The sequence below is a fragment of the Pelobates fuscus genome, chromosome 7 (genome assembly GCF_036172605.1).
Source record: "Pelobates fuscus isolate aPelFus1 chromosome 7, aPelFus1.pri, whole genome shotgun sequence".
Taxonomy (NCBI): Eukaryota; Metazoa; Chordata; class Amphibia; order Anura; family Pelobatidae; genus Pelobates; species Pelobates fuscus.
This window is the reverse complement of record NC_086323.1, coordinates 188,099,508-188,171,596: the sequence shown is the minus strand read 5'-3', so window position 1 is coordinate 188,171,596 and position 72,089 is coordinate 188,099,508. Positions and strand designations below refer to the sequence as shown.

Sequence of the window (72,089 nt, the reverse complement as noted above, 5' to 3'; positions counted from 1 at the left end):
TTAACCCCTGTGTCTGCTGTTCCAGCTTGCAGGGGATAAAACGGGGAAAAGTCCTTGCCTGGGAGCGCATAGAGCTAATTCCCTAACTATGAAGAGTAACTAACAGGAGGTAACCGGTTGGGTTACCTGGAAGAGGTCCCGTTACAAATACAAAGCAAAAACCTGCATGCAGACTGTGCTATAGCTCAGCCATTTTTAAGCATAATTAGGAACTTGAGCTATCAATTTTAAGCTATCATCAGTAAGCATCAACATATGCAGACTAGAATATCATGTGTATAGGCATTATTTATAGCTCAGCTGTTCTGGAGATCTTGGTCAGTCTGTGAGTCTTCCACTCTGGGCTCTGTCTTGGGCTCTTCTCTGGTTGGGCTTGGCGGTATCCTCATTGGCGCAGAAGTCACATACCCTTTGCAGGTTCTGTTGCTTGGTGTATCTTCCCCTCCTTCTGTATGAGCAGCTTGGCTGGAAAGTCACATTGGTATGCAACATGATGGCGTCAGAAATGCTCTCTGAATGTCCTTCTGCGCAGGGTTTCCGCAGACAAGCCAGTGTAGAGCTAGCTCTCTTTATATTTTTAAGAGGTAAGTTTCTTATTTCCGCACGCCCTCAGTATTATCTCTTTGATGTAGAAGTAGTGCATTTTTGCCAATACGTTCCTTGGTGCGGTTGCTGGGAGGTGTTTTGGTTTAGTAACTCTGTGCGCCCGCTCTATGAGAAACATATTTGCGGGCACATTTGGAGCCAGCTTCCTAAACAAGCCATGCAGGTAAGTTAGAATATCCTAGGTTTGCACTACCTCCAAAATACCTCTGTGGCGAAACTAACTTCGCCACTTGTGCCTGGAGAGGACTAATTGCCGGCCTTTTGCCATGTGACTATGGCCCCTGGGAGACTTTGCCAGTTAAAAACACAATTTGGACTTATTGGTGTTTTAAAAGACTGTTCTGGCCCTCTAAATGAAACTGGCTGCTTTGTCCCTCCTCAACCTCTCATCAGCCCGTGCTAAACTTTAACCCCATGGCGATTTATTCTGTTCATGGGATCTGAGCGCTGTTCGGATATATTGAGCGCTCAGATCCAAGCTATCTGGGGATAGGGGGTTCTGTTCGGTATGATAGGAATTATGTATTTTTGTGTATTTTTACTGTTGTTGTGAATAGAGATATTTTCTGTACCTGGAGATAGTTGGCTTGCCACACCCAGTTAAGCCAATCATCTCCAGGATAGAGGAGAAGATTGACTGGCTGCACAGCCTAACTCTGTGGAACTGGTTTGCTGGAAAGCCATGCTTGCAGTAGGTCACAAAGGACTTCGACCTAACCTATAAACCCCTGGATGGAATTGCCTGATTTTTTTTAGTATGTTTGTATTTGGAGTATGCTGATTCTGAAAATGGGAATATGTGAAGTTTTATGTGAATGTGATGTATACATTTAAATATATGAATATTGTGTAAAACTGTATATTTTCCTGCCTGTGATAATTACATTACCCATTGTGTTCAGTAATTATATTACAGGCAGAGGGGAGGATTTTGTGGGAATGAATGGGAGTGTTTTACTGTATATTACGTGTTTGATTGGCTGTTCCACAAAACCATGTAGGTCGTACTATTGTGTATATAAGAACAATAAAACCATAGCTCTGTCTGTTCCTGTTTGACCCTCAACATAGAGTCTCGTCTCATGATTAGGGGATACGACTGCATCTACACTGGGGGATTGCTATACTCTGTATACTCCCCTAGCTATAATCACTAAGCTCTTTTAAGAGCTTGTTCCAGCTTCGCTCTCTGCAGGAAGAGAGGTTCGGTCTGCAGTGCTGATGGTGTCAAGTGGAGTGCTTGGAGTCCTCGGGAAGCACTAGGAGCATCTATCAACGGAGGTACTCGGTTGGAGTACTAGGATCTCTGTTACATTGGTGGCAAGTGGTGGGATGGCGTCCTAGTGCGAGGTAAAGCAGCTCAGAGACACCGTTTTTGTGGATTTACAAATTGAGGGCAACTCTTGTCTCAGTACAGCGACCCTGACAGCAGCAGGATGGAACCAGTGTGGACTCAGATAGCGACCCTATACGATGAGAGTGACACGGACGATCGGGATGTAGTCCGTAAAGGCATCTGGTACAAGGCCCTTTGGGAGGTACAGCACCAGTGGGACGAGGGACTCCCCAGTGAGGAGCAGCGACAGCAGACACAACTGGCACTGCGGATGCCCCTCCTGGGAGAGCAGCCCCTGGAGGAGTGGGTAAAGGAACTGGAGCTCCGGGTAGGGCAGGAGCTGTGGCTGGAGGATGCTGTGACAAACTGCCATTTGCCACTGGGCATTGGAGAGGACTTATCGCGAGACTCCTGCCCTGCGACTATGGCCCTGGAATGTATTGCCCTTTAAGAATTACATTTGGGCATAATGGATTTTTGAATGCTGTTCCTGGCCCTTTAAATGCTTTGGAGCAGGGTTACAACTTTAAACTGGCACTTCGAATACAGTCGAAGTGCCGAAGTCGTCAAAGTGCCGAAGTCGTCGAAGTGGCCGCCATTCGACAAATGAACACGTGGCGGAGGCCATTTTAACTTATTCGAACGGACAGTGGTGTGTGCAGCCAAATCTATGGAACTGTTTGCAGCTACCCAATTGCACGAACACTGCTAACCCGTACCTTCTTTGACACCGCGGCTGGTGACTAAGTCCCGTTCGAAGATTCGAACGCTCGTTCGAATGGGACTTAGTCATTTTCTCTGTGCAAAATAGACCGACCGCACAGCCCAAATCCATGGAACGGAGGTACTCGGTCGGAGTACTAGGATCTCCGTTACATTGTTGGCAAGTGGTGGGATGGCGTCCTAGTGCGAGGTAAAGCAGCTCAGAGATACTGTTTTTGTGGATTTACAAATTGAGGGCAACGCTTGTCTCAGTACAGCAACCCTGACAGCAGCAGGATGGAACTAGTGTGGACTCAGACAGCGACCCTATACGATGAGACGATCGGGATGCAGTCCGTAAAGGAATCTGGTACAAGGCCCTTTGGGAGGTACAGCACCAGCGGGGCGAGGGACTCCCCAGTGAGGAGCAGCGACAGCAGACACGACTAGCACTGCGGATGCCCCTCCTGGGAGAGCAGCCCCTGGAGGAGTGGGTAAAGGAACTGGAGCTCCGGGTAGGGCAGGAGCTGTGGCTGGAGGATGCCTACCAGGCGCTCTGGTGGTATGCAGCTAAGTATATACCCTGGACGGCGGAGCATGACAACACAGAGGGAGAGGAGTTTGAAGGCCCTGGCTTGTTATGTGAGGCTTTTTCGGAGCCTGACTTCAGGAGCCCTACACAGATCCTATTTCGGGATATTTTTGACTTCAGGGAGGGCATGCACAAGTGGGATGACCCTCACGAGGTGGAGCAAGACCTGGCCCACCTGGTGACCTGGGAGTGGGAACTGGAGCAGGATTACAAACATCCAGAATTCCCGGCAGGAGAGTGGAGTGAAAGATCGAGACCCAGAGCCCTTCAGCTGGAAAGATAGTGTGGACGTTTATTGGGAGAACCCCCAGTCGGCAGGTGGAGATGGGACCGAGGTCTCTCCACCGGCTCTACAGGGATGCTGGGCGGTCGGCCCAGATCCCCAGCGGCAGTATGTTTTGCCGGGAGAGGATAGCAGCGTCCTCCCTCCCCAGCGGTAGAGTGAATTGCAGGGAGAGGAGAGCAGCGGCCTCCCTCCCCAGCGGCAGAGTGAATTGCAGGGAGAGGAGAGCATCGTCCTCCCTCCCCAGTGGCAGAGTGTCCTACAAGGAGCAGAGACAACCGGTCTCTCTCCCCAGCAGCAGGACACGTTATTGGGAGTGGAGACAGTCGGTCTCCCTCTCCAGCAGCAGAGAGTGTCTCAGGGAGAGGAGCCTGTTACCCCCTCTCCCCAGCGGCAGCTTATCCCACCAAGGGGAGATACTGAGCTCGCAGATGGTACAGATGGGACCGTGGTCTCTGTACCTGACCTGACCGAAAGGAGGTCAAGTACCTTGTCTTTGTGGGAAAGGGGAGAGATGTGGCGAAACTAACTTCGCCACTTGTGCCTGGAGAGGACTAATTGCCAGCCTCTTGCCATGTGACTATGGCCCCTGGGAGACTTTGCCAGTTAAAAACACTATTTGGACTTATTGGTGTTTTAAAAGACTGTTCTGGCCCTCTAAATGAAACTGGCTGCTTTGTCCCTCCTCAACCTCTCATCAGCCTGTGCTAAACTTTAACCACATGGCAATTTTATTCTGTTCATGGGATCTGAGCGCTGTTCGGATATATTGAGCGGTCAGATCCAAGGTATCTGGGGATAGGTTGAATGTTGGGGTTCTGTTCAGTATCATAGGAATTGTGTATTTTTGCTGTTGCTGTGAATAGAGATATTGTCTGTACCAGGAGATAGTTGGCTTGCCACACCCAGTTAAGCCAATTATCTCCAGGATAGAGGAGAAGATAGACTGGCTGCACAGCCTAACTCTGTGGAACTGGTTTGCTGGAAAGTCATGCTTGCAGTAGGTCACAAAGGACTTTGACCTAACCTATAAACCCCTGGATGGAATTGCCTGATTTTTTTTAGTATGTTTGTATTTGGAGTATGCTGATTCTGAGAATGTGAATATGTAAAGTTTTATGTGAATGTGATGTATCATTTAAAGTTATGAATATTGTGTAAAACTGTATATTTTCCTGCCTGTGATAATTACATTAACCCATTGTGTTCAGTAATTATATCACAGGCAGAGGGGAGGATTTTGTGGGAATGAATGGGAGTGTTTTACTGTATATTACGTGTTTGATTGGCTGTTCCACAAAACCATGTAGGTGGTACTATTGTGTAAAAATGTGTATATAAGAACAATAAAACCACAGCTCTGTCTGTTCCTGTTTGACCCTCAACATAGAGCCTCGTCTCATGATTGGGGGATACGACTGCATCTACACTGGGGGATTGCTATACTCTGTATACTCCCCTAGCTATAATCACTAAGCTCTTTTAAGAGCTTGTTCCAGCTTCGCTCTCTGCAGGAAGAGAAGTTCGGTCTGCAGTGCTGCTGGTGTCAAGTGGAGTGTTTGGAGTCCTCAGGAAGCACTAGGAGAATCCATCAACGGAGGTACTCGGTCAGAGTACTAGGAGCTCCGTTACAACCTCTAAAACTGAGGTTTTTGCATTGTGATCTGTCTTCCAGATCTATCAATTTGATGTCTTGGCGCTCTATTATGGCTTCAAGTTGCTCCATCTTCTCTGCCATGCTATTGAGGGCCTCAGTAAGCTCCTTACATCTTGTGTTCCATGAGAGCCATGCATGAAGGTCTTTTTTGATCTCTGTAACCGCTGTTTGCATGATTGTCTGCAGATTCACGGACATGCTGTCCAGCATTGTCTTTAACAGGCCTTTATAAGCGGAATGGAGTCTGTGGTTATCGGTGCTTCTGTAAGAACATGCTCTTTACTTGTCTTGGCGATGCTGCGTGCCTGTTCTGTTCTGCCCTGATCTTGCGGCAAAGTAAGTGTGTTTATCCTTATTTTCTGCTTGCTTCCTTGCTTTCAGTTGTGCCATGCTTGAGAAGCGTATTTTCCTCGTAAGTGCTCGGGTCTATATGCGTTATTTCAGCCAGTTTGTAGCTGTCGCAGATGGAGTTCTTCAGTCAGCCAACGATTCGGTCCAACTGCCAGCCACACCTCATCATATATTTAACAAGTGATAATACTCAGGGAAGTATTGTGATTATAGCAATCCCCAGAGTGAATATAGCTCTCTATAATCCCTCCCCTCTGCCTGGGAGATAATTGGATCAGCAACTGTACTAAATCTAATCCAATTATCTTCAAGCGCAGAAAAAAACACTTTAAAAAAAACAGTACCCTAAAAATACATAAAACCTCACAAATGTTACACCCCCTGATATATCCCAACACATACAAAAATCACCCAGATCAGTTCAGGGGTTCAGGAATTTCTTCGAAGTCATAGTTTTTACCGACCGTAGGCATGGTTCCATAGCCGAAAATACTTCCATAGAATCGCAGCTAAGTACCACTGGAGGACCGATCGGGAACCGCAAAGTTTTCATGCCGAAAATAGTTCCAGGGTATTTGAGGCTAAGTTCCAAGAAATTCCTGAACCCCTGAACTGATCTGGGTGATATAGCTTGGTTGCTTCATCTAAGTGCTGCTTCTAAGTGTGTGGTTGGAGATATTCTGGAGTTTTACAGAAGCTTCAACTGTCTAAGATTTGTGCTAAGAGTTTTCTTTTTTACTGTTACAGGTAAGATTCATCTGTAGGAAAAGGTTACTGATTGCACAAGGTTGATTTCCTGTTTGTAATTATAAGGCATTTGATTTGATTAGTTAGCTACTTGCTATTGATTGCTGTTTAAATTAGCTATTGTTTGCAAATAAGCAGAGGCCTACCCAGGTGTTAAACATTCCTAGTGGGTGGTGATTTTAGGAGTTATATAAGGGTTGTTGTCATTAGCTTGGCTAATATAGCTTGGTTGCTTCATCTAAGTGTTGCTTCTAAGTGTGTGGTTGGAGATATTCTGGAGAGTGCTGCTTCTAAGTGTTTGGTTGGAGATATTCTGGAGAGTGTTGCTTCTAAGTGTGTGGTTGGAGATATTCTGGAGAGTGCTGCTTCTAAGTGTTTGGTTGGAGATATTCTGGAGAGTGTTGCTTCTAAGTGTGTGGTTGGAGATATTCTGGAGATAAACTGGAGGTAATCTGAGGTATTCAGGAGGATAAATAAAAAGTTAAGATTTGTTTGATTTAAATTATTCACCTCATTGGCATGGCAGACTTAGTTCAGTGTAATAGTTGCTATGCATTTGTTTCACGTTCCACTTTTTGGAGGTTTGGTTGTTGTCTAATCTGTAAACAGTTCTCTATCTTGCGGCAGGAGATTGTATTTTTGAAGTCTGAGATTTGTAAATTATCTGGTAAACAAACTCAGGCTGGAACTGCTGCAAAGCCACTGCCGCAGAGACATACTAGGAATGGCAGATGGAGGACTGTAGGATCTGGTAGACTTAGAGTTGTGGATAAAAGGCATATTGCACAGTCTGTTGCTCTACATAATTCATTTTCTGCACTTTCAGAGTGTAATGGTGTTATGGAGACAGGCACTGAGGCTAGTGGTGTTGTGGAGAGAGGCACTGAGGCTAGTGGTGTTGTGGAGAGAGGCTTGGAGACTATGGTGAGGCCTAATAGAAAGCAGTTGTTGTTGGAGGATTCCATCATAAGAGGTGTGGAGATGGACAATGGTGGTTTTGTGAGGTGTCTTCCCAGAGCTACTGCTCACAGAGACAGGAGACGTATCTGTAATATTGTTAAGCGAGCAAAGCAGGAAGGGGAATTGGATGTACTTGTCCATCTAGGGACACATGACTTGGCTTGCAATGAGGTTTCAGAGGTTAAGGAAGTTTTTAGTGTTTTTGCCAATGATATACAGCAGGTTGCTTCCACACTGTCATTCTCTGAAGTTCTGCCTGTGCATAACACCCAGAATGAAAGGCGGATGCGTATTAGGGACTTTAACTTGTGGCTTGGTGAATGGTGTCAGGAGCAAGGATTTGGCTTTATTTCTCATGGTAGCTCTGTTTGGAATGGGAATAAACTGTACAAAAAAGATGGCTTGCATCTTTCTCAAAAGGGAACAAATGTTCTCAGTGAGCAGTTCAGAGGTTTTGCTAGGATGTATTTAAACTAGTAGGGGGGCCAAAAGGGTGATAAAACATCAATCCAATGGTCCCCCAAAACAAGGACAGAAGATGCCTGTAGCAAGTGTGTTAAAAAATTATAAGCTTAGAGTCATGTCTACAAATGCTCGCAGTTTAGGGAATAAGATCCATGAACTTGTAGCAATAATGGCAACTGATAGTGTAGATTTAGTCGCTGTTACTGAGACATGGTATAATGAGAAAAATGACTGGGACATAGCAATACCAGGGTACTCTTTATATAGAAAAGACAGGGAAGGCAGGAAAGGGGAGGGGTGGCCCTGTATGTGAAGGATAGCATAAAATCTAGCCTAATAAAAGTTAGTGATGTGAACATAGAGTCCTTTTGGGTTATGTTAGAATTTGGTAATCACACAGTAACTTGTGTAAGTGTGATTTATAGGCCCCCAGGACAAATTGAAGAGTTAGATAATCTACTAGTTGAGGAAATAGCTAAAATGACAATGAAGGGGGAAGTTATCATCATGGGTGACTTTAATCTTCCTGATGTGAATTGGAAAACAAAAATAGCTGCTTGTGCCAGGAGCACACATATTCTAAACTCCCTACTTGTCTCTAAAACAAGTCGTTGAGGAGCCAACTCGTAAAGAGGCCATACTAGATTTAGTGTTAACAAATGGAGATTTGGTATCAGATATTACTGTAGGTGAAAGTTTAGGATCCAGTGATCATCAGTCAGTGTGGTTTAATATAAGAACAGTGACTGAGTCACACCACACAAAAACTAAAGTTTTAGACTTTAGAAAAACAGACTTTTCTAAAATTAGAATATGTGTAAAGGAGCTTCCAAATCACACACAGAAGAGAAAATAGCACAGTCAGTAAAAAAAAGGGGACAAAACTTTTTTGATACATAAATGAGAAAAGAAAAGTAAAACAAGGATTAGTTAGATAAAAAACAAAAGAAGGAAGGTATGTCGAAGAGGATAAAGGTATAGCTGACTGCCTCAATTAATATTTTTGTTCGGTATTTACAGATGAAAATGAAGGAAAGGGACCTCAGTTAAGAAAAAGGATAAATTAGTCATTTATTACACGTAAGTTTACAGAGGAAGAGGTTCTATTTCAACTGTCAAAAGTAAAAACAAATAAGTCAATGGGACCTGATGGAATACATGCAAAGCTATTAAAAGAGCTTAGTGGTGTACTAGCAAAACCATTAACAGATTTATTTAACCAATCATTGATAACAGGAGTAGTCCCAGAAGATTGGAAGTTGGCGAATGTTGTGCCCATTAACAAGAAAGGTATTAGGGAGGAGTCGGGCAACTATAGGCCAGTAAGCCTTACTTCAATAGTGGGGAAAGTGATGGAAACCATGTTAAAGGATAGGATTGTTGAACATCTAAAAACACATGGATTTCAAGATCAGAGACAACATGGGTTTACTTCAGGGAGATCATGCCAAACTAATCTTATTGATTATTTTGATTGGGTAACTACAATTATAGATCAGGGTGGTGCAGTAGACATTGCTTACCTAGATTTCAGTAAGGCTTTTGACACTGTTGCACATAGAAGGCTTATCAATAAACTGCAATCTTTAAGTTTGGATTCCAATATTGTTGAATGGGTAGAGCAGTGGCTGAGTGACCGGCAACAGAGGGTTGTAGTCAATGGAGTATATTCAAAGCTTGGGCTTGTCACCAGTGGGGTACCTCAGGGATCTGTACTTGGACCCATTCTCTTTAATATTTTTATTAGTTATATTGCAGAAGGTCTTGATGGTAAGGTATGTCTTTTTGCTGATGATACTAAGATATGTAACAGGGTTGATGTTCCAGGAGGGATAAGCTAAATGGCTAATGATTTAGGTAAACTAGAAAAATGGTCAGAGTTGTGGCAACTGACATTTAATGTGGATAAATGCAAGATAATGCATCTTGGATGTAAAAACCCAAGGGCAGAGTACAGAATATTTGATAGAGTCATAACCTAAACATCTGAGGAAAGGGATTTAGGGGTGATTATTTCTGATGACTTAAAGGTAGGCAGACAATGTAATAGAGCAGCAGGAAATGCTAGCAGAATGCTTGGTTGTATAGGTAGAGGTATTAGCAGTAGAAAGAGGGAAGTGCTCATGCCATTGTTCAGAACACCGGTGAGACCTCACTTGGAGTATTGTACGCAGTACTGGAGACCTTATCTTCAGAAGGATATTGATACCTTAGAGAGAGTTCAGAGAAGGGCTACTAAACTGGTTCATGGATTGCAGGATAAAACTTACCAGGAAAGATTAAAGGATCTTAACATGTATAGCTTGGAGGAAAGACGAGACAGGGGGGATATGATAGAAACATTTAAATACATAAAGGGAATCAACACAGTAAAGGAGGAAACTATATTTAAAAGAAGAAAAACTACAGGACATAGTCTTAAATTAGAGGGACAAAGGTTTAAAAATAATATCAGGAAGTATTACTTTACTGAGAGGGTAGTGGATGCATGGAATAGCCTTCCAGCTGAAGTGGTAGAGGTTAACACAGTAAATGAGTTTAAGCATGCGTGGGAAAGGCATAAGGCTATCCTAACTATAAGATAAGGCCAGGGACTAATGAAAGTATTTAGAAAATTGGGCAGACTAGATGGGACGAATGGTTCTTATCACATTCTATGTTTCTAGTTTTGGTCCATGCGAACAAGATGGCCACCACCTGGTGGTCGTCCATAGGAATTCCGGCCACCCAGACGAACACTTAGACAATGTATCAATTAAGCTTAACAAGCTCCAGGGTGGTCTCCGGTTCGTACGGCAGTTCGGTAAACGAACCATATAGTTTTAATTGCGAACAGAGCCTGTTTAAAGTATTTTATCCAGGTCTATTACAGGGTAGGAGGCTCGCAAACAGGCCCCTCCAAAAACCTTACTTTCGCCACAGAAAGCAACATTGTTTGTCTTTAAAATGTTTTTTTTTTAAAATAGACAATATAAAAACTTAATAATCCATAACAATTATAAAAAGAGTAAATGTATATACTTGCAATATACGTAAAATAGAATAACATTCACTCCTGGTCATACAGGTTAATCTCTCAATCTTGAATTAAAAAAGCTGCAAAGGGGCGGGGCCGGACCGCCGAGCTGGACGGTCGCAGGCTACAGAGGCTCCTGCTACACAGCTCGAAATACGCTGAAAAAATAGATTTTCTTCGAAAAACTGACCGTAAACCACACTGCCCAAAGCAGAGGATCTGCTGGTGCCAGGGTGAGGCTGGCCTCTCCGGCTACAGTCCCCTGGAGGAGGAAACTCTGTCCCGACTGAGGCTTCTCCGGCGGTGAGCGGGGCGGACGCTCCGCTATCCTGCCACACAGCGCCCTGACTGGGGCTCAGGCTCGAGCGGACCCGGCCCTGTTCCCCCCCCCCATGGACCGGGGGGGGGTGATCCCGGTCCTCGCACGAGGGCATGGCAGCTGAAACACCAAGGCGCCACCGGCACACTCGAGGGCCTCACAGCACCACGCAAGATGGCGGCTGCCACGCGCGCCGCAGTAAGCAGATGGGTGCACATAACTGTAGAGCACTGAACACACAGCATCACGACCTGACTCGGGCCAGAGAAGTTGAAGGCTCCACCACACCGATGCCCCTCAAACGAGCTCCTACAAGCGACAGTACCCTGCCACGAGATAGGCGGGCAACAATGGAGGCCTACCAGACCCAAAGCGGCGGATACACCAGTACGCACCACACTCACAACCCTGCCGCCAAGCGAAGAGGGCAGCATAGGGAGGCGATGGACTCAACACTGCTCCTGGAGAACACCCTTACCTCGGTCCCCAACAGACTAACTTAAGAGCTACATCTGGAGAGACATTGCTAGCACCTAAGCCTAAAAGGACGTTTGCACCAACTCAAGCCGACAAGCTGGAGCAGGCATTGACCGACCATCTGTCCTCTAACATCCACGCAGCGTCGGACCCACCAAGACGGCGGTACCTGAAACATTTACAGACTCACGAACTGTTGATCTATCTAGGTGACAGTATGCTATACATGTTGAGCGATGTCTGGCCTGAACACACTTAAGTTTGTACACTGAGCCACGGACCACAGCTTATATCTCTCTCAATGCAACCCATAACTAAGCTAGCATAAACTGCACACTAAAAATGTAGGGTTTGCCAATCCACTTTCACTCCGGTCTATCTAACAAAGGGAAATCTCCAATCCAATGTGTAAACTGTGTGTATACCCACTGTAGCGGGCGCCCTGCCCTCCCGGGCAAGCAACATGGGAGCAATCCCAGACAAGAGACACCATCACACAAAATAGCACATGCTCTGGCTACCTCTTACAGCACTACACTAGGAATTGAGTTGCTTAGGGCAATAGTGATATTTACTAGCTATTGGGACACTGCTGTTAATCTTTATTTAACTTGATATGTCATAGCAATGTTTACATGTCCACATTGCCCAGCGGATCTTTACATGTGTACTTAAGACACACTAGCAAGGTTTAACAGCTTGAACTAAGCAAGCGTAACTTAATGTAAGAGACAACAGCTAGACGTAGCCTGTATTACTCACTTTACATGTGATGTTTTTATGTTTCACAAGCGTGATTGTTATGCAGACAAGTGGAAACTTACTGGCTTATATGCCTATACACCTTATATGATAAGCCTAAGTTTGAGTTTCCCTTAGCTACGCGTTTACTTTTTATTTATTTTCCTATTGATTGTTATAACATGCCCAGACTTATATCGGTATATTAGAACGTAGGCGGCATATGTCTGTACATGTCTCAACTAATGGGCCTTATCTTTCCATGTCTTTCATTATTTCTTCCTATAAGCGAGGATATGCAATAGAAATGTTCACCATAATCTACTTTTAAAAAGCGAAGATGTAACTCAATATAATTAATGCGAAGAATCTATGTATGACTAGCCTGTTTTACTAATATAAAAATGTGTATGTTCCATCAAAATGCTACATAACGTTTAACAAATCTGTATGTACAAAATGCTGGATTCTGCTGTTGTGGCATTGCTGACAAGCGGTTTTTCTTCATAGTAACATAGTAACAACATTCAAATGCCCATAACACAGTAAAAAATAAATAAAACACATGTTCTGGGCACACAGGTAGACGTCAAGCAGACATTAACCCTTTAAGGACACAACTTCTGTAATAAAAGGGAATAATGACGGAATATTTCCGTCATGTGTCCTTAAGGGGTTAATAGGATTTTAATAATGACATCATCAATATGTATTTGTGAAACTTAGACCTGTTATTATTGGCATTTACAAAGAGCTAGCTTATTCCACATTGCTTTACAATTTTACAATGGGAAAATGTAACAATAAATAAGACAATTAAAAATCATTACGGAATCAATAGGTTGATAAAAACTCTTTCAATCTAGAGGAGATGGGGTATAAAACACAATATGAATTGCAGAGTGGGGGCTAGCAGCCAGCAACAGTGTGGGAAGTAGCAGCATTGACAGGTGAAAGTGAAGTGTGGCCCTCTAAAGAAAAAGCGTGAAAATATAGGTTTGTGAAATAATAGTTACTTTAGGATGTCATAGGCTAGTCTGAAGAGATGTTTTTTGAGGGACTTATCCTTCTAGAAATGCTACTATATGAATACTGTTGTTTGGTGCACAGGCAGTGAGAGGGAGCCTGGGGTTAGATAAAACAATAGTTATGGATGGAAAGGCATGCAGTTATTAAAGTGAAAAAACTAAATCAATCAATAGGAGAAATAATACAGGTGATAGTGATAAATGGGGAATGTCAATTAACCAAAACATATATTGACTAACGCTAACAAATCCTAACATTAAACAAAGCAAGAGTTGAGCATGGAAGGTACAGGAGTTTACAAATTAACAGTCAACAGTAATCCACAGTAATGCTATAATGGAGAAAGGTAAAGAGGAGCTCTGCAGAGTTATCACAATCACAATGCTTACATTTGTACACTGACGGCTACTGTCATAGTTTATATTTATTGTGTCAATATGAGAAAAGCTTTGCTATTATGTAAGACACAGGATGGTAAACAAAATTTGAATCTAGATTTTAGAATGTCTCATATTCAGAATAAAAGTTGTTTATTAAACCATAGATGCATTGTTACATCTTAGAAAGTTCTATCCTGTGTGGGTTCTCAGATGCACATTAAGATCTGATTTAGTTACAAAACATTTCCCACATTCAGAACATGAGAAAGGTTTCTCTCCTATGTGAGTTGTCTGATGTCGATCAAGATTTAATTTAGTTCCAAAACATTTCCCACATGCAGAACATGAGAAAGGTTTCTCTCCTGTGTGAGTTGTCTGATGTCGAACAAGATTTAATTTAGTTACAAAACATTTCCCACATTCAGAACATGAGAAAGGTTTCTCTCCTGTATGAGTTCTCTGATGAACAACAACACTTGAGTACCTACTAAAACATTTCCCACATTCAGAACATGAGAAAGGTTTCTCTCCTGTGTGAGTTGTCTGATGTCGAACAAGATTTAATTTAGTTACAAAACATTTGCCACATTCAGAACATGAGAAAGGTTTCTCTCCTGTGTGAGTTCTCTGATGAACAACAACACTTGAGTACCCACTAAAACATTTCCCACATTCAGAACATGAGAAAGGTTTCTCTCCTGTGTGATTTCTCTGATGTCGAACAAGATATAATTTTGTTCCAAAACATTTGCCACATTCAGAACATGAGAAAGGTTTCTCTCCTGTGTGAGTTCTCTGATGAAGAACAAGACTTGAGTGCCTACTAAAATATTTCCCACATTCAGAACATGAGAAAGGTTTCTCTCCTGTGTGAGTTCTCTGATGTAGAACAAGAGTAGTATGCTGGCTGAAACATTTCCCACATTCAGAACATTCGAAAGGTTTCTCTCCTGTGTGAGTTCTCTGATGTCGAACAAGATATAATTTAGTTCCAAAATATTTCCCACATTCAGAACATGCGAAAGGTTTCTCTCCTGTGTGAGTTCTCTGATGTAGCACAAGAGTAGTATGCAGACTAAAACATTTGCCACATTCTGAACATGGGAAAGGTTTCTCTCCTGTGTGAGTTTTCAGATGCACATTAAGATCTGATTTGCTTACAAAACATTTGCCACATTCAGAACATGCAAAAAGTTTCTCTTGTGTGTGAGTTCTCTGATGAAGAACAAGACTTGAGTACCTACTAAAACATTTCCCACATTCAGAACATGAGAATGGTTTCTCTCCTGTGTGAGTTGTCTGATGTCGAATAAGAGTTAATTTAGTTCCAAAACATTTGCCACATTCAGAACATGAGAAAGGTTTCTCTCCTGTGTGAGTTCTCTGATGAATAACAAGCTGTGAGTTGCTTACAAAACATTTCCCACATTCAGAACATGCATAACGTTTCTCTCTCGTGTGAGTTCTCTGATGAATAACAAGCTGTTGTTTAATTCCAAAACATTTCCCACATTCAGAACATGAGAAAGGTTTCTCTCGTGTGTGAGTTCTCTGATGATTAACAAGCTGTTGTTTAGTTCCAAAACATTTGCAACATTCAGAACATGCATAAAGTTTCTCTTGTGTGTGAGTTCTCTGATGAATAACAAGCTGTTGTTTAGTTCCAAAACATTTGCCACATTCAGAACATAAGAAAGGTTTCTCTCTCATGTGAGTTGTCTGATGACAAACAAGATTTCCTTTAGTTCCAAAACATTTGCCACATTCAGAACATAAGAAAGGTTTCTCTCTTGTGTGAGTTCTTACATGTACATTAAGCTTTGATTTAGTTCCAAAACATTTGCTACATTCAGAACACCCAAAAGGTTTCTCTCCTGTGTGAGTTCTCTGATGAACAACAAGATGTTTACAGACAAAACATTTCACACCTTTAGAACATTGGGAACATTTTGTTGTTCTGCCTACTGTCTGCTTTTTAGTTATATAGGATTTTGAGAGATTCCTTGATTTTTCAGAGTTGGAAGCCATGATCCTTTTACTAAAAGATTTCTTTATCGTCGTGCTTAATGTATTTCTGTTCTTTTCACGTCCTTCAGAATAATTTCTGCAGACAGAAACACCTGAAAGAAATATACTTGGAGTTAAAGGAAATTTGTCATTATAAATTATTTATAATATAAAAAAAAAAAAAATCGGGCAATATGTTTGTAAAAGAAGCCGATGAAGTTTGATGGTGATTAAAGGACCTTATCAAATATTTTCTGTGCTTTAACCCCTTTGCTATTGAAAGTGTGCTAGAGGAACAGATTACACATATTTTGTATATTTCATATATTACGGAAACATGCAGCACATAAATTGCACTATTAGCCTCTGCCCCTGGAAAGCTGTGCAGGTACCTACTAACTTTTATATACCACTATTAGTTTTTACTGCTTTCACAGTAAGGATGTTTCTACTACTCTTTGTATATTACTATTCTTATTACCTTAAATGAAATTTGAATATCACAACCTTCGAGTAGATAGCTGGATTGACCAGTCAGTGGAAATGTGTCTATAAATTATTTGTTTACCATACTATGAAATACTGACAATATAAATAAATACTTCTCACTAATCTCTAGTTTAAAAGACTGAATCTAATAGATGCATCTCTCTCCATCCCAGTCGCACCCGAGAATCGTCATTTTCAATGCTACATTTAGAGGAGCCATACGGGCCAGTTCATATGTGTACCTTTCAGTATCAGTTCCACCACCATGGCACCAAAAATTGCCAGGAACAGGTAGCAGAATCCTTCGTGATCTGCAGTCTAGCCACAGATGTATCAAATTGCTGCATATTTCTTCACATGGACAATATCTCCATGGTCCAGTACATAAACCGCTTGGGCAGGGCCAGATCACTCACTCTAATGGAAGCAACAAAGGACATCTACTGATTATGCCTCCCTCGCAATATTAATCTCTGAGCGGAGTATCTTCCATGAATCACCAATCTCAGGTGGACTGCTTTTGGAAATGTCCCACGAAAACACCCTTCTCCTGTTGTCCTTCCCTCTTCTTCAAACAAACACCCAAGGGTAATAGCTTCTTGATCCAAGAATAAGTCTGACATTCTGGGGTCAAGAATATGGAAATATGACATGGAATAAAGATATGAAAATACGAAATATTTCAGGTCAAAGATTCCATCCTAACTTTTTGTACCTTGATGGAAAGGTTCAGTTTGTGTAGGTTGAGGATAGGATGCCAATCTCCTGATGCTTTTGGGACAAGGAATAGAACCGAATATATCACCTTGAACCTTTCTGATTCTGGTACTCCTATGATCACTTTTTCTTGAAGGTTTGATATGATTTGATATGTGGAGTGAGAGAGCATTTGTCTTTTGAAATAAAGCTTTGGAGTCTTTGATGTTACGAAAGAATTGTGAGAATAAATTTAAACAAAAGGAAGTAAAAAATTAACTTACATTAACACTTACATGGATATGCAAGCAAGCAGAGGCAACTAAATTCTAAGTATGCCACACCAAACAGATTCAAAAAGGATGAAAGTTTAAATTGACCTGTAGAAATAGGATTCTTTAAATTTCTGGAAAAATCCAGAAATTTCCATGACGGAAAGCGCTATTGCGAATACTCTAAGAAAAAAAATGCCAATTTCAAAATCAAAACAAACCGAAACATTTTGTGATTTCGGGACACCAATCAAATAAAAATTTGTTCCCTCAAATTCAACATAATCAGAAGGCTTATTCTTGCCATTCGGGATACAAATTTGCATCTTGAACCAAATGCCCAGAGCATTCAGGCCATGAATGAACCAAACAGAAATTTAACTTTTAACACCTTAAGGACACCGCTTCAATGACAAGCAATTTTTAAAATTTGTTGCTGTTTGCGTTCAACTGCAATTTGCATTTTACTAATTTATTGCAACAACACATATTATATACCATTTTTTTAAAGGACAAAAGGCTTTAATTTGATGTAACATACATATATAAATGCTTATTAATGGGGCGGAGCCTAACTGCGAAGCGGAGAGGTCGCATGGCGCCGAAGCTCCAGAGAAATAATTATAGTTTTAGTCACATCAGACCAGCAAAACCTTTTAAAACCGACACAAATACCGGCAAGAGGTGGCAGACCAGTCATGGGTCGAAAATCCAAAAAAACGAAGCCGGACCAGCAAGGACATAACCCCGCTATCGGGGCAATGTGGAGGCAAGCGCACGGAGCACCAGGGCCCAAGATGGCCGCCCTAGCCGACACATACTCTGACTTATCCGATGAAACCTCCCTGGAGGAGGACGAGCTAGTTATGCCGAGACCACCGGCTGCCATGACCAAGCCCCAAGCCCCAAGCCCCAAGCCCCAGACGGGGCGCCGATCACAACATCGGTATTAAAGTCCCTGCTGGCTAACCTACAGTCCACGCTACAAGGGGACATAGCCACCCTCCGTGTGGAGCTGCAAGGCATAAACTCGAGGCTGGGCGCCATGGAAGTCACCTCAGCAGCTCACAGCACGAGCATCACCTCCATACAGACGGAGATTGCGCACCTTCAAAAACAAAATGCAGAATTCGAACGGAGGTTCGCCGCTGTAGAGGACGAGTGCCGAGCAGCTAACATAAAAGTAAGGGGACTGCCCGACGACATACCTGCCGAGGAACTACCGCACTACGCACGCAGGCTACTGGCTGAACTACTCTCACCGAAAGCAGCCAGAGCCATCCAACTCGACGGCACATCCAGGATCCCGAAACCGGCCAGAGCCCCAGCGACGGCCACTCGCGACCTAATAATTCGCTTTCAACACAGAAAGGACAGGGCCGCAACCCTAGCAGCGGCTAGAAACCGGGCACAACTCACGTTTGAGGGCCACGCCTTGTCTTTCTTTGTGGATCTCACGGGAGACACGTTGGCCTGGAGGGGGTCGTTAAAACCCTTCACCACGTTACTCAGACAAAGGGACATACCATACAGATGGCGCCCCGACCGCTCCCTCCTAATCCAGAGGGGCGAAGATAAACATGTGGTTCACGACCTCCAAGGAGCACGGGACTTACTTCAGGCTTTGGGCCTACCACAGGATTCCATGCACCGCACGGCATCCCAGACGACCACAAGGCTTCCACACAGCTGGGACCCTGAACGGGCATCAACTTTTGTGCCGCGACGACCCAGGCAGGAACCTTCTGAAGGAGCCGGCACCTAGAGACCCGGAATGACCCACAAACTGTTTCCCTGACACTATTGGGACAATGCATAATGTATCGTTTAGCCATAATTATTTGGCATTTTGACTCACCATTTTGACTTACCATTTACTTAGCCCTTTCTCAGCCTAATTTATATTGTTTTTGTTATCTCTACTGATCAATCGAAATACGTTTCATTTTACCATGGCGACCGCACATGCGGCCACCTCTCCGCTCTTATTATTCTTTGATACCACATTATGCAACACTCAGACCCCCCCCCCCCCCTGTCGGTCAAGAGGACCCACGGGGTGACATGCGAGGGAATAGCGAAATGACATATAAATACTTACGTCAACCAGCAACTTAAGACGACAAGACTTACATATGACTGCTTGCATGACACGGTCGTACGCAATTATTATTATAAACATCGACCCAGAGTATACAGAACACTGATAATTTAGTCAGATTTATAACAAAACCTAACATCGTTTAATGGTAGGAAAACTACCCCTTAGAGCGGAATACATGACCCTGACGCGTAGCTCAAAGCTTGAGTCTCCCCGCTACTTATTATAATAACCAGCAAAAGATTACACAGCAAAGGACACTACCATAGGACAGGTGTAATGATGCACTGATATTATTAATTTAGCTTGCTTCGCATCATAAAAATGCCACTCTTGATAACTCGGCAGAATGTGTGTAATCACGCTAAGATGTCTTATATATACACATCTTAACTAATCAGGCATTGTTTACCTGTACTTACTTATCTCTGAGCGAGGTGAAATTATATTATGTTTCATAATTTAAGCATGTCGATCCACTCGTGACTCAACAAAATAGAAGTGTGACACAAATGAGCATTTACCATGTTTCTTAGTTTAACCATGTTCCTAGCGCGTTATATCTACTTATAAAAAATAAAATGTGCAGTTTATCTTTGCCATGACCATGTATGCAGCTGAAATGCCTGTAACCGCTGTTGTGGCGCTACAGACTACTCTGTTTTGTAATATAATGCACAAGAAAAATAAAGAATTTAAAAAAATAAAAATAAATGCTTATTAATTATAAAATAAATACAAAAAAAGGGGAAAGTGTGTTTTTTTTTTTACAGTTTTTGCAATAATAACGTTCATAATTAGTGCAGGTTAAGGAAAGTAATTAAACAAAATTAATTTAGTTGTTCTGATTTACAGAATATATAAATTTGTCTAGGATTTTAAGTTTTTTTGGTAGTTACAGGTCACAAAACACAAGGAGTAAAATAAACTTTTAATGTGCAGCGATTTTAGAATTTGGTATGTTTGTCTTGTAAGCTTAATAGCCATAAAAGAAAACAAAATTGCCTCACAAAAGGTATACAAAGTAGACATCACAGGCTATCTACATAAGGTTATTTTGACACTTTTTACGTAGCCATTTCACTGCCAATATCTCCAAATATTGGAGTTTGCTTTTTGACACACAAACTTATAACAAAGATCTTCTCTTTCGGAAAGTTGGTGTGTGCTATTCCTATACAAATCTTTATTTTTTGTTTAGCTACTTCTGCTGAGTACAACGATACCCCCATTGTATGTATTTGGCACTATTTCGTGAAGCCACAGTGCAATATAGGAGACCTGTCCATTTCAATATTTAAAGTAGAATTTTGAGAGACTGATTTGATGGATCTATGTTTCAAATTTCCATTTGTAAAAGCAGACACCCCATGGTATTTCAAAAGGCATATTTTAAATCTTAGCATAGGATCATTTTTTTGCTAGTTTGTACCAAGTCTAGTAGCAATTAGCATTTTTTATGCCTTTTTGACACACACTTGGAGATGTTACTGTATATTTTGCAATCCTTATGTGTGTTACGGCAGTATAACACCTCATATGTTGCTCAACTATGTTGTCTTGGTACAACAATATCCCCATGTGTAGCTTTTTTCAGGGAGTGGTGGATGTTAAGGGGGCAGATTTGAGACACACCAATTTCATATTTTTCAAAAGTGGATGCTGGGCTTAAGTCTAATTTTAGCAGCTCATGATTGCAAATTACCTCTCAAAGGCCACATCTATTTTTAAATATAAGCAGCTCGTCAATTCAAATCATGAACAAGTGCCTACTATTTGCTGTGAAAGTGATATTTGGCGTAAACTTATCAGGGAGTAGTACCCAATAATCTGCTTCACGGGCAACGCGGTCACGGATTTCGGAACCAAAACACAGACAGACCACAAAGAGAGAAGACAGAGAGAGAAACTTGTAATACCGGTCCTTAGAATGGCCGGGCTATACAAGCAGAGAATAGTAAAGTTACAAGCTGAGGTCAAAGGAGTAAAGAGATATGGAACAATGATAGGACAAGCCGAGGTCTAGTATCAGAAGACAAGAAAAACAGGAGACAAAGCCAAGATTCGGTAACCAAACAATCAGACAGGTGACTAAAATCACACCCCTAAACCGGTCTACTTACTCGGCCCGAGTGTGGAAAATTTTAAAACAGTGGCCAATACATAGGCCGGGCTGAAAGGGGCAATCAGGGCAGTAATAACTCCTCACAGCTCTTACGCCCCTCTTGTAACACACCCTGCACCTTTTTGGGGTTTGATGGAATCCTGAAGCAGAAATGACCTGCCTCCATTCTTCTGCTAGGCTCAACCGATGGTCCCCCCTGTGTGGCACTCAAGCAGCCCAGAAATGAGCTAAACCTGAAAAGTAAGAACTGTGCATTTCAGCTCAGCATTTTCCTTTTTTTTAAATTACAAAGGCATTGTGGATTACGGTCTGCATTTTATATATATATATATATATATATATATATATATACCCCCACTTTCTTATACCATGCCCTGGTCTTTCGCATGATCAAATATGGCTGCATCAGTTGATCGAACAGGTCATTTCCCCCCATATGCCGATTGTAATGTTGTATGCAGACTGGCACCCGTTTAATTTCCCCTCTGGCACAAACTGCGACCTTGCAAGTGTGTTCACCTTTTTATTGCGGCTCTTTAGTGCCAGAAGTTCAATCTGGCAGAGAGCTGCTGTTTCCCCCCTTTTTATTTATTTTTTTCTGCTAGAGCCTTTGGGAAACCTGTGCAACTTTTCCGAATAGTGCCACAGGCCACGGTCTCAAAGCAGTACAGCATTTTTAGAAGTGGGATACTGTTGTAAAAGTTGTCAATCTACAAGTGATATCCCTTGTTTAGTAATGGCATGATTAAGTCACAGACAATTTTCACTCTTGTCCCTACTATATCTGGGCAACCTAGGGGATCAAGGTGGCTATCCCTTCCTTCGTATACACGAAAGGTGTACACGTAGCCACTGCCACTTTCACACAAATTATAAAATGTGATCCCTGTGACGGTTACCCCTATGGAGTGGGGGTATCTACCGTCTGGGCGTCCTCCTTCCCAGTACTTGAGACGATGACAGAGCTCCAACTCAAGGTCCTGCAGAATGGGTAGAGTGGGGCTCCCTCCTCCAGGAGGGTATAGCTGAGGCTCTCCTTCCAGAGAGTGTAGCAGCGTAGATGAAGAGAGCGCTTATAAGAGCTAGTAGTTATATAGATGGTATAGCTGTTCCCTACAACAAGAGACAAGGCTACAAGTTGAGGGTAAGAAGATCTGGTTTATTGAGTGCAAGAGGCATTTCTTTTATACAGTTTTCCCACCCACATGGACCTTGTTGGGCACTGAAAACACAAACGTAACAATCATTTCCAGACACAAAGTAAAACACTCCCATTCATTACAGCAAATTCCTCCCCTCTGTTTAGGAGATAATTGAGTTTAATGGCTGTATTAATTCAATTATCTCCAAGCGGGAAAAAAAAACACACTTTTTACACAACTTTTATAACTTTAAAATTACACATCATATTCGCATAAAACTTAAATTTTTAGAAACAGCATAATTATGGGAACAGCATATCCAAATTTCATTCAAATCCGGCCGGTCTATTCATTACAGTTCAAATGCACGAATGGGTGCCGTTCATGAAAATTGCAATATTACTGTGGCGTTCGAATGGTCAAATGCCGTTCGACTCCATTAGAATGTGATAGTTCCAGGGAAGGTAAAACTTCAGCGGTGTTCGTGCCGTCGAGTAGCAGATTTCAGTTCCATGAACTCGACGGCAAAACACCGCTGACCGCGTTCGGCTAATTTAAAATGGCCACCGCCACGTGTTCATTTGTCGAATGGCAGCCACTTTGACTACTTCAGCTGTATCCGAAGTGCCAGTTTTAAAAGTACAGATTCTTTCCCAACAGAGTTAAAGGGCCAGACAGTGTTTTAACATTCAAGTTGCAGAAATTGAGTTTTTAACAGGTAATGCACTCCAGGGGCCATAGTCCCAGGGTAATCAGAGTCTAGGAGCGTGTTCTTGGTTGGAATACAATGCTAGTACCGGGATCCACACCATAACCACTGTGAGAAGGGACAAAACCACCATAACCTATTGCGATGCTGCCATGGACTAGCCAGGAAATAATGTAATTTAAAAATAAAAATACAATTTTAAACCTTTTTTTTTTTAATTAAAAAATATATATTATATTGTATACACACACATATTATATGTATGTATAGCATAGTAATAGTATGTTAGCCTGCCCTTACAGTCTTAGTTAAAACGTAGCGATTATTTCCTCATAGTTTAAAATGTGCATATAGTAAAGTGTATATAGTGATGCAAAAGTTCGATGTTTCAATACCATGGAACTTTCCTTAGAACAGCATACTGTGACTGAAACGACAACCTTTTGCATCACTATAGGCACTTTACTATGCGCACATTTTAAAAATATGAGGACATAAATGCTACATTTTAACCAAGACCGTGAGTGCAGACTATCATACTTTATATTTCTATTTATTTAACTACCAGTCTGGCACTCAGCATTTACCTTTTTTGAAATTGTGTAGATTTTGAGCCTGAGTGCAAAGAATTGCGCACATACACACACATCTATACACACATCTATACACACACACATATCTATACACACACATATCTATACACACACACATACATACATTAAATATATATAGTGTTCACGTAGAGATTGTAGCCGTATTAGTCCAGTGATGTAGATGTAAAAAAACAGATAAAATTTGTATCTTGTAATACCTTTTTATTGGACTAACAGAATTTTTTAATGACAAGCTTTCGGGAGAACCTCCCTTTCTCAAGTCTGAAGCATTTCTGAGCAAGACGACACATAGAATTCAAAGTTGAGTTGTGATACAGGGGTTAAAGCGACATGAGTGTAGATAAGACATAGGTTTGTTAGAAAATAGACACCATTTTTGCAGAGGGTCATAAATATCTTTCTGAAGAGCAGAGTGAGGGGAGAGAGAGGGAGAGAGGGAGAAGAAAAACAAACAAGCAGACAGTGCAGAGGAAGGTGCACTTTATACATACATACACATAAATATGTATATGTGAATGCATAAACACATATACATACATGCACATGAACTCATATACACAAATATAATGCACAGTAATATATATATATATATATATATATATATATATATATATATATATATATAAAGCATACATGCATACGAGTAAGGGAAAGCATAGGTCTACACATAGTACTTTGTATATAGATAGAATAAACATATTGGGTTTCCTGTCCCACTACCATCACTTTACATGAACACTCTCCCAGCATTATCTTACTGTTCTGTCATATGTATCAACACTTTAAAATGCATTCCTATAGGTTTATTCTATCGATATACAGTAATGCGTAGTCCTATGCTTTCCCATACTCGTATGCATGCTTATATATATTACTGTGCATTTATATTTGTGAATATGAGTTCATGTGCATGTATGTATATGTACATGTGTTTATGCGTTCACATATACATGTGTGTGTACATGTATAAAGTGTACCATCCTCTGCAATGTCTGCTTATTTGTTTTTCTTCTCCCTCTATCCCTCTCTCTCCCCTCACTCTGCTCTTCAGAAAGATATTTATGACCCTCTGCAAAAATGGTGTCTATTTTCTAACAAACCTGTGTTTTATCTACACTCATGTCGCTTTAACCCCTGTATCACAACTCAACTTTGAATTCTATGTGTCGTCTTGCTCAGACATGCTTCAGACTTGAGAAAGGGAGGTTCTCCCGAAAGCTTGTTGTTAAGACCTGCAGTGGTTATGGTACTGCGGTCTTCTATTCATTTCCCAACAGCTGAGCATAAGTGATTATAGCTGCAGCAGGGAGTAGAGGAATAGTGTAGATGAATGCAGCTTCCAAGACGATTCTCCCCAGCAAATAGAATATTCCCCAAACATGAGCCTAGACTTCATGAAGGGTGTAACAGGAATGATCTTTATTGAAAACACACTGGCTTTTATGAGAAATCCTCCTGCAAGAGGACTTCCCACAGCAAACAAAGACATTGACCAATCATCATACAGTTTTACAGTAATACACGCCTTCCCTCTGCCTGGGAGATATTGAGATAAGTTAAGTAATAAATCAATTATCTCCAGGCAGAGGGCACACAATTTCCCCAAAAGTTGGAATACCCCTTTCCCCACAAGGTATCCCCACAAATTACATATCCCCTGATAGCCCCAATCTGGGGGACAACCATATCCAAATTTCACCCAGATCGGTTCAGGTGTTCTTAAAAAGTATAGAAGTCATGTTTTACCGACCACACACGAGGCTCCTGCCCAAAACAGTTCCACAAATTCAGCATGTGCGGTCGGTCAATTAAGAAAAAGGTAAAAAACGAACAAAGTACCGAATGGATCCTCCTGGCTCATAGGAGCGATTGTTCCCCTTGTCTGCACAAACAAAACTACCGAATGGTGCTCTTCTGACTGTTCAGTAAGTAAGAGAAGCCGGCGTTCGGTAGTTTCAGCGGTGGTTCGTGAGGTCGAGTGTCCGATTTTAATTCCAGACACTCGACGACCAAGTCCCGCTGACTCCCCTCGTGCGAACAAGATGGCCGCCGTTTTCTTTTCCACGTGGCGTTCGGCTATACGAACAGCGGCCGCCCAGGGAGCACTTAATCGTCGGTTCTTTTGAACTTAATGAGCCAGGAGGGTGGTCGGTGTTCGGTAGTTTCAAACTACCGAACTAATATCCAATATCCATGCAGTGAATGGAGGAAACAAACGAATAAAGAAGAAAATGTCAAATAAAAGTCCATTTTCTTCACACTTGTCATTAACAAATTCTGTTAGTCCATTAAAAAAAAAAAAGGTATTACAAGATACGAATTTTATCTGAGATATATATATATATATATATATACATATACATACATACACACACACACACTGTCAGGGTATTTATATCGGCAGACATTTTGTGCTATGATAGAAATTAAAATGTATATCGTCAGAATCACTCTGAACAGAGCAGACTCCATTTTGGATTTCAAGTTAACAAAAGACACAAGATTTCTATCCTTTCTGTCAAACTAACCACTTTGCCAGAGCTAAAGGAATGTTTAGTATATACAAACCTGTTGATAAGAGATGAGAACGGGGGATGGACAGACTGTCTAAATGCTAATGGAATATAATCAATTCTAAACCCAGACATTTGTGACAGAGAAGATTAAATAATTTAATTTTACTTTCGATATTGTATAACGTCCCATTGTTTAGGGGTCAAACTTAGTTATAACTGTCATATTAGAAATTATAGCAGAATTTGCCAGACACATAGTCTGAAGAAAGCCCAAAGAAACTCTTGAACTGACAGAAAACTTAAGTTATAGACAACTATAAAGATAAGGTAAATGACGTCAAAATAGCCACCAGTAAAGGAAGGTAACCACACCTCCAGTTTTCTATTGGTCTATCACCTAGTGAATTTTCTCTTTAAAAAGTTAAGACAAAGGGAAGAGAGGGGATGCAAAGGAAGCAAAGAAGCAAAGAGGTGAGCAGTCGGGGGGCAATGCAGAGAAATCCATGACAGATATCCACTCCAGGGCACTCAGAATTTCTTACACACCATCACACATCCATTCAAATCCTGAGACTACCTACTAATCTGATGAAAATATCTACTCCACTGGTAATTATACTGGTTTCATTTAATTAATCTAAATTAATTAAAATGTTCTAATTGCATGATATATGACTGGATAAATCACGATCAGATTTCGATACTTAGAAATCTTAGTTACTAAAGAATATATAATTAAGCATTCTATTCTGCAGATGGAAAGGAATAATTATATATATATATATATATTAATGTGACATATCACATGTTAGCATATCGTGATATTTATCCAGGTGTATTGATTTGCTCTAAAATAAGATAAAATATCTGTTTAGGCAAATTAAAATTCTGGTTATAGAACATGGTAGATTACTCTTATTGGATGGTTCCAGGAAATGACTAATGAGATGGTTTAAATGTTATTTTATTTAAAATTACATGAGAATAGATCTTAATTACCTAGGAAGTCTATCCAGCATTGAAAGGGTTATTCTAACTGTCAGCTAAAGTTTTATGGCCTTAAGCTGCAAGCTCTGTGTCTGTGTGTAAGTTTCACTTTAGTTTCTCTGTGAAGCCTGTCATAAATCTTCTCTTGACAGCTAATGTTATAGATTCTATACTGTGTTAGCCAGTGAAATGTATTGCCATTTGTATTGCATACTCATGTTATACTGAAAATTAATTGATTATTATCACGCATGTTACATATTATTATTTAATTTGTCACAATAAATTGTATCTATTTTTATAACAAATTGTGATTTTATTTATATGGAATACATTTCACTTACACGATAACGATCTTTGGGATCTGAGCATTGAAATAGTGGGCAATTCTCAACTGTTTACTATTATTATCCCATAAATATCCCCACAACACACACACACACACACATATATACATATATACACCACACACACTACAAAGAAACAGAAAACAGCATTTAACTTACCGAATAGAGCTTGACAGTTGTTCTCAGAAAATCTTTTCCTAAGAAGCAGACTAATAAACACAATTCTAAAAAACCAAAACAAAAAAAACTAATCTTATTTTATGTACCTTTTCATTCTATTATCAACACAATTCAGTAATGGGTATGAGCAGAGGGGCCATTTCTCCCTTTTATTTTACATGGGGGGCTTTCTAGAAACTGGGCTACAATGGCTGCTCATTCACTAGCTTATAAATACAGAAAGTGATTGTCCATTGTTTAGAAGATACCTGACCTACCTGCCGCATGGGTGGAGGCATGAAGCAGGTTTTACACATCTTGTGATATAAATCCCCATTTTGTTGGTTTTTTGTTTATTTTTTAACTATTGAATGTAGTTGCTGGCTCCCAAGCATTGCCTAGTCAACACATGGTAAACCTTTGAGGCACATATGTATTTTTGTTTTTAATTTAAACTAATTGCCCTGCAGACAGCTCAACCCGCACAAATTAGGACTTGAAATGATAATTTGTCCATGATTAGATCAGTTAAAATTCTATGAAATAGATTCTCAAGAAGAAATAAAAACAGGAACAAAAAAAAAATAATAATGAAAGTAAGACAATGATAATGAACATGCCGCTTTGTATAATGATCCGGAGTAAACACTAATAAATATTCCACTCTATTTAATTATTAGGAGTATCTATACACTGATCAAGAAACACTGTTCGTTATAATGATATTAAGTAGGGATCGACCGATTATCGGTTTTACCGATATTATCGGCCGATATTCTGTATTTTTGGCAATATCGGTATCGGCCAATATAGATACCGATATTGCCGATAATAGATACCAGGACCGCCGGGCTCATTACAAGCCCGGCGGTCCTGTTGGGGGCCGGCAGCGAGCTGTTACTTACCTTTCCAGCAGCTCCTCCAGCTCCCCAGTATAAATCTTGCGAGACCCGCGGCCGTCAGAGCGTTGCCATGGGTTACCATGGCATCGCTCCGCGCGGCACACAGGTCGCGAGATTTACACTGGGAGCTTGAGGAGCTGTAGAAAAGGTAAGTAAGCGCTTGCTGCCACCCCCCCCCCCCCCCCCACTGCTCAGCCAATGCCACTGGACCACCAGGGATTGACATAGCCCCCCTCCCTGGCCAAGAATGAAACAGGGAGGGGGGATAAAACCAAAACAAAACATATCAATTTTAAAAATAAAATAAAAAAATGCCCTCATCCTCCCCCATTTTACACAAAAACACACACACTATACACTATACTCTGTCAGGGGGACAACACAAATCAAGACGCCCAAGACGTAGGATACAACATCCTAAGATACCGACAATTGATGTCACCTCAGGAGAGTCTGCCCCTGACAGCGAAGCCAATAGACAACAGAAAGCTTTTTTAGGAGCCACAGGAGGAGCCACCACGACACGCAATAGAACAAAAAGCCACGACGAACTAACATCAGGAGAGAACAGGGAGGGAAGACCTATAAACATTCACAAAAAAACTCCCACCAGGAAATAGTGCCAATCTTTAAATGTATCTAACAGAAAGCTAACACAAGAAGAAGAACTGATCTTGAGTAAATGACTTACATTTGTCCCTACATCGAAACCACAGTTATTAAAGTGGATGTTGAAATGTTTAAGTTTGGCAGACATTTACGTTTGAAATAATTTTTTGCTAAGAAATCTACCCAGACAAATCGATTGAGTAATCAACAAGGTAATATCAAAAGGTTGAAGACTACTTTTTATCCAGCGTCCAATAATCCATCTTTGAAAACATACATATCCACGGTCATGAACGAGTCTAGAAACCAAATCATCAAACATAAAAAAACAACCTCAGAATTTGACTTTTAAACAGAGGAAACTTATTCAAAATCTTGCGGAAGATTCAAGCATCACAATATGCCCTGCAGATAAGGGTGGGGGTATTGTGATAATGCAATATGACAACTATGCACAGGTAGTGGAGAGGGAGGAGATATGACAGATGGTGAAAAGGCATGTAGCTGGGTGACAGTGGGGCGAGGAAGCAGGGGGGGAGGGAAGAGGAAAGGGCTAGCTAGTCCTGATTTGGTGCAACCTAGCAGATTTGCCCGTTTCAGGGAAGATGTTGGGAGCATCAGCTCAGGAGTAGCTGTATTAGAGGAAGCTGTTACTTCGAACAGCCGAGGTGACAGCCCCTCTAGTACGGGTGGGGATCAAAATGTAAGGAAGGCAAGACAGGTTGTGGTGGTAGGGGACTCTATCATTAGGAGAGCAGATAGGGCAATCTGCCACTCTGATCGTCTCAACCGGACAGTTTGCTGTCTCCCGGGTGCTCGGGTCCGGCATGTTGCTGACAGAGTGGATGGATTATTGTGAGGGGCTGGAGATGACCCAGCGGTCATGGTCCATGTTGGTACCAATGACAAAGTAAGAGGAAGATGGAAGGTCCTAAAGAATGATTTCAGGGAATTAGGTAGCAAACTCAAGAAAAGGACCTCCAAGGTGGTATTCTCTGAGATATTACCTGTGCCACGTGCTACAGTGGAAAGGCAGCGGGAGATTAGAGAGGTTAATGCGTGGCTGAAGTCTTGGTGCAGGAAGGAGGGTTTTGGGTTTTTAGAGCACTGGGCCGACTTTGCGATTGGGTACAACCTATATAGTAGTGATGGATTGCACCTAAACGGAAGGGGGTCTGCAGTGCTGGGGGATAGGATGGCTAGAAGGTTGGAGGAGATTTTAAACTAGTAGTAGGGGGGGAGGGTCATAGCAATCTACAAAATGGAGATAGGACAGAAAGGAGATGGGCTTTAGAACAGTATAAGGAGGGTGGAGACGGGGGGAAGGGCAAGCTCAGAACAGAGAAGCTATGTAATGTTGGTAATTCACAAAATAAACAAGAGACGCATGATATTAAATGTATGCTTACTAATGCAAGGAGCCTAAATAACAAAATGGGGGAACTAGAGGCATTAGCATACACTAAACAATATGATATAATAGGCATAACTGAAACATGGTGGGATGAGACACATGACTGGGCAGTTAACTTAAATGGGTACACATTATTTAGGAAGGATAGGAAAAACAAGAAGGGTGGTGGGGTATGTTTGTATGTCAACCATGATTTAAAGCCAAATCTTAAGCAAATTGAATGCGATGAGGAAAATGTGGAAGCTTTATGGGTAAATATCTGCTTGGGGGAAAAGAAGGGAAACCAACTATTGGTTGGGATATGTTATAAACCACCTAATGTTAATATTGACGAGGAACAACAGCTGTTTGAGCAAATTGAGAAAGCTGCAAATCTTGGTAACACTTTAATTATTGGAGATTTTAATTACCCAGACATAAATTGGGACATAGGGACTAGTAGCTCAGCAAAGGGAATTAGGTTTTTAAACTTGTTAAATGACAACTTCATGTCACAACTTGTACAAGCACCAACTAGAATGGACGCTTGTCTGGACCTGGTTTTAACAAACAACGTTGATCTTTTGACCAACATTCAAGTAGGTGAGCACTTGGGAAATAGTGATCACAATATAGTGTCCTTTGAAATAAACTCAAAAAAACAAAAGCACATGGGGTATACTAAAACATATAATTTTAAAAAGGCCAATTTCAATAAGATAAGGGAAGCTTTACAATATATTGACTGGCATAAACTCTTTAGTGAAAAGAACACTGAGGATAAATGGATCATCTTCCAACAAATATTAGAAAGGTACATTTCTCAGTATGTACCATTGGGAAATAAGTATAAAAGAAACAAATTAAAACCAATGTGGCTTAGTAGAGAAGTAAAACAAGAGATTAAAAATAAGAAAAGGGCATTTAAAGCATTTAAATCAGACAAATCAGATGCATCTTATAAAAGATATAAGAAAGCAAATAATGCGTGCAAAAAGGCAATTAAACTTGCTAAACTTCAAAATGAAAAAATGATAGCTAAAGAGAGCAAAACCAACCCCAAAGCATTTTTTAAGTACATAAATTCCAAAAAACCCAAAAATGAAAGTATAGGTACACTTAAAACTGAAACGGGGGTGTTAGTTAATGAAGACCAAGAAAAGGCAGGAATTCTAAATAACTATTTCTCCTCCGTATATATTAAAGAAGAACCCATGGCAATAGATGTGCAAATGATTGCTACTAAAAACTTGCAGAATAATTGTAATTCGTTAACTCAAGACAATGTGCTGCAGCAACTAAAGAAAGTTAATATAAACAAAGCTCCAGGGCCTGACGGTATCCATCCACGTGTACTTAAGGAACTAAGTGTAGAAATAAGTGAACCTCTGTTTTTAATCTTTCAAGATTCTTTTCTTTCAGGAAGTGTTCCGGAGGATTGGAGGAAGGCAGATGTGGTTCCTATATTCAAAAAGGGTTCAAAATCCTTGCCTGGAAATTATAAACCTGTGAGCTTAACTTCTGTGGCTGGTAAAATATTTGAAAGGTTATTAAGGGATAATATTCAAGAATTCCTTGAGAAGAATATGGTTATCAGCAAAAATCAGCACGGTTTTATGAAGCACAGGTCATGTCAAACTAACTTGATTGCGTTCTACGAAGAAGTAAGTAGAAGTATAGATCAGGGTGTTGCAGTGGATGTGATCTATTTGGATTTTGCCAAGGCATTTGATACAGTTCCACACAAAAGATTAGTGTTCAAACTCAAGGAAATCGGTCTCGATGAAAATGCTTGTTCTTGGGTAGAACATTGGCTTAAAAACAGAATACAAAGAGTTGTCGTTAATGGTAAATTTTCAAGCTGGACAGAGGTGGCAAGTGGTGTCCCTCAGGGGTCTGTTCTGGGACCCCTTCTATTTAACATTTTTATAAATGATCTTGAAGACAGCATTGAAAGTCATGTTTCAGTGTTTGCAGATGACACAAAACTTTGTAAAATAATACAATGTGAGCAAGATATTACTTTGCTGCAGAAGGATTTAGATAGACTGGAGGACTGGGCACTCAAATGGCAGATGAAATTTAATGTTGAAAAATGCAAAGTTATGCACTTCGGCGTAAAGAATACACAAGCAACGTATACCCTTAATGGAAGTGAATTAGGGATAACAACACACGAAGGACTTGGGAATTGTTATAGACAACAAACTATGCAACAATGTGCAATGTCAATCAGCAGTGGCCAAGGCCAGTAAGTATGGGAAGCACAACAGATGATTGAGGATCTTCATCAATTAAATAGTTCAGTTAGATTTACTTCTGAAATAAGTATGGACAAAGTAAATTTTTTGGATCTCCAAATCTGGTTTGAAAATAATAGCATACAATATTCTTTATACACAAAACCGACAGATCGCAATACTCTACTGCATGCACAGAGTGCACACCTAGAACGACTAGAGGCTTCCTTACCCAAGGCTCAGTTTCTTCGAACTATACGCAACAATTCAAGTGAAGTCAAGAAAGAAGAACAATTACAACAAATGAAACAAAGGTTTTTAAATCGGGGATATAAGAATAAACAGCTGGAGGAAGCATTACAACAAGCAAGAGAGTTTAAACCTAAAAGTTCAACAAAAATAGAAAATCGACTGGTTTGCCCTATAACTTATAACGATACGGCAGTGAAGTTATCAAATACCATTAAAAGGAATTGGAATGTTTTGGCACAGGACACTTCCCTTCCACCGCTATTTAGAAACAAGCCACTTATATGCTACAAGCGGAATAGAAATCTCCGGGACATTTTAGTTAAAACAGATACTGTACAGAGTTACATGCAAGGAGAAAAGATTCAAAAACATGGCAGTATTCGATGTTTAAGTTGTGTAACCTGCAGCCATATGGTACCTTCACGTACTTTTAATCATCCACATACTAATGAGAAATTTAATATAAATTTCACTATTACCTGTAAAACGTTGTTCGTTATATATAAACTCACTTGTCCCTTCGGCCTATCTTATATAGGTAAAACAGAAACTGCTTTATGTGAACGTATACATGGCCATCGGTCTAATATTCGTACAGCATACAGGGATGGAAATAGTGACAAGTACCAAGTTGCAGTGACAACGACGCATGGTGGCGTCACACGCATGGACCGCGGGTCAACGTGAGTTCACATGGGTTCTGCACATGCGCGGTGTATAGAAGGGAGCGACGGGCGCGATATACTTCACCTGGGTAAGTCACTTTATCTTAATTGATATGGGTATATATTTGTAGTATTCGCAGTATATACTGCAGTCATTCAATCCTGAGGAAGGTCCCTGCGAGGACTGAAACGTCAATTTTTTTCTTGTTATATGGAATAAACAGCATTTTTGATATTTCGAAGTCCGTGAGTGCAGCCTGTATCTTCATTCGTTTGAGAGAGATAGAGATACCGTATATACTCGAGAATAAGCCGAGTTTTTCAGCACATTTTTGTGCTGAAAACCCCCAACTCGACTTATACTAGAGTCACTGTCTGTATTATGGCAATTTACATTGCCATAATACAGACTGGGGGCTGGCAGAGAGCGTTTACTTACCTCTCCTGCAGCTCCTGTCAGCTCCCTTCTCCTCCGCGCCGGTTCAGGCAGCTCCCCTGTCAGCTCCCAGTGTAAGTCTCGCGAGAACCGCGGGGTCATAGTGCAGCTCTCGCGAGACTTACACGGGGAGCTGACAGGTGAGCTGCCCGGACCGGCGCGGAGGAGAAGGGAGATGACAGGAGCTGCAGGAGAGGTAAGCGCTCTCTGCCAGCCCCCCTCCACTGAACTGCCAATGCCACTGGAACACCAGGGAGTGAGAGCCCCCCTCCCTGCCATGTATCAAGCAGGGAGGGGGGACGAAAACAAATACATGAATTAATAATAAAATAAAATATTAATAATTAAAAAAATTATAATAAAAATGCCCACCCCCACCAAGGCTCTGCAACACATACACAAACACACACTGCATCACACACACACTCACACTCTGCACTCATACACACACACTGCACTCATATACACTGCAATCATATACACACACTGCATTCATTATATACACACACTGTAAATAAATATTCAATTAATATTTTTTTAGGATCTAATTTTATTTCGAAATTTACCATTTGCCACCCTATTCTTATACTCGAGTCAATACGTTTTCCCAGTTTTGGGGGGTAAAATTAGGGGTCTCGGCTTATATTCGGGTCGGCTTATACTCGACTATATACGGTATATATATACATATATATATATATATAAAAATATATACATATAAAAAAAATATTTATATATAGCTATATACATTTATCACGTCATTCTAAATGTATTTTGATATATAGTAAAATAAAAATACAGTTTAAACGAAATTACATCGTTTCTTTAAAAAGAAAAAAATAATTTTACATTTAATGATTATTTTTTTATTTTTAATAGTACATACTGTGACGAGAGCACCTTCGTCACTGGTGTTTGGAAGGGCCTGCTTGACAGCCTCTTACCCTTGGACTATGGCCCATCTGTTAACATGGGTCTTAGGGCTATGAAAAGGCTTGTTCGTGCCTTTCCCCTGATATGGGGTTGCTGAACAAACAACCGAACAGCCGGACCACACACACAAGTGGAGTGTGTCCCTCATTTACCTCCCAGGAGCTGTGGTTAACCGCAGCTAACTGCCGAACAGCTGGGTGGTCGCCGTCCGTATGGTCGAACACGTGGCGGCGGCCATCTTGTTTAGTCGAACGCGTTCAGCGGTGTTTGGTCGTCGAGTTCATGGAACTCAAATCGGACACACGACAGCACGAACACCACTGAACTTTACCTTCTCTGAACTTCGACAGGAGTCGAACGGCTTTCAACAATTCAAACGCCACTTTAACATTGACATTTGCACAAAAGGGTGCCGTTCGTCTATTTAAACTGGATTTAACATGGGAAATACACCGGCCACACAGCCAAATTCTGTGGAACTGTTTTGGGCAGGAAAGCCATGCTGCGGTCGGTCAAAAGTAACCTCCATAGACACTTGAACCCCATGGCGATTTGACTAGGTTTGTAGGATCTGAGCGCTGTTTGAATATATTGGGCGCTCAGATCCAAGCTATCTGGGGATATGTCACATGTGGGGGTTCAGTTCTGTAAAACATAAGTTATGTATTTTAATGTGTTTTTGTTACAGTTTTAACTTCGGTATATTTTCTGTACCTGGAGATAATTACGTTTACTACAGCCACTTAAGCCAATTATCTCCTGGATAGAGGAGAGGGATTATACTGTGTATGTGGGAGTGTTACTGTGTGATTGTTCCCATTGGTTTGTGTCCCTTTTGTCCCAGTTTACCATCAGGTCCAATGGGTGTGCCTCTGGCATGAAAATGTGTATAAAAGAAATGCCTTTGTGCTCATTAAACAGATTATCTTGCACCTTCATGAAGTTTTGGCTCATGTTTGGGGGATTGGAGAACTACACTCTGGGGATTTCTATAATCACTATACTCCCTAGGGTGTAATCACTAAGCTGGCGGTTTGTGGGGGTCTGCGGTGGTCATGGTGTCTGGAGCCCTCGGGAAGCACCAGGAGCATCCGTCAGCGGAAGGTACCTAGTCAGGGTGCCAGTAGTTCCGTTACACACACATATACATATATATATATATATATATATATATATATATATATACACACATACTCTCTCTCTCTCTCGCTCTCTCTCTCCCCCCTCATATTGTCATCAAGAAAGTTTACCATAATGGATGGTGAACATTTATATGGAAATATCGAAAGGAGGCATTTACTTCAAGCAGTAATGACACAGTTGAAGGTCTACAGCTCTCTGAATTTTTATTTTTGTGAACTCAAAATATTGCTGTAGAAAAGTTAATCAAATATTATGTTTTACAGCTCCTCTAAATTCTGAAAAAGCTCATTGTAGAATAAATTAAAGCAGAAATTATTTTAACATTTGTCAGGTATATAAGAGGTTATTTTGTTAAACTGACAATTATGTAGAATTGATGTGTAAATTGCATTGAGTTGGACAGTTTTCCGACTTGGTTACTTTGGCCTAATAATTTTATAAAATTAGGATTGCGACTGCCGGTGTGGAATCAGCAGGGACAGAGTAAGTACAAAGGATGGTGAGGACATTTTAAGCCTGCGGAGTTTAGGACGGCATAGAACGTCTGCCGTCCTTAAGGAGAAAACAAATTGTGGAATTGTAATTATTAGGCCGAAGTAACCATGTCGGAAAAAACTGTCCAACTCAATGCAATTTACACATCAATTCTACATAATTGTCAGTTTAATAAAATAACCTCTTATATACCTGACAAATGTTAAAATAATTTCTGCTTTAATTTATTCTACAATGAGCTTTTTCAGAATTTAGAGGAGCTGCAACACATAATATTTGATTAACATTTCTACAGCAATATTTTGAGTTCACAAAAATAAAAATTCAGAGAGCTGTAGACCTTCAACTGTGTCATTACTGTTTAAAGTAAATGCCTCCTTTCGATATTTCCATATAAATGTTCACCATCCATTATGGTAAACTTTCTTGATGACAATATTAATTTCAAAAGTTTCCGTCAGACACCAATTAGACTTGAAATTTTAAAGATTACTTAAAAAAAAAAAAAATATATATATATATATATATATATATATATTTTCTCACTGATGTTGATAGTAAATATTGCCACTGATGCATAGGATAAAAACGTTAAGCCCCCTCTCCCTCCATGTTGCCCCCCTCTCCTTTCTCTCTCCCTCCATGTTGCCCCCTCTCTCCTTTCTCTCTCCCTCCATGTTGCCCCCTCTCTCCTCTCTCTCCCTCCATGTTGCCCCCACTCTCCTTTCTCTCTCCCTCCATGTTGCCCCCTCTCTCATCCCCTCTCCATGTTGCCCCCTCTCTCTCATCCCCTCTCCATGTTGCCCCCTCTCTCTCATCCCCCTCCATGTTGCCCCCTCTCTCATCCCCTCTCCATGTTGCCCCCTCTCTCTCATCCCCTCTCCATGTTGCCCCCTCTCTCTCATCCCCTCTCCATGTTGCCCCTCTCTCTCATCCCCTCTCCATGTTGCCCCCTCTCTCATCCCCTCTCCATGTTGCCCCCTCTCTCTCATCCCCTCTCCATGTTGCCCCCTCTCTCTCATCCTCTCTCCATGTTGCCCCCTCTCTCTCATCCTCTCTCCATGTTGCCCCCTCTCTCTCATCCTCTCTCCATGTTGCCCCCTCTCTCTCATCCTCTCTCCATGTTGCCCCCTCTCTCTCATCCTCTCTCCATGTTGCTGTCAGGGTACCTGTAGTCTCCACCTCAGAGGAGGTGAGAGACTTGGACGTTTATCCTCCCAGAGGGACTGTTTCTCCCGTTCCTCGCGGTCCTCTCGGTCACTTACACGCCGGCCGCGAGGGATCCACTTCCCTTTATGACACGACGCTCAGTAGTCGACGTCATGACGCCAACCCGGACCGACCTGTCAGTCAATTGTCAGAGACTAATCAGGACTCGTCGGAGGCGTGATTATTCTCTAGAGCCAGGGTATTTAATAGAGCTTCTCGCTATTGCTCATTGCCCTGTCGTGGTTCTAGCCAGTCTAGTCACTCAGTGCTCTTGTATTCTAGTTATCTCTTTGGTTCCGACCCGGCTTGTTTGTACTACCTCGCTCTCTGTATCCCTTTGACCCGGCTTGTCTCTCGCTTACCTGTCTTCTCGTTCCCTCGACCTCGGCTTGTCTCTGACCATCCTCTACTGTCTATGTACGTTAGTCCGGCCATTCTAAGGTCCGGTATACGTATCTGTCTACTGTTTGTACTCTGCGTGTTGGATCCCTGTCCCGATCCTGACATTACGACAGGGCCAATGGATCCTGCAGGTACAAACAGTCAGGTTGGTCCCGCTGATTCCAGGTTTGACGCCATGGAACACAGAATGGATCAGATGGCCTTAGCACTACAGGCGTTATTATCTCGTGCTAATAACCCACCAGAGGAGACTCGGACTACTTCTATTTCCTCTGTAAGTTCAGGCCTAGAGGTAGCCACTGTAGGTGCCTCTTCCCGTATTACCCCACCAGTACGTTATGGTGGTTCACCTGAGAAGTGTCGTGGTTTTTTATACCAGATTAGTATCCACTTCGAACTACAACCCCGCTCCTATCCTACTGATAGGGCGAAAGTTGGATTTATTATCACCTTACTTGTTGAGAAAGCTCTGAGATGGGCCAATCCATTATGGGAGAATGATAATCCGTTAGTATATAATTATAATGCCTTTGTAGCTGCTTTTAGAAGAACTTTTGACCCTCCTGGCAGAAAGGTCAATGCAGCTAGATTATTGTTACGCCTTAGACAAGAGAACCGAACACTTGTGGATTATGCACTAGAGTTCAGGTCCTTGGCGTCAGAGGTTAAGTGGAACGAACAGGCTTATATGGATGTATTTTTAAACGGGTTATCAGATGTAATCCTTGACGAGGTTGCTACTAGAGAACTTCCTGAAAATTTGGAAGATTTAATTTCGTTCATCTCTCGTATTGATGAACGTTTAAGAGAGAGACAGAACACTCGAGAGAGGAGCCTTAGACCTTCCCTCAGACTAGCTCCCTCATTTCAAATTCCTGAATCCACAACCCCACTGTTTCCAGAACCTATGCAGATAGGCAATACTCGTCTCTCAGAAGAGGAGAGACAGTACAGGAGAAGGGAGGGATTGTGTATGTATTGAGGAGTTAGAGGTCATGTACGCCTAAATTGTCCTAGTCGCTCGGGAAACGCTCGCACCTAAGTTTCTCTAGAGGACAGGCCTTGGGTGTTTCTATTTTGTCCTCTACTCATAATTATAAGGATCACAGGCTTCTGCTACCCATTTCCTTAACTTGGAAAAAGGGAGTACTAAAGACTATGGCTCTGATAGATTCCGGAGCTGCCGAGAATTTTATCGACCAAGTCTTTGCTACTAAACACGCTATCCCATCCCAGTTAAGGGATACTCCCTTGGCCGTTGAGGCCATAGATGGTAGACCTCTACTCGAGCCTGTCATTTTTCGTGAGACCATGCCCGTTAACTTAACTGTTGGTATATTACACGAGGAAGACTTATCTCTTATGCTTATTTCGTCTCCTTCTGTTCCCATAGTCCTGGGGTACCCATGGTTAAAGAAACATAATCCTGTCATTGATTGGGAGTTAGGGGAGATACTCTCATGGGGTCAGGGTTGTCAGGAGAGATGTTTAAGGAAGGTTTCTCCATTGTGTGTAGTTAACACACCAAGTAATTCTATCCAGTCTACAGATGGACAGATTCCGCCTCTGTATCTGGACTTAAAAGCAGTATTCGACAAAAAGAATGCCGATACTCTACCCCCACACAGGTCCTTTGACTGTAAGATTAATCTACTACCTGGTACTATGCCTCCGAGGGGCAATGTATATCCTCTATCCACTAATGAGAACTTAGTTTTAGAGGAATACATCCGTGAGAATCTAGACAAAGGATTCATTAGGAGATCTTCCTCTCCTGCCGGGGCTGGGTTTTTTTTTTGTCAAAAAGAAGGATGGTACACTAAAACCTTGCATTGACTACCGAGGTTTGAATAAGATAACCATTAGAAATGCCTACCCGATTCCTTTGATTACCGAGCTGTTTGATCGTCTAAAAAGCTCTAAAATTTTCACCAAGTTAGATCTCAGAGGGGCGTATAACTTGGTGAGAATCCAGCAAGGGCACGAGTGGATGACAGCGTTCAATACCCGCTATGGGCACTATGAATACACGGTCATGCCTTTTGGTCTCTGTAATGCACCTGCTGTATTTCAAGATTTGATTAATGAAGTTCTTAGGGAATTTCAACATGATTGTGTCATTGTGTATCTGGATGACATACTGATACACTCTAGAGAGATTGAGACCCACCACAGACAGGTCAGAAAGGTATTACACAAACTTCTGCAACATGGGTTATACTGTAAATTGGAGAAATGTAGTTTTGACCAGTCTCAGATAAACTTTCTTGGTTACGTGATTTCTGGGGAAGGCTTTAAGATGGACCCTGACAAACTCCAATCTATTTTAGATTGGCCATTGCCTAAGGGACTCAAGGCTATTCAGAGGTTTATTGGGTTCTCCAATTATTATAGGCGCTTCATTAAGGGATACTCTTCTATTATTGCGCCTATTACTAATATGACCAAACAGGGAGCTGACACTAAGACTTGGTCTACCGAAGCTCTAGTTGCTTTCAAAACTCTCAAGGAACTTTTTGCTTCTGCCCCAATTTTAGTCCATCCTGATACGACTCTGCCGTTCCTACTCGAAGTTGCCGCCTCTGAGACGGGCGTAGGTGCTGTCTTGTCGCAAAGGTTAGGGGTGGATAAACCGTTACACCCGTGTGTTTTTTTTTCCAAGAAACTATCTGGGCCTGAGAGCAGATATGACATCGGTGATAGGGAACTGCTAGCGGTCATTATGGCCTTAAAGGAGTGGAGACATTTATTGGAGGGGACCTTACATCCTGTTACCATCTTAACGGATCACAAGAACTTGTCCTATATTGGGGAAGCTAAGCGCCTGTCCGCCAGGCAAGCTCGATGGTCCTTATTCCTTACTCACTTCAACTACGTGCTTACTTATAGACCTGGTTCGAAGAACTCTAAAGCCGATGCTTTGTCTCGCCAATATGAACCTTCTACTATATCTGAACCGGTTCTGTCTTGCATAGTTCCTAAATGCAATATTATCGCCAACACGAATCTCAGGATTCATTCTCCGTTGCTTGCCGAGATCATAAAGCTACAGCACCTGGCTCCTAAACAGACTCCTGGGGGTCGACACTTTGTTCCTCCTGCTCTCCAACTGGAACTGCTACAGTATTTCCACAACAGCAAGGTGGCTGGGCATCCTGGCATTCGCGAGACGTGTGCTTTGATCTCTAAAGATTTCTGGTGGCCTGCTTTACGTAGGGATGTTAAAGATTTCGTCGGTGCGTGTGAGGTCTGTACTAAGACCAAACAACCTCATACGCTTCCATGTGGATTTCTACATCCCCTAGAGGTCCCCGAGAAGCCATGGTCCTGTTTGGCTATGGACTTCATTGTTGATTTGCCTATCTCTAAAAAACAGACTGTTATCCTCACTGTGGTTGACAGATTCACCAAGATGGCTCACTTCGTTCCCTTGCCTAAACTTCCATCTTCTCCTGAATTGGCAGAAATATTCGCGAGGGAGATTTTTCGTTTACATGGGATACCCTCTCAAATTGTATCTGACAGAGGTTCCCAATTTGTTTCCCGTTTTTTCCTTCTGTTCTCAACTGGGCATCAAATTGAATTTCTCATCTGCCTATCATCCTCAGTCTAACGGAGCTGCCGAACGCACCAACCAGAAAAATCGAACAATATTACGTTGTTTTGTTTCCGAACACCAGGACGATTGGGTCGGTTTGATTCCTTGGGCGGAGTTTGCGCACAACAATCTTGTCTGTGATTCTACTCATTCAAGCCCCTTCTTCATGAATTATGGCTTTCATCCATCCATTCTTCCCTCGGTTTCTCCTTCCCAAGGAGTACCGTCGGTTGATGTTCATGTTGCCAATTTGAGGAAGTTGTGGGATCAGACTCGACAAATTCTTCTGCACAATTCTATGCTGGTTAAGAAACACGCTGACAAACGTAGAAGGGCGGCTCCGGTTTTTGTTCCGGGCGACAAAGTATGGTTGAGTACAAGAAACATTCGTTTAAAGGTGCCTTCCATGAAATTCGCTCCCCGTTATATTGGGCCTTACAGGGTCCTGACTCAAATTAACCCGGTTGCGTATCGTCTAGCTCTTCCGTCTGCCTTACGCATCCCTAATTCCTTTCATGTTTCATTGCTGAAACCGCTGGTCTGTAACAGATTCTCCTCCAAGGAATCCTCTCCTCGCTCTGTCCAGGTGGAGGGTCAGGAGGAGTACGAGATCAACTCCATCATCGATTCTCGTATCTCCCGGGGGAGATTACAATATCTGGTCGACTGGAAGGGATATGGTCCTGAAGAGAGGAGTTGGGTACCTCAAGAGGATGTACATGCTCCTTGTCTCCGCAGGGCTTTTCACTCCCGCTTTCCATCTCGTCCCGGTTCCTTCCGCCCGGTGGGCGTTTCTGAGAGGGGGGGTACTGTCAGGGTACCTGTAGTCTCCACCTCAGAGGAGGTGAGAGACTTGGACGTTTATCCTCCCAGAGGGACTGTTTCTCCCGTTCCTCGCGGTCCTCTCGGTCACTTACACGCCGGCCGCGAGGGATCCACTTCCCTTTATGACACGACGCTCAGTAGTCGACATCATGACGCCAACCCGGACCGACCTGTCAGTCAATTGTCAGAGACTAATCAGGACTCGTCGGAGGCATGATTATTCTCTAGAGCCAGGGTATTTAATAGAGCTTCTCGCTATTGCTCATTGCCCTGTCGTGGTTCTAGCCAGTCTAGTCACTCAGTGCTCTTGTATTCTAGTTATCTCTTTGGTTCCGACCCGGCTTGTTTGTACTACCTCGCTTATCTCTGTTTCCCTTTGACCCGGCTTGTCTCTCGCTTACCTGTCTTCTCGTTCCCTCGACCTCGGCTTGTCTCTGACCATCCTCTACTGTCTATGTACGTTAGTCCGGCCATTCTAAGGTCCGGTATACGTATCTGTCTACTGTTTGTACTCTGCGTGTTGGATCCCTGTCCCGATCCTGACAGTTGCCCCCTCTCCACATCCTCTCTCCATGTTGCCCCCTCTTCCCATCCTCTCTCTCCATGTTGCCCCCTCTTCCCGTCCTCTCTCTCCATGTTGCCCCCTCTCTCTCTCCATGTTGCGGTCACATCCTGTTCTGTGGAGATGTCTGGGCTTGGCTTCAAGTATCCAGTACTCTTTTTACAATTTTTGTTTAATTTTTCTTGTTTTTTTAATTATATGTCTGGTTTTCTTTATGCTGGCTTTTCTGGGTTCAATACTTTATTACGTTCCTGGAATTCCCAGTCTCCTGGCTTCCTTTAAATGTTTGTTTTTTGTTGCTACACCTTTTCCTTTGCCATTTAATCCTTTTTTGTTTCAGTCTGGTCCTGGAAGCAGTGGTCTCATGACCTCTGCTCCTTCCTTTGAAGGTAAGTACTGAGTGTGTTTTATGGTTTATTTAGTAATGCATATAGGCACTTAGGACCCACCATAATTGGAGTACTTTGGCGCAGTGGTGGGCTGCATATATCTTGGCCATTTATGTACAGTTGCAAGAAAAAGTATGTGAACCCTTTGGAATGATATGGATTTCTGCACAAATTGGTCATAAAATGTGATCTGATCATCATCTAAGTCACAACAATAGACAATCACAGTCTGCTTAAACTAATAACACACAAAGAATGAAATGTTGCCATGTTTTTATTGAACACACCATGTAAACATTCACAGTGCAGGTGGAAAAAGTATGTGAACCTCTAGACTAATGACATCTCCAAGAGCTAATTGGAGTGAGATGTCAGCCAACTGGAGTGCAATCAATGAGATGAGATTGGAGGTGTTGGTTACAGCTGCCCTGCCCTATTTAAAAAAACACACACCAGTTCTGGGTTTGCTTTTCACAAGAAGCATTGCCTGATGCGAATGATGCCTCGCACAAAAGAGCTCTCAGAAGACCTACGATTAAGAATTGTTGACTTGCATAAAGCTGGAAAGGGTTATAAAAGTATCTCCAAAAGTCTTGCTATTCATCAGTTCACGGTAAGACAAATTGTCTATAAATGGAGAAAGTTCAGCACTGCTGCTACTCTCCCTAGGAGTGGCCGTCCTGTAAAGATGACTGCAAGAGCACAGCGCAGACTGCTCAATGAGGTGAAGAAGAATCCTAGAGTGTCAGCTAAAGACTTACAAAAGTCACTGGCAAATGCTAACATCCCTGTTAGCGAATCTACAATACGTAAAACACTAAACAAGAATGGATTTCATGGGAGGATACCACAGAGGAAGCAACTGCTGTCCAAACAAAACATTGCTGTACATTTACAGTTTGCACAAGAGCACCTGGATGTTCCACAGCAGTACTGGCAAAATATTCTGTGGACAGATGAAAACAAAGTTGAGTTGTTTGGAAGAAACACACAACACTAAGTGTGGCAAAAAAGAGGCACAGCACACCAACATCAAAACCTCATCCCAACTGTGAAATATGGTGGTGGGGGCATCATGGTTTGTGGCTGCTTTGCTGCGTCAGGGCCTGGACGGATCGAAGGAAAAACGAATTCCCAAGTTTATCAAGACATTTTGCAGGAGAACTTAAGGCCATCTGTCTACCAGCTGAAGCTCAACAGAAGATGGGTGTTGCAACAGGACAATGACCCAAAGCATAGAAGTAAATCAATAACAGGATGGCTTAAACAGAAGAAAATACGCCTTCTGAAGTGGCCCAGTCAGAGTCCTGGCCTCAACCCGATTGAGATGCTGTGGCATGACCTCAAGAAAGCAATTCACACCAGACATCCCAAGATAATTGCTGAACTGAAACAGTTCTGTAAAGAGGAATGGTCAAGAATTACTCCTGACCGTTGAGCACGTCTGATCTGCAACTACAGGAAACGTTTGGTTGAAGTTATTGCTGCCAAAGGAGGTTCAACCAGTTATTAAATCCAAGGGTTCACATACTTTTTCCACCTGCACTGTGAATATTTACATGGTGTGTTCAATAAAAACATGGCAACATTTCATTCTTTGTGTGTTATTAGTTTAAGCAGACTGTGATTGTCTATTGTTGTGACTTAGATGATGATCAGATCACATTTTATGACCAATTTGTGCAGAAACCCATATCATTCCAAAGGGTTCACATACTTTTTCTTACAACTGTATGTCTAAATCTCTAATGTTTTACAAATAAAGTACTTAGTTATGCCTCCTTGTTTTGCCTTGCATCTCTTGTCTTGTTTTATTTTGTGTTCCCAGTTCATGTACAGTCCTGTCCTTCCCTGTTCATGTTCATGTTTTTTTTCCTCATGTTTTGTGTACATGTTCTGTGGTCTGCTTTCTGTCCTGCTCCGGGTTCTTCTAGTTCTGTCTTATCTTGTTTGGTGCCTGTTCTAGTCTTGCCTTGTTTCTGTACTGGATACATATCTGCTGCAGAGCCTCCCTATCCATATCCTGGTAGGTCTGCATTTTTTCCATCTGCTCCTGGATCCGCAGAAGCTGCATCAGGGCCCTGTTATGTGGCCGCACAAACGCTGGTGCTCAACACCAGGGGGCGTGTGGTTACCCTGCACCAGGCCCTGATAGTCAATTTCGACGCGTTGACTCCCATCAGGCACTCAGGGGTCCTGGTACCGTCACCCATGACAGTTGACCCCTTCCTCTCTCCATGTTGCCCCCTCCTCTTCTCTCTCTCCATGTTGCCCCCCTCCTCCTCTCTCTCTCCATGTTGCCCCCCTCCTCCTCTCTCTCTCTATGTTGCCCCCTCCTCCTCTCTCTCTCCATGTTGCCCCCTCCTCCTCTCTCTCCATATGTTGCCCCCCCTCCTCTCTCTCCATATGTTGCCCCCCTCCTCATCTCTCTACATATGTTGCCCCCCTCCTCCTCTCTCTCCATATGTTGCCCCCTTCCTCCTCTCTCTCTCCATGTTGCCCCCCTCCTCCTCTCTCTCCATGTTGCCCCCCTCCTCCTCTCTATCTCCATGTTGCCCCCCCCTCTCCTCTCTCTCTCCATGTTGCCCCCCTCCTCCTCTCTCTCTCCATGTTGTCCCTCTCCTCCTCTCTCTCTCCATGTTGCCCCCTCCACCTCCTCTCTCTATCCATGTTGCCCCCTCCACCTCCTCTCTATCCATGTTGCCCCCATCCTCCTCCAACTCCTCTCCCTTCCCATGTTGCCCCCCTCCTCCTCCTCTCTAACCATGTTGCCCCCCTCCTCCTCCTCTCTATCCATGTTGCTCCCCTCCTCCTCCTCCTCCTCTCTACCCATGTTGCCCCCCTCCTCCTCCTCTCTACCCATGTTGCCCCCCTCCTCCTCCTCTCTACCCATGTTGCCCCCTCCTCCTCCTCTCTACCCATGTTGCCCCCCTCCTCCTCCTCTCTACCCATGTTGCCCCCTCCTCCTCTCTACCCATGTTGCCCCCCTCCTCCTCCTCTCTACCCATGTTGCCCCCTCCTCCTCTCTACCCATGTTGCCCCCTCCTCCTCCTCTCTACCCATGTTGCCCCCCTCCTCCTCCTCCTCTCTACCCATGTTGCCCCCAGACCTCCTCCTCTCTACCCATGTTGCCCCCCAGACCTCCTCCTCTCTACCCATGTTGCCCCCCTCCTCCTCCTCCTCTCTACCCATGTTGCCCCCTCCTCCTCCTCCTCTCTACCCATGTTGCCACCCTCTTCCCTATCCATGTTGCCCCCCCCCTCCTCCTCCTCTCTATCCATGTTGCGCCCCGCAATGATAGAAATTAAAATGTATATTGTCAGAATCCCTCAGAACAGAGCAGACTCCATTTTGGATTTCAAGCTAACAAAGACACAGATTTCTATCCTTTCTGTAACGCTAACTACTGAGCTGGGAGCTTAGGAATGTTTGTATATACAAACCAAGTGATAAAAAATGAGAACGGGGGATGGATTCTCTGTCTAGATGCTAATGGAATAGAAATAATTCTAAACCCAGACATTAGTGACAGAGAAGATTAGTAATTAATTTTACTTTCTAAATTTTACAAGATTCCCATTGTAAGTGAAAGGTGAAACGTATTTTACGAACTGTCATATTAGAAATTACAGCAGGAATTGGAGACACACTGTCTGAAGAAAACCCTTTGAACTGACGACTAAACTTAAATTATATTAACCATAAAGATAAGCTAAATAACGTCAGAATAGCCACCAGGAAAAGTTAACTCTTTCCTGGATAGGAATGTTTAGTGGGACGAGACTGCCCTGTATAGACCAAATACTTAAATTGCTATCTGGAAGGTAACCACACCTCCAGTTTCTCTATTGGTCGGTCACCTAGTGACGAACAGAGAATCTTTCTCTTTAAAAAGTTAAGACAAAGGGAAGAGAGAGGTAAGAAAGAAAGAGTAAGCCAGGGGGGCAAAGCAGTCAGAAGCAGGCGAAGTCAAAGAGTCGGAGTTGAAGTGAGTTGGAGTTTGGGTTTCAGATTCGGCCATGCAGAGAAATCCATGACAGATATCCACTCCAGGGCAAACAGAATTTCTTACACACCAATCACACATCCATTCAGTTCCTGAGACTACCTACTCATCTGATGAGAATGTCTACTCAACTGGTAATTATACTGGTTTCATTTAATTAATCTAAATTAATTAATTTTTTTCTAATAGCATGATATATGACTGGATAAATCACGATCAGATTTCGATATTTAGAAATCTTAGTTAACTAAGAAATATATAGTTATAACCATTCCATTCTGCAGATGGAATTAGAATAATTATATATATATTAATGTGACATATCACATGTTAGCATATCGTGATATTTATCCAGGTGTATTGATTTGCTCTAAAATAAGATACAATATCTGTTTAGGCAAGTTAAAATTCAGCTTGTAGAATCCGGTAGATTATTTTTATTGGATGGTTCCAGGAAATGACTAATGAGTTGGTTTAGGTGTTATTTTATTTAAAATTACATGAGAATAGATCTTATATGTCCAGAAAGATCTAACCAGCATTGAAAGGGTTACTCAGTTATTCAGTTAACTGCTAGCTAAAGTTTTATGGCCTTACGCTGCAAGCTCCGTGAAAGAAAGTTTTTCTTTGTCTCTGTGAAGCCCATCATAAATCTTGTCTTGACAATTGCTATGTTAACCATTGGAATGTGTATTGCCATTGTATTGCATACCATGTTAAACTAAATATTCATTGATTATTATCACGCATGTTACATATTATTATTATTTAATTTGTCACAATAAATTGTATCTATTTTTATAACAAATTGTGATTTTATTTATATGGAATACATTTCACTTACATGATAACGATATTTGGGATCTGAGAATTGAAGTAGTGGGCAATTCTCAACTGTTTACTATTATTATCCCATAAATATCCCCACACTCCTCTCTATCCATGTTGCCCCCCCCCCTCCTCCTCTCCATCCATGTTACCCCCCCCCTCCTCCTCTCTATCCATGTTGCCCCCCCTCCTCCTCTCTATCCATGTTGCCCCCCTCCTCCTCTCTATACATGTTGCCCCCCCTCCTCCTCTCTATCCATGTAGCCCCCCTCCTCCTCTCTATCCATGTTGCCCCCCCTCCTCCTCTCTATCCATGTTGCCCCCCCTCCTCCTCTCTATCCATGTTGCCCCCCCTCCTCCTCTCTATCCATGTTGCCCCCCTCCTCCTCTCTATCCATGTTGCCCCCCCTCCTCCTCTCTATCCATGTTGCCCCCCTCCTCCTCTCTATCCATGTTGCCCCCCCTCCTCCTCTCTATCCATGTTGCCCCCTCTCCTCCTCTCTATCCATGTTGCCCCCCTCCTCCTCTCTATCCATGTTGCCCCCCTCCTCCTCTCTATCCATGTTGCCCCCTTCCTCCTCTCTATCCATGTTGCCCCCTCTCCTCCTCCTCCTCCTCTCTCTCCATGTTGGCCTCTCTCCTCCTCCTCTCTCTCCATGTTGCCCCCTCTCCTCCTCCTCTCCCTCCATGTTGCCCCCTCTCCATCTCCCTCCATGTTGCCCCCTCTCCATCTCCCTCCATGTTGCCCCCTCTCCATCTCCCTCCATGTTGCCCCCTCTCCCTCCATGTTTCCCCCTCTCCCTCCATGTTGCCCCCTCTCCCTCCATGTTGCCCCCTCTCCCTCCATGTTGCCCCCTCTCCCTCCTCCTCTCCCTCCAAGTTCCCCCTCTCCCTCCCCCTCTCCCTCCATGTTCCCCCTCTCCCTCCCTCCATGTTCCCCCTCTCCCTCCTCCTCTCCCTCCCCCTCCATGTCCCCCCTCTCCCTCCATCTCTCCCTCCATTTCCCCCCTCATCCTCTCCCTCCATGTCCCCTCTCTCCCTCCATGTTCCCCCTCTCCCTCCTCCTCTCCCTCCATGTTCCCCCTCTCCCTCTCCCTCCATGTTCCCCCTCTCCCTCTTCCTCTCCCTCCATGTTCCCCCTCTCCCTCTCCCTCCATGTTCCCCCTCTCCCTCTTCCTCTCCCTCCATGTTCCCCCTCTCCCTCTGTTCCCCCTCCCCCTCCTCCTCTCCCTCCATGTTCCCCCTCCCCCTCTCCCTCCATGTTCCCCCTCTCCCTCTTCCGCCATGTTCCCCCTCTCCCTCTCCCTCCATGTTCCCCCTCTCCCTCTTCCTCTCCCTCCTCCTCTCCCTCCATGTTCCCCCTCTCCCTCTTCCTCTCCCTCCATGTTCCCCCTCTCCCTCTCCCTCCATGTCCCCCCTCTCCCTCTTCCTCTCCCTCCATGTTCCCCCTCTCCCTCTCCCTCCATGTTCCCCCTCTCCCTCTTCCTCTCCCTCCATGTCCCCCCTCTCCCTCTCCCTCCATGTTCCCCCTCTCCCTCCTCCTCTCCCTCCATGTTCCCCCTCTCCCTCCCCCTCTCCCTCCATGTTCCCCCTCTCCCTCCCCGTTCCCCCTCTCCCTCTCCCTCCATGTTCCCCCTCTCCCTCCCCTCTCCCTCCATGTTCCCCCTCTGCCTCCATGTTCCCCCTCTCCCTCCTCCTCTCCCTCCATGTTCCCCCTCTCCCTCCTCCTCTCCCTCCATGTTCCCCCTCTCCCTCCTCCTCTCCCTCCATGTTCCCCCTCTCCCTCCATGTCCCTCCTCTCCCTCCATGTTCCCCCTCTCCCTCCTCCTCTCCCTCCATGTTCCCCCTCTCCCTCCTCCTCTCCCTCCATGTTCCCCCTCTCCCTCCATGTCCCCCCTCTCCCTCCTCGTCCCCCCTCTCCCTCCTCCTCCCCCCTCTCCCTCCTCCTCTCCCCTCTCCCTCCTCCTCTCCCCTCTCCCTCCTCCTCTCCCCTCTCCCTCCTCCTCTCCCCTCTCCCTCCTCCTCTCCCTCCATGTCCCCCCTCTCCCTCCTCCTCTCCCTCCATGTCCCCCCTCTCCCTCCTCCTCTCCCTCCATGTCCCCCCTCTCCCTCCATGTTCCCCCTCTCCCTCCTCCTCTCCCTCCATGTTCCCCCTCTCCCTCCATGTTCCCCCTCTCCCTCCTCCATGTTCCCCCTCTCCCTCCTCCTCTCCCTCCTCCTCTCCCTCCATGTTCCCCCTCTCCCTCCTCCATGTTCCCCCTCTCCCTCCTCCTCTCCCTCCATGTTCCCCCTCTCCCTCCTCCTCTCCCTCCATGTCCCCCCTCTCCCTCCATGTTCCCCCTCTCCCTCCATGTTGCCCCCTCTCCCTCCATGTTGCCCCCTCTCCCTCCATGCTCCCCCTCTTCCTCCATGTACTTGCCCCCTCTCCTCCTCTCCCTCCATGTTGCCCCCTCTCCCTCCATGTTGCCCCCTCTCTTCCCCCATGTTGCCCCCTCTCCTCCTCCTCTCTCCATGTTGCCCCTTCTCTCCCTCCATGCTGTCCCATCTAATTCCATGTTGCCCCCTCTACTAATTGACTGATTAGTGATACTATTGCTCTGGATTCAGGAATAACCCAATGAACCACGGACTCACCCTCTGTTCCCAGCAACACAATCAGCAATGCACGGCACATACTGATGACGTCACTGAGAACGTGCAGCTTACAGGGGAGGACGAGTCTGATTTTAAAATCCCGAGCGTGCAAGAAATAAGTCTACTATAGAGGTGACGTCAAAGAAATCAATCCGCCCGGCGCCATCATGGATGAGGGCAAATCTCCTATTACTCATTAGGAGCAGTATGTGCAATACGCAGCTATTTTATGGTTGATTATACAGTCACTGCTAGTCGACCTAAGTGTATGTTGTATATTGTATTCATTCCATGTCACAGAGAGCTGGCTCCTGTATATCTGGTATATTGATATAGTGTAGTCATTCCATGTCAGAGAGAGTTCCCTGCTATATCACTGTGTGCAGGAAATTTACAGTAAGTGCTGGTCGAGCTAAATGTATCTAGTATTTTGATACATTGTATTTATTCCATGTCAGAGAGAGTTGGCTCCTGAATCAATGTGTGCAGGAGTATACAGTAAGTGCTGGTCAAGTTAAGTATACCTGGTATATTGATCTTATGTATTAATTCCATGTCACAGAATATTTAACTGAAAGACAGGCAGAAACTTTACTTCACTTATTACAAACCTTTCTTTATAATGATAAACATGTTCAGTCTGCTAGAGCTAAGGTCAGCCAATGGAAGGTAAAAAAGTATTATGGATTAATCCTTCCAGGTGATATACATGATGAATTTGGAAATTGATAACTTAGGTCACCTATTGCAAACAGGTGAAAAGATGTCAAAGATATAAATTCAACATCCATACCACTATATGTGTATATATATTAAAATATATGTGATCAAATATTGTATTTATCTGTTTTTCAAATACCAAGAAAATGTTATTTGGTTTGTGATGATTAAAGGTACATATTCTCAAAACAACAGCACATGGAGAGACAAAACAATATAAGAACAGCCAGGTGCAAACCATATAAGCGCTCCCTCAAGTGCTTTAAATATTCAAATGTATATAGAATATAGAATGCACACCATAACAATTTTAAAAAATATTTAAATTTTATTATGTACAAAAAAGTACCAGAATGGGGGCGGAGCCTGGCCGTCGACCTAAGCAGACGCAGGGAACTCGAGCTCCTGCTTCCCGGGCAGGAAAACCTGCATAATCGAGGGCTGAATAGCCCAAGGAACCACCAGGGTGCAACACCCAAGTCGGGGGTGCACCTCTGGGCACACCGAGACCCTTTCTGTGCTCGTAGGAGCCGGAAAACTGGGACGGTATACGCGGCCTACAGAGGCCGGAGCTGGGGAGAGGTGGCCGCTCTTTCCGACACCGGATCCCCTCACGGCGAAGCAGGGTTCCAATCCCCCCCCCCTGGACCGGTGGGGGATATCCCGGTCCTACTAGCCGGACGGACCAGGCAGGCTGACCAGACTCGAGCACACACAACCGGGAGAAGCACGCAGAAGTCAGGCGGAGCGTGTCCAAGATGGCCGCCCGCCATGATTCACAGAGGGGAGCCACGAGCAAAGGTGTGCAGCCCTCCTCCCTAGAGGCCCTCGACAGGCTCTGCTCGGCCTTCTAGAAGCTACAGTGCAGCAGGGGCATGCCCAGTCTTCAAGCGGCTTGGGCGGTGGCCATGTGGATCCGACCGCTGACCCGCCGACGCTATTATGGCGCCCCACTACAGGCACTCCAAGCGGGCGTTCACCCACACAAGCACAGACAAGCGACTAAGACAGAGACAGATCACACCTACTTGGGCACCCAAACCTACTTACACGCAAGCGGTAAGGTGCAAGCCGTACCACCCGAAAGCCCCGAGCGCACCTACTACCAGCTGACCAACATGCGGCTACCTGGGACAGGAGCGGCACAACAAGCACCGCCGGCATCACCCGCCCGCCGCACAGCCATCACCGCTGAAACAGACCCGCAGGGAAGAGGCACGCAGTCACCAACCACGCACCTAGCCAGCAACCACCTCTTACCACTGCAAGGACCAAAGATGCCACAGCGGACCAGCACCTCCCTAGCACCCCGCTTCGGATCCGCATCCACGACCTCCAGAACGGGCATCGGCTAGATCCATGGGGACTGTCTCATCATCTGGCCTCCAGCCATAGCCCACACTCAAACCATGTTGTAACGGATCACCTGGTACCCCGACCGGATACCTCCGTTAAAGGATGCTCCTAGCGCTTCCTGAGGACTCCAAGCACTCTGGCAGACACCACAATCACCGAATCCGAGAAACCTTTTAAATTCTCCCAAGCATATGAATGCTGTAGACCATTGAATAGGAACCATACGAATAGGCTTGTACTCCTAGCAGTCAACTGGAACAGCATGCAATAAATCCTTCCCCCCAATAATGAGACGACACATTACTTTGAGGGTAAAACAGGAACTCTGGACTGGCTCATCCAGCCTGGCTTTTATTTCCAACTCACACATACAGGCCACACCCAGGGGGAGGCATAAAAGAACCAATGACATAGATGTTACCTCCCACACATCCCCTCCCCTTAGTGTGACACATAATCCCATTATGCATACAGTGTAAAATATACTTTTACACAACTTTCATAACTTTAAAACCATACATCACATTCACATAAAAATACATATCCACAATCAATCCATTCAGGGGAACAACATATTAAAAAATGGCATGAATCCGACCAGGGGTTCAAAAGTTACTAAAAGTATCTTTTGTTCCTTTCTGGCTGGCAGAAAAACATCCCCACAATGCACCCTGGTTTCCTCCCTTCTGCCCTGGAGTTAATTGGAGAAGTAATCCAATTACCCAGGACTAAAGGCAGACTCCATTAACCACATGGTTGCAAAACAACATAAAACACTTTAAAATACATAAAGTCACATTTACACATAACACACAGACATTTCACCTATCCCCAGATAGCTGGGATCTGCACGCACAAAACTACCGAATAGCGCGCAGATCCTACTCACACAGTACAATTGCCATGGAGCTAAAGTCTTTCCCATAGTCTTTCATTATATGAATAGGCTCCATGGTATGGCTATCTGGGGTATCACATTCCCATAAAGTCTGGTCCATAGTCCAAAGGCAAGAGGCGGGCAATCAGCCCCCTCCAAGGACACGTGGCGAGGTCGGTTTCGCCACACTTCTCCCCTTTACCCCCCAGACTAACAGGGTACTTGACCTCCTGCCGGTCAGTGCCCTTGTTAGTCCAGCAGCCCACCCACAAGACAGAAACAGCAGAGCAGCCCACCCACAATAAACAGTCACTACACCTGGGTGAGGGAGAATCTTGTCCAGGTTCAGGTGCCTCACCACGGCTGTGTGGGGGACTGGTAGGCTGCCTTGGTAGGTTGCTGAGGGGGCAGAGACCAGCGGTACTCTGTCCTGTTGCCAGCACTACCACGGGAGTAGTCTGGTTGGAGCCTGGTTGCTGGAGACCGACTGTCTCCCCTTTAAATACACCGCTCTGCTGCTGGAGACCGACTGTCTCCCCTTGAGTTACACAACTCTGCTGCTGGAGACCGACTGTCTCCCCTTTAGTTACACAGCTCTGCTGCTGGAGACAGACTGTCTCCCCTTTGGCTAAACAGCCCTGTTGTGGGGGGGCAGGACCGACCGTCCCTACCCCCTGTGCTGGAAGTGCAGAGACCACGGTCCCATCTGCACAGGTGTGGGGCTTACAGTCTCCCCCTGGTACATTAAGCTGCCGCTGGGGAGAGGTGGTAACCAGCTCCTCTCCCATTAGAACACTCTGCCGCTGGGGAATGGAGACTGGGCTCTCTATTCCCTGTACATTAATGATCCGCCGCTGGGGAGAGGTGGTAACAATCTCCTCTCCCATGCATACTTCCCGTCTCTGCGGAGGGAGACCGACTGTCTCTCCTCCCAGCACAGAGTCCTGCTGTGGGGAAAAGGGGGCTGGGCTCTCCATTCCCTGCTGGATACTCTGCCGCTGGGGAATGGAGACTGGGCTCCCAATCCCCAACAAATCACACTGCCGCTGGGGAGGGAGGACGGCCCCTTCAGCTCCCTGTAACTTGGGCGCAGAGACCACGGTCCCATCTGCGCTGGTGTGGGGCTTACTGTCTCCCCTTGGTGTGCTAAGCTGCCGCTGGGGAGAGGGGGTAACAAACTCCTCTCCCTTACACACTTTCAGCCGCTGGGGAGCAGGGCTGACCCTCTGTACTCCCTGTAGGCAGGGCGCAGAGACCACGGTCCCATCTGCGCTGGTGAGGGGCTTACTGTCTCCCCTTGGTGAGCTGCGCTGCCGCTGGGGAGAGAGAATAACAAACTCCTCTCCCTTACACACCTTCAGCCGCTGGGGAGAGGGGATAACAGGCTCCTCTCCCTGCACCGTAGACTGCCGCAGGGGAGCAAGAACGGCACCTTCAGCTCCCTGTAACGCACACTGCCGCTGGGGATCTGGGCCGACTGCCCAGGATCCCTGTAGGGCCGGTAGAGAGACCGCAGTCCCATCTCTACCTGCCTGTTGTGGTTCCTCACAGGACCAGTCTATGAGGACCCCCACTTCGGGTTCCTCCCGCCGCCTCAGGGAAAGACGGCTAACCTCCTCGGATGCAGCCTCTACTCGGCTGCTGTACCGCTCCTGCTCCTGAGCATACTTCCTCTCTTTTGCCAACCGGAATTCTCGGTCCAGCCTTGTGTTTCGCTCAGCCATGACCTGGTTCCAGATCACCCGGCGTGTCTCCATGGGTATATCATCCCCATACTCGGCCACTCGCTGCCTCACCTCGGCCAGCCAATCATCTCCAGAGCCAGAACCTTCCATACTTGTTTGCTCCCAGGGGCGCTGCACGACTGCTAGCGTTGCCCTCAATTTGTAAATCCAAACAGTGTCTCTGAGCTGCTTTACCTCACACTAGGACGCCATCCCACCGCTTGCCACCAATGTAACGGATCACCTGGTACCCCGACCGGATACCTCCGTTAAAGGATGCTCCTAGCGCTTCCTGAGGACTCCAAGCACTCTGGCAGACACCACAATCACCGAATCCGAGAAACCTTTTAAATTCTCCCAAGCATATGAATGCTGTAGACCATTGAATAGGAACCATACGAATAGGCTTGTACTCCTAGCAGTCAACTGGAACAGCATGCAATAAATCCTTCCCCCCCAATAATGAGACGACACATTACTTTGAGGGTAAAACAGGAACTCTGGACTGGCTCATCCAGCCTGGCTTTTATTTCCAACTCACACATACAGGCCACACCCAGGGGGAGGCATAAAAGAACCAATGACATAGATGTTACCTCCCACACATCCCCTCCCCTTAGTGTGACACATAATCCCATTATGCATACAGTGTAAAATATACTTTTACACAACTTTCATAACTTTAAAACCATACATCACATTCACATAAAAATACATATCCACAATCAATCCATTCGGGGGAACAACATATTAAAAAATGGCATGAATCCGACCAGGGGTTCAAAAGTTACTAAAAGTATCTTTTGTTCCTTTCTGGCTGGCAGAAAAACATCCCCACAATGCACCCTGGTTTCCTCCCTTCTGCCCTGGAGTTAATTGGAGAAGTAATCCAATTACCCAGGACTAAAGGCAGACTCCATTAACCACATGGTTGCAAAACAACATAAAACACTTTAAAATACATAAAGTCACATTTACACATAACACACAGACATTTCACCTATCCCCAGATAGCTGGGATCTGCACGCACAAAACTACCGAATAGCGCGCAGATCCTACTCACACAGTACAATTGCCATGGAGCTAAAGTCTTTCCCATAGTCTTTCATTATATGAATAGGCTCCATGGTATGGCTATCTGGGGTATCACATTCCCATAAAGTCTGGTCCATAGTCCAAAGGCAAGAGGCGGGCAATCAGCCCCCTCCAAGGACACGTGGCGAGGTCGGTTTCGCCACACATGTGAACTCTGCTACTTACTTACATGCACTTATACCACACTCGATGGCAGAGCCTAACCGCTCTCACACTTACATGCTAGTCCCAAACACACCTAATTCTGTTAAAATCGCCATGCCTGTTGTATGTGAATGCCACAGCCTGACTTATGTTAATGTTCTGTTGACATAACCATTTCACTGCATTTCAGCAATTGACCAAAACGTTAGCCAGATCTTAGTTACTTTAGCACTTACTTTACAGTTCAGCGAAGTAGTATCTATATATGTAATTTCTATATATGTTATTGATGCTGTGTGGTATCTACCGATTGTTAGCAACTACAAAATTTAAAATGTGCCTGATTAACACGTCACAACCTGTACTGCAAACTAAAATTACCCATGCCTTGACACTGCTGTTGTGGCGAGCCAAGGCTGTTTATCAATCTTTGTGCACAATAAAAATAAAGATTTAAAAAAAAAAAAAACTCTCATATAATCAGCGTGCATATCCTGCTATGCTAACACTTACGAGCTCTCTCCACTGATATACCTATTAAGCCTGTTAATTAATTTCAAAATGTGCAGCACAATCCAATACCAAAATGTGCATTGATACAGACATATGTTATATTGTCCAAGTTATACTCTCTCATGATACCCTATGCAATGGCTATGTTCATCTGTGAAACTTGCAATGCACAACAAAAATAAAGAATAATAAAAAAAAAGTACCAGAATGAAAACATATAAGAAAAAATTAATATAAACAAAGTAACAGAAGTAAAGGCAGATACAATAAAATAATAGTAATAAATTACCACAAAAATCCTTACAAGCCTCAGACAGAAACACGAGTCACCAAGCTTTGGCTCATGTGTGGATTATTTGGCGAGACCAGCAAGTTATTACTCTGTGGATTACTTGGTGATTTTATTTTATGGGAAGAAGGGAATGCTTGACGGAGTAACGGATTGTACCGTCACACCATTGTGAACAAAGGCAGTAAATATTTTGCTGCTTCAAATTATCATTATAGAGTATATCTAAATCATATACAAGGCTGTTTATCTCAAACAAAACACTAGAAAGATTAACTATGTTACTATTTCATCTGTCATTATTATACAAATTATAACAAGTGTAGAACTTTTTCCACAGATTTTGCCTGTTAACATTTTTAGCACAGCAGTACCTTATGTCGTGGGATGTAGAGGGATTCCAATACAGCAAAAAGAGGCGTTCTTGAGATACCACTACGATTGCTGTATCAACATAACATGTACTATAATGGGATCCATGTCACTTAAAGGACCACTCTAGTGCCAGGAAAGCATACTCGTTTTCCTGGCACTAGAGTGCCCTGAGGGTGCCCCCACCCTCAGGGACCCCCTCCCGCCCGGCTCTGGAAAGGGGAAAGGGGTAAAAACTTACCTTTTTCCAGCGCTGGGCGGAGAGATCTCCTCCTGCTCTCCTCCTCCGATCCTCCTCTTCTCCTCCCCGTCGGCTGAATGCGCACGCGCGGCAAGAGCTGCGCGCGCATTCAGCCGGTCACATAGGAAAGCATTCACAATGCTTTCCTATGGACGCTGGCGTGCTCTCACTGTGAAAATCACAGTGAGAAGCACGCAAGCGCCTCTAGTGGCTGTCAATGAGACAGCCACTAGAGGACATAGGGGGAAGGCTTAACCCATTCATAAACATAGCAGTTTCTCTGAAACTGCTATGTTTATGAAAAAATGGGTTAACCCTAGAAGGACCTGGCACCCAGACCACTTCATTAAGCTGAAGTGGTCTGGGTGCCTAGAGTGGTCCTTTAAGACAATGTCTTGAAAATGCCATCAATTACTTTATTCTGTTAAAGAATATCGAATCTATACACATCATAAACTGTGTAAAAATGTTTAGTGGAAAAAAACATAACAAAAAACAAAACACAAATACCAACACCATCATCACGGTGATAACAGATGACGCTGATTCAATATCCGCAACCAATTCTAGACAAATATTTGGATTACTGGAATCTAAAACCAATTCTATACAACTAACACTCGGGTATTCTACAAACACAACCTCCAGCAATGTATCTAAGGAATGTAAACTTCTACTGGCCTTTAACCCCTTAAGGACCGGCCTGTTTTTGCGATGTTTGTACGTTAAGGACCAGAGCAGTTTTAACACTTTTGTGGTGTTTGTGTTTAGCTGTAATTTTCCGCTCTCTCATTTACGGTTCCCATACAAGTTATATATTGTTTTTTTCACGACAAGAAGGGCTTTCTTTACATACCAGTATTTATATTATGTCATATATTGTATTTAAAAAAAATAATAAAATAAGGTGAAAAATAAAAAAAAACATGTTTTTGGACTTTTACTTGAAAAATCTTTTACTTATCTACAAAAGCTAATGAAAAAAACTGCTAAATAGATTAAAAATTTTGTCCCGAGTTTAAAAACACCCAGTGTTTACATGCTTTATTGCTTTTTTTTTGCAAGTTATAGGCCTATAAATACAAGTAGGAAATTGCTGTTTCAATATATATATATATTTTAAATGTATCAATAGTGACATTGTTACACCGTTATCTGTCATAAATCCCAGAAACACACCTAACATGTACATATTTTTTAAAGTAGACAACCCAGGGTATTCAAAATGGGGTATGTCCAGTCTTTTTTAGTAGCCACCTAGTCACAAACACTGGCCAAAGTTAGCATTTATATTTGTTTGTGTGTTAAAAATGCAAAAAACGCTAACTTTGGCCGGTGTTTGTGACTAAGTGGCTACTAAAAAAGGCTGAACATACCCCATTTGCAATACCTAGGGTTGTCTTCTTTTGAAAATGGTATGCCATCATGGGGCTAATTCTCATTCCTTGGCTACCATACGCTCTCAAAGGCAACCTAACCAATCTGACAAATTTCAATAAAAAAAAAAAGTAAAATCAAGCCTTATATTTGACCCTGTAACTTTCACAAACACTATAAAACCTCTACATGTGGGGTACTGTTATACTCAGGAGACTTCGCTGAACACAAATATTAGTGTATCAGAACAGTAAAATATATCACAGCAATAATATCCTCAGTGAAAGAGCTGTTTGTGTGTGAAAAATGCAAAAAACTTCACTTTCACTGACAATATCATCGCTGTGATATGTTTTACTGTTTTGAAACACTAATATTTGTGTTCAGCGAAGTCTCCCGAGTAAAACAGTACCCCCATGTACAGGATTTAGGGTGTCATAGAAAGTTACAGGGTTAAACACAGTGCTAGCAAATTAAATTATCTGGACTTTTGGCCTGGGTTGGCAGGCAGGTCCCTCAAATTGCAATCATTAAAATTACTTAATTAGGTAAAAATATTACATAAATATGCACGTAGAATTTTTATATATATACATATTTATGTATTTGACGTCTACGTGTATATTTATGAAATTATTTATGTAATTATGTATGTGGACATATGTATATTTTGTATTATTTTTATTTATTTATTTATACATAGATATATATATCATTACATTCTAAGTGTATTTTGATATAAATATATATATATCAATATCAAAATACTGTTAGAATAAAATTGAATATATATATATAATTTTTTTTAAATTATTAAAAATTATTTTTATTTTTTGTTATTTATTTTTATTAACATATTATTTGTATTTTATAATAATATATATATACCATATATATAGTTATTATATATATTGTATATATTCGTGTGTAATTTAAATATAAGTGTATTTTTATATTAATATACGTATATATAAATATAAAAATACACTTAGTGTGACATTATATATATTATATATATACATATATTATATATAGGTATATATAGATATAATACATGTATATATATCATATATATATACACACATATTATTATTTTTTTACACTGATTTCTTTTTTTTTACACTTTATTTTATGATTTTTTACTTGCAGGGAGACTGCCTTTCAGCACAGACAGTCCCCCTGCAGGCAGATACACAGACCCCTATTGCGGTCATGTGATCGAGTGATCACATGGCCGTGGGGTCCTGATCTGCCGAGGGGGGACTGCCCGGGCAGACAGGCAGTCCCCCTGGACCGGGAGGAGAGCTGATCGCCGCCGTGGGACCGACGGCGATCAGGTAAGTTGCCCAAAACCGTTATGACGGTTCAGGACCGTCAGCGGTCCAAACGCACGTTTTACCGCTGACGGTCCTGAACCGTCAGCGGTCCTTAAGGGGTTAAAGACTTTGGATTACAAATACAATTATTACTTTGAACTTTGGATTACAATTCCTATCAGGATCCATCCAAGAATATCTTACTCTGGAACCAGACAAATGCTTTGCTCATTTTAATCAACCACCTTTACATGCAAAGATCACACTACAGATGTTTTACTGTTACAAAAATGATCAAAGACGCTGGGAGCATAAAAACCTAAAGACTATTGGAGAACTTTGGTTTACTAATTTAAGGAAGAAATGCTCTACAATGCCCACAGTTTAATGGAGAGGGTGTTATGGGCAAATGCAAATATTGTATGCCTCAAACTGTGTACTTTGTCTTTAAGAGATATTGCAAACTGTCAAGGTGTTATAAATGGAACATATTGCTTTCCATACATGATTTTTTAAGCAATAACCTCTTACCATCAGTGCATAATATGTTTACACCATTTTGTCCCAGGCGAAATACAATAACAATAATGCATAAATAAGCTTTAACCCCTTAAGGACCAAACTTCTGGAATAAAAGGGAATCATGACATGTCACACATGTCATGTGTCCTTAAGGCTCTGCTACGACTCTTTTAGTACATAATATACTGTGGTAACCCTAAGTAGATAAAGATGTTCAGACTTTAAGATGCCATCTTGACCTAAGTCGGGAAATTTCCCTTTAGTTATGGCCTTGTATTATTGCCAAGTTAAGGGAGGTCCTAAAATGAATCAAAGTAAAAGAAGTGTTACTTTTTCATATGAACTACAGTAACCCTAAAATGAAGACACCTAAGGTATAAATATGTGTACCTTTTTCACGATGAGGCGCGTCGGGAAGCCCCATTTGTAAGGTATTTCTGCCGCTCGCAGGGCGCTTGTTATCGGCATGAAGCTTCTTCTGGCTGTTAGTGTATGGGCCGAGAGGTCTGTAAACAGTTGAATTTTGCTAAATTCTTCAGGGAGGTTAGAGCGTTTTCTTGAGGCAGACATTATGATTTCTTTAGTGGTGTAATAGTGTACACGTGTTAAGGTGTCTCTTGGAGCTGACGGTGGCAGATGTTTAGGCCTTAGTAGCCTGTGGATCCTGTCCAGCAGTAATGCGGACTCTGAGAGATCCGGGGCCAGCAGATGGAAAATCCGGCGTGCATAATCACCCAGCTCATTTGGGCCTATGCTTTCAGGGATGCCTCTTATCCGGACATTGTTCCTTCTGTCTCTGTCTTCTTGATCGGCGATTTTAGTAAAGATTGAGTTAAGCTTATTTTCTATGGTGTCAACGGCTGCTACAACGTTATTGTGTGCAGTGATGATCTCCTCGGTTTTGTTTTCGATATAATCTGTGCGGTCTCCTAGTGCTTTAACCTCCGCTCTGATCTCTTTTGAGAGCTGTGCAAAATCTGCTCGCAGGGATGCTTGTAATCCATTGAGCATCTTCTGAATCGCTGATTCTGTGGCAGGGAGATCTCTGTGGGAGACAGAGGTGCTATCGCTCCGTCCGGAGCTCGAGGCCAGCGAGGTAGGCCTCTCGGCGCCATCTTGTGCGCGTCGCGGTGGTGGGGCCAGAGCCGAGATTTGTAAGGTGGGAGCCTCTTTCACTTTTGTTCTCTTAGGGAGGCGTTGTGCCATAATGCCCAGGGTGGTGTTAGGCTTACTGCTTATGGAGAAAGGTTGATCTCTCTTCACACGCTGGTATAATCGCTGTATTGCGGGGATCGCTCACGGAGCTGATCGTTCACACGTCCGTCTTCATGAACGGTCAGGCCACGCCCCCAAATATGTGTACCTTTTAAATGTTAACACAGAGAGGAGAAATTTGGAGACATATGCTGTTCCATCTAAAAATGACAGAGGCTGACATGATGACATGTTCAGGAGGGTTAATCTATTAATGATATTTGCAAGATTTAGTTTAATCTTATAAACTCTGCTATAATTTATTGTAATGGATCTTATATGTCTAATATTTCTATTTTCATATAATAAATATCTAAAAGACAAAACTTGATTATATTGCTTCCAAGATAATCCTTATATATATTGTATTCTCAATAATTTATATATTTTAAATAAGAGGATCTCTTACTAACTATATAAAAAATTATGGCTAAGATTTGTATGGTTAGCCCTGTTAAGTTCTATGCTTTAAGATGTTATAGTGGTATATAGGGATTACACCCAAGTTCTCAATTTTTCGAAAGAGTCAAAGAGTATGACTTGTATTCATATGTAAGGGTTATCTTTACTGGAGTCCCCTATTTATATCTGATATTTTTCTTTCTAAGTATTGTAGCGCTCCGCTACATTGGTTGGTAGCAGCGGGATCCAGAACTCACGTCGGAAAAAGAACCACAGTCGGTGTTTAGCAGTACCGAATGGACCGTGGATGGAGATCAATTACAAAGTCCTAAAATGGCCCACTCTGAAGGATCTCTTGGAGGTGAGAAGTATAGCGGCGAGCAATATAGCGGCGAGCAATAAGATAAAGAGTAGGATGCGGGAAACAGATGTCTGAGACAGCTAAGATTGAGGCAGTGGCCCAGTGGCCTACCCCCAGGAAGAAGACCCAGGTGTTAGCCTTCTTAGGGACAGTCTGGTATTATAGAAAGTTTGTTCCCAACTACAATGCCCTGGCCAAGCCCCTTACCGACCTTACCCACAAGAATCTTTCCCGGCAGGTAGTCTGGGCCCCGGAGTGTGAGCAGGCATTTCAGCAGTTGAAAAAAGCCTTTGTAAATGCTCCTGTCTTGGCAGCCCCCAATCCAACTAAATGTCTTCTTGTTCACACAGACACTTCTATGTTTGGATTTGGAGCAGTACTGAGCCAAGTCGGTCTCGATCGTGGAGAACATCCCGTAGCTTACATCAGCCAAAAGCTTTTACACCAAGAAGTAAGCTACTCCACCATCGAGAAGGAATGTCTGGCCATGGTGTGGGCCCTGAGAAAGTTACATCCTTATTGGTATGGACAACCATTCTCCTTGCTCACGGATCACAACCCGTTGGTCTGGATAAACCGGGTGGTCGAGGACAATGCCAGGCTGCTGAGCTGGAGTTTGGCCCTGCAGCCCTTCCATTTCATGATGCATTACCACCCCGGAAAACAAAACTGAAATGGCAACGGGTTGTCCAGACAGACTGAACTTGAAAAATTATCCGTGAGCACCCCTGGACATCCCCAAGACGATCCATCGGGATCAGACTGTGTATGCCAGCTTGTGGTTACGGGGGAGCATTGTAGCAGATTCATTCCCTTTCTGTTCGGTTGTCCGTACCCCACTTGTTAGTTTCCTGAATGGATGATGTGTGGTACCTCCCCGAACACCGACCACCCCTGGCGATTAACCACAAACAAGCAATTAACTTGAGTGCTTTCCCTGGGTGGCCGCCAATCGTAGAACCAAACGCATATGCTCCAGTGAATGGTGGCCATTTTGTCTCCTACACACGGGCAGCAGTACCTGGTTGAAAGCCTGCAACCTTTTTTGGCTATGCGCACCCAGGCAAAGATTGTACTGACTTCCCGACCAGCTAGGCGAATTACTTCCAGGGGTAGCATTTGTTGGTGTTCCTGGAATACCCAGTTAATTTTTTTTCTACCCAAGGTTCTTCGAATATCTCCCCCTCTCCATGGGGTTTTGCATTTTTAATACCAATGCATTTCAACAAGAAAATGTTTTGATACTGAGTGTAACGGAGCTCCAGTACTCCAAATGAGTACCTCCATTGATGGATGCTCCTAGTGCTTCCCGAGGACTCCAAGCACTCAACTTGACACCATTAGCACTGCAGACCGAACCTCTCTTCCTGCAGAGAGCGAAGCTGGAACAAGCTCTTAACAGAGCTTAGTGATTATAGCAAGGGAGTATACAGTGTATAGCAATCCCCAGTGTAAATGCAGCCTTTTCCCCCACACATGAGATGAGGCTCTATGTTTAGGGTAAAACAGGTTTATTGGCACTTATATGCAACGTTTCCCACAAGGTTACCACCCACGTGGTCTTGTGGAACAACCAATCAAAATATTACAATACAGTCAAACACTCCCATTCATTCCAGCAAAATCCTCCCCTCTGAAAAAAATACCCAGTTTTACACAATATTCATAACTTTAAAAGTATACATCACATTCACATAAAACTTACATATTCTGAACCAGCATACAAACATTTGTGGTCGGTTAATATCGGTTTTGTGAAATACCTTGTGATTGGAATTAAGTCGGCGTGGTGTGCCGGAACCGACGTAGGGGTTAGGCCTGTAAAAGAGGGCCCTCCCGAATGGATTATATAAGAGGGTGAGGTGGGTGGGGTGAACAGGTAGGAAGGGGGAGTAGCGTTTATATAGGAACGCTAACTCCTCCCACAAATACAGGCCTTTGGCCTTAAACTTGTGGTCGGTTAATATCGTTATTGTGAAATACCTTGTGATTGGAATTAAGTCGGCGTGGTGTGCTGGAACCGACGTAGGGGTTAGGCCTGTAAAAGAGGGCAAAAGAAAATGCAAAAGATACACTTATTGCAATATAATTATCCCATAAGATTTGTTTGCCTTACCTCTTATCCGTTGTGGAATGTTCTGTATGACGTAGCTGATTCCAGTGAACCTAATTTATTATGTGTACCGGCGTACTGATACTGGATGCTGTACTTATTGAATGGATGACCTAACCAGAAGTCAGGGTCCCAACCTAATCTAATGCAAGGAGTACGAATGTAAAATGGTTTTAGAGGTAGTTAGGGATTATTTAGTAGATCGAGTGTCTTGGCTGTCTGGATTGAATGTTTGCGTGACATGAGGTAGTGTCTGTACCTTCCTAAACTTCCTTGAGGAGACATGATATGTTAGTCTGATTAGCAGTGATCGTGAAGTTCTATGCTCCGTAACTCTTAGAAAGTATAAAGGCCCAGAGGTTTAAGACCGGGTATGTGTGGTACGGATGCTGTCTAGGGAGTCTGATTCTGCCCGGAATTCCCGTCTATGGATGAATATTATTGTGGAGTGATGAACCAATTACTTATACCTTAACATCCTTATGGTAAGCATTTTAGAAGACTGGGTATGGTTTAAAGGCTTGACAAGAAAAAGGCGTGTTGTATTTCTGATTGTTATAATGTACTAGTGTTGAATGAAAGTTTGAATGAAAGGTGGAAAAAATGGCATAATAGACTACAGTTCGAACGTTATGCTAGTGAATGTTGTATTCCACTTGGACCTGGAAGAATGTCACGTCTGTCGTATGTATACTTAGTGAAAGCAAGTAATGTTATAGGCGATAACTTGTTGTTGTCCCAAGAGCTGGGCGACCGGGTGAGGACGTTGAATCGGGTGTTTGTCGGTTGGGTGAGGTACGAAGCCAAGTGACTCTTGGTCAGTAATCCCTAATAGTGCACATAGTGACATACCAAAACCCTGCAATGATTGTAGGTCTTACAATTCAAGTTCCTGCTGAAGGGACTTGTTTGTCCTACGACTGCACATGATCTTATTCTCAGGGGACTTGCCTGTATGATACCGTATTGGTAATAGGCATAACTGAAACATGGTGGGATGAGACACATGACTGGGCAGTTAACTTAAATGGGTACATGTTATTTAGGAAGGATAGGAAAAACAAGAAGGGTGGTGGGGTATGTTTGTATGTCAACCATGATTTAAATCCAAATCTTAAGCAAGTGGAATGCGATGAGGAAAATGTGGAAGCTTTATGGGTAAATATCTGCTTGGGGAAAAGAAGGGAAACCAACTATTGGTTGGGATATGTTATAAACCACCTAATGTTAATATTGAAGAGGAACAACAGCTGTTTGAGCAAATTGAGAAAGCTGCAAATCTGGGTAACACTTTCATTATTGGAGATTTTAATTACCCGGACATAAATTGGGACAGAGGGACTAGTAGCTCAGCAAAGGGAATTAGGTTTTTAAACTTGTTAAATGACACCTTCATGTCACAACTTGTACAAGCACCAACTAGAATGGACGCTTGTCTGGACCTGGTTTTAACTAACAACGTTGATCTTTTGACCAACATTCAAGTAGGTGAGCACTTGGGAAATAGTGATCACAATATAGTGTCCTTTGAAATAAACTCAGAAAAACAAAAGCACATGGGGTATACTAAAACATATAATTTTAAAAAGGCCAATTTCAATAAGTTAAAGGCAGCTTTACAATATATTGACTGGCATAAACTCTTTAGTGAAAAGAACACTGAGGATAAATGGATCATCTTCCAACAAATATTAGAAAGGTACATTTCTCAGTATGTACAATTGGGAAATGAATATAAAAGAAACAAATTAAAACCAATGTGGCTTAGTAGAGAAGTAAAACAAGAGATTAAAAATAAAAAAAGAGCATTTAAAGCATTTAAATCGGACAAATCAGATGCATCATATAAAAGATATAGGGAAGCAAATAATGCATGCAAAAAGGCAATTAGACTTGCTAAACTTCAAAATGAAAAAATGATAGCTAAAGAGAGCAAAACCAACCCCAGAGCATTTTTTAAGTACATAAATTAAAAAAAAAAAAAAAAAAATGAAAGTGTAGGTACACTAAAAACTGAAACGGGGGTGTTAGTTAATGAAGACCAGGAAAAGGCAGGAATTTTAAATAACTATTTCTCCTCCGTATATATTAAGGAAGAACCCATGGCAATAGATGTGCAAATGATTGCTACTAAAAACTTGCAGAATAATTGTAATTGGTTAACTCAAGACAAGGTGCTGCAGCAACTAAAGAAAGTTAATATAAACAAAGCACCAGGGCCTGACGGTATCCATCCACGTGTACTTAAGGAACTAAGTGTAAAAATAACTGAACCTCTGTTTTTAATCTTTCAAGATTATTTTCTTTCAGGAAGTGTTCTGGAGGATTGGATTAAGGCAGATGTGGTTCCTATATTCAAAAAGGGTTCAAAATCCTTGCCTGGAAATAATAGACCTGTGAGCTTAACTTCTGTGGCTGGGAAAATATTTGAAAGGTTATTAAGGGATAATATTCAAGAATTCCTTTAGAAGAACATGGTTATCAGCAAAAATCTGCATGGTTTTATGAAGCACAGGTCATGTCAAACTAACTTGACTGCGTTCTACGAAGAAGTGAGTAGAAGTATAGATCACGGTGTTGCAGTGGATGTGATCTATTTGGATTTTGCCAAGGCATTTGATACAGTTCCACACAATAGATTAGTGTTCAAACTCAAGGGAATCGGTCTAGATGGAAATGCTTGTTCTTGGGTAGAACATTGGCTTAAAAACAGAGTACAAAGAGTTGTCATTAATGGTAAATTTTCAAGATGGACAGAGGTGGCAAGTGGTATCCCTCAGGGGTCTGTTCTGGGACCCCTTCTATTTAACATTTTTATCAATTATCTTGAAGACCGCATTGAAAGTCATGTTTTAGTATTTGCAGATGACACAAAACTCTGTAAAGTAACACAATGCGAGCAAGATATTACTTTGCTGCAGAGGGATTTAGATAGACTGGGGGACTGGGCACTCAAATGGCAGATGAAATTTAATGTTGAAAAATGCAAAGTTATGCACTTCGGCATAAAGAATGCACAAGCAACGTATACCCTTAATGGAAGCGAATTAGGGATAACAACACACGAAAAGGACTTGGGAATTGTTATAGACAACAAACTATGCAACAATGTGCAATGTCAATCAGCAATGGCCAAGGCCAGTAAGGTATTGTCATGCATGAAAAAGGGCATTCATTCTCGGGACGAGAATATCATTTTGCCTCTTTATAAATCACTGGTAAGACCACATATTGAATATGTTGTGCAATTTTGGGCACCTGTTCTAAAGAAGGATATTATGGCACTAGAAAAAGTGCAGAGGTGGGCTACAAAATTAATAAAAGGAATGGAACATATCAGCTATGAAGAAAGGTTAAGAAATTTAAACCTATTTAGTTTAGAAAAACGTCGCCTGAGAGGGGATATGATATCATTATACAAATATATTCAGGGCCAATTCCATTGTGTGGAAATCTATTCACAAACCGGACTTTACATAGGACACAAGGCCATGCGTTTAGACTGGAAGAAAGAAGATTTCGTCTAAGGCAAAGGAAAGGGTTTTTTTACTGTAAGAACAATCAGGATGTGGAATTCTCTGCCTGAAGAAGTGGTTTTATCAGAGTCCATACAGATGTTCAAACAGCTACTAGATGCATACTTGCAAAAACAGAATATTCAAGGATATAATCTTTCAATGAAGGGTAATAACTGCTTGATCCAAGTATAAATCTGACTGCCATTCTGGGGTCAAGAAGGAATTTTTTTCCTAGCATGTTGAAAAATTGTGCTTCAAACTGGTTTTTGTTTACCTTCTTTTGGATCAACAGCAAAAAACAAATGTGAGGAAGGCTGTCAGGATCGGGACAGGGATCCAACACGCAGAGTACAAAGAGTGGAAAGGTACGTATACCGGGCCTTAGAATGGCCGGACTAACGTACCGAGAGTAATAGAGAATAGTCAGAGACAAGCCGAGGTCGAGGGAACGAGAAGACAGATAAGCGAGAGACAAGCCGGGTCAAGGGATAACAGAGATAAGCAGGGTAGTACAACAAGCCGAGTCAAAACCAATAGAGCAAACTAGAATACCAGAGCACTGAGTGACTAGACAAGCTAGAACCACGACAGGGCAATGAGCTGAAGTGAGAAGTAAGCTTAAATACCCTGGCTCCGGATGGTAGACACGCCTCTGACAAGTACCGATTGGATATCGGGCACTTGAGTGACAGATCGCTCGTGATAGCGTCATGACGTCACGTATTGAGCGTCCTGCTAGAAAAGGACGTGGATTCCTCGCGGTCGGTGTTTAAGTGACTGGATGAACCGCGAGGAACGAAGGAAACAGCTCGTTTGGACGGATAAACTACTAAGTCTCTACCTCTTTTAGAGGTAGAGACCTCAGGTACCCTGACAGTACCCCCCCTCTCAGATACGCCCACCGGGCGGAAGGAACCGGGACGAGATGGGAAGCGGAGGTGAAATGCTCTGCGAAGGCGAGAAGCATGAACGTCCTCCTGAGGTACCCAACTCCTCTCCTCAGGACCATATCCCCTCCAGTTGACCAGATATTGCAATTTACCCCTTGAAATTCTGGAATCAATGATGGAGCTGACCTCGTACTCCTCCCGACCCTCCACCTGAACAGGACGAGGTGAGGAAACCTTAGAGGAGAATTTGTTGCAAATAAGAGGTTTCAACAAGGAGACATGAAAAGAGTTAGGAATGCGTAAGGCAGGTGGCAGAGCAAGGCGATACGCAACCGGGTTGATACGAGTGAGAACCCTGTAAGGACCTATGTAGCGAGGAGCAAATTTCATAGATGGAACTTTTAGGCGAATATTCTTAGTGCTCAGCCACACCCTATCCCCAGGAACAAAGACCGGAGCCGCTCTTCTATGCTTGTCAGCGTGTCTCTTGAACAACGAGGAATTATGTAACAGAATTTGCCGAGTCTGATCCCATAATTTCTTCAGGTTGGCGACATGATCATCAACCGACGGTATCCCCTGAGAAGAGGAAACCGAAGGAAAAATTGAAGGATGAAAGCCATAGTTCATGAAGAAAGGGCTAGAGCGAGTTGAATCACAAACAAGGTTATTGTGTGCGAACTCCGCCCAAGGAATCAAACCGACCCAATCGTCCTGGTGTTCGGAAACAAAGCAACGTAGATACTGCTCGATCTTTTGATTGGTGCGTTCAGCAGCTCCGTTAGACTGAGGGTGATAGGCAGAGGAGAAGTTCAATTTGATTCCCATTTGAGAACAAAAGGATCTCCAGAAACGTGAGACAAATTGAGAACCTCTATCAGAAACAATCTCCGAAGGAATCCCATGTAGGCGAAAAACTTCTCTCGCAAAAATCTCTGCCAATTCAGGAGAAGTCGGAAGTTTAGGTAATGGCACGAAATGGGCCATCTTTGTAAATCTATCCACCACCGTGAGAATAACAGTCTGTCTCTTGGAAGCAGGCAAATCTACGATAAAGTCTATGGACAAGCAGGACCAAGGTTTCTCAGGAATGTCCAAGGGGTGTAACAGACCACAAGGAGATGTATGAGGTTGTTTAGTCTTAGCACAAGTCTCACAAGCTGCGACGAACTCCTCAATATCTTTTCGTAGTGAAGGCCACCAGAAATCCTTGGATATCAGAGAGTATGTCTTGCGAATACCAGGATGGCCAGCTACTTTACTTTCGTGAAAACATTGTAAGAGCTCCAGTTGGAGTTCAGGAGGGACAAAGTTTCTACCCTCAGGAGTGTTTCCGGGTGCCAGATGTTGTGACTTCAAGATCTGGTCAAGTAGCGGGGAATGGATTTTGAGACTGGTATTAGCAATAATATTGCATTTGGGTACAATGGAGGACAAAAGTGGTTCAACTGAAGCAGAAGGCTCATATTGGCGAGATAGCGCATCGGCTTTAGAATTTTTTGACCCAGGTCTGTAAGTCAGAACGTAATTGAAATGGGTAAGAAATAACGACCAACGAGCCTGCCTGGAGGACAAACGCTTGGCCTCTCCGATATAAGACAAATGTTTGTGGTCCGTTAGAATGGTAACAGGATGTAATGTACCTTCCAATAAATGTC

General features: G+C 43.0%; 1 protein-coding gene across 2 annotated transcripts; it reads right to left on the bottom strand.

Moving 5' to 3' along the window:
* Window positions 1-12,980: 12,980 nt before the first annotated feature.
* On the bottom strand, window positions 12,981-51,390 carry LOC134568896 (oocyte zinc finger protein XlCOF7.1-like). 2 transcript variants are annotated; one of them, XM_063427598.1, is made up of 2 exons: window positions 51,347-51,390; window positions 12,981-15,781 (listed from the first exon to the last, which is right to left on the bottom strand). In XM_063427598.1, exons 1-2 carry the CDS (start codon window positions 51,384-51,386, stop codon window positions 13,851-13,853), a joined length of 1,971 nt encoding a protein of 656 aa, XP_063283668.1. In that variant the 5' UTR covers window positions 51,387-51,390; the 3' UTR covers window positions 12,981-13,850. The 2 variants fall into 2 exon arrangements, with proteins under 2 accessions (XP_063283668.1, XP_063283669.1); XM_063427599.1 differs by lacking the exon at window positions 51,347-51,390 and adding an exon at window positions 27,826-27,871.
* Window positions 51,391-72,089: the final 20,699 nt, after the last annotated feature.

Coding starts and splice junctions, on each gene's coding strand:
- LOC134568896 (XM_063427598.1), bottom strand. CDS start 51,386: ATGTGCCGTGCATTGCTGATTGTGTTGCTGGGAACAGAGG. Junction 15,782..51,346: donor TGTGTTGCTGGGAACAGAGG/GTGAGTCCGTGG, acceptor TATTTCTTTCAG/GTGTTTCTGTCTGCAGAAAT.